This window comes from Pleurodeles waltl, chromosome 10 (genome assembly GCF_031143425.1).
Source record: "Pleurodeles waltl isolate 20211129_DDA chromosome 10, aPleWal1.hap1.20221129, whole genome shotgun sequence".
In the NCBI taxonomy this organism is placed as follows: Eukaryota; Metazoa; Chordata; class Amphibia; order Caudata; family Salamandridae; genus Pleurodeles; species Pleurodeles waltl.
Window position 1 is genome coordinate 75,966,823 of NC_090449.1, and position 72,089 is coordinate 76,038,911.

Below are 72,089 nucleotides of genomic sequence, written 5' to 3' on the forward strand. Positions count from 1 at the left end.
AGTAACTTATAAGTCACCTATTTGTCTAACCTCCACCTGGTGAAGGTTGGGTGCTAAGTTACTTAGTGTGTGGGCACCCTGGCACTAGCCAAGGTGCCCCCACATAGTTCAGGGCAAATTCCCCGGACTTTGTGAGTGAGTGGACACCATTTCACGCGTGCACTATGCATAGGTCACTACCTATGTATAGCGTCACAATGGTAACTCCGAACATGGCCATGTAACATGTCTAAGATCATGGAATTGTCACCTCAATGCCATTCTGGCATTGGGGAGACAATTCCATGATCCCCCGAGCCTCTAGCACAGACCCGGGTACTGCCAAACTGCCTTTCCCGGGGTTTCACTGCAGCTGCTGCCAATCCCTCAGACAGGTTTCTGCCCTCCTGGGGTCCAGCCAGGCCTGGCCCAGGAAGGCAGAACAAAGGACTTCCTCAGAGAGAGGGTGTTAAACCCTCTCCCTTTGGAAAAAGGTGTCAGGGCTGAGGAGGAGTAGCCTCCCCCAGCCTCTGGAAATGCTTTGATGGGCACAGATGGCGCCCATCTCTGCATAAGCCAGTCTACACCGGTTCAGGGATCCCCCAGCCCTGCTCTGGTGCGAAACTGGACAAAGGAAAGGGGAGTGACCACTCCCCTGACCTGCACCTCCCAGGGGAGGTGCCCAGAGCTCCTCCAGAGTGCCCCAGACCTCTGCCATCTTGGATTCAGAGGTGTGCTGGCACACTGGACTGCTCTGAGTGGCCAGGGTCAGCAGGTGATGTCAGAGACTCCTTCTGATGGGCTCTTACCTGTGTTACTAGCCTATCCTCCTTCCTAGGTAGCCAAACCTCCTTTTCTGGCTATTTAGGGTCTCTGCTTTGGGGAATTCTTCAGATACCGAATGCAAGAGCTCACCAGAGTTCCTCTGCATCTCTTTCTTCACCTTCTGCCAAAGGATTGACCGCTGACTGCTCAGGACGCCTGCAAAACCGCAACAAGCTTATCCTGCCGCCTTCTCGACTGTTTCCTTGTGGTGCATGCTCTGGGGGTAGCCTGCCTCCTTCTTGCACTAGGATCTCTGAAGAAATCTCCTGTGGGTGGACGGAATCTTCCCCCTGCAACCGCAGGCAACAAAAGACTGCATCACCGGTCCTCTCTGTCCCCTCTCAGCGCGACGAGCGTGGTCCCTGGAACTCAGCAACTCTGTCCAAGTGACTCCCCCAGTCCAGTGACTCTTCAGTCCAAGTTTGGTGGAGGTAAGTCCTTGCCTCCCCACGCTAGACTGCATTGCTGGGTACCGCATGATTTGTAGCTGCTCCGGCTCCTGTGCACTCTTCCAGGATTTCCTTTGTGCACAGCCAAGCCTGGGTCCCCGACACTCTAACCTGCAGTGCACAACCTTCTGAGTTGTCCTCCGGCGTCATGGGACTCCCTTTTGTGTCTTCGGGTGGACTCCGGTTCACTCCTCTTCCAAGTGCCTGTTCCGGTACTTCTGCGGGTGCTGCCTGCTTCTGTGAGGGCTTCCTGACTTGCTGGGCGCCCCCTCTGTCTCCTCATCCAAGTGGCGACATCCAGGTCCCTCCTGGGCCACAGCAGTATCCAAAAACCCTAACCGCGACCCTTGCAGCTAGCAAGGCTTGTTTGTGGTCTTGCTGCGTGGGAACACCTCTGCAAGCTTCTTCACGACGTGGGACATCCATCCTCCAAAGGGGAAGTTCCTAGTCCTCTTCTTTCTTGCAAAAACCAAAGCTTCTTCCATCCGGTGGCAGCTTCTTTGCACCCTCAGCTGGCATTTCCTGGGCATCTGCCCACTCTCGACATTGTCGCGACTCTTGGACTTGGTCCCCTTGTTTCACAGGTACTCAGGTCCGGAAATCCACTGTTGTTGCTTTGCTGGTCTTCCTTGCAGAAACCCCCTATCACGACTTCTGTGCTCTCTGGGAGTTATAGGTGCACTTTACACCTACTTTTCAGGGTCTTGGGGTCGGCTATTTTTCTAACCCTCACTGTTTTCTTACAGTCCCAGCGACCCTCTACAAGCTCACATAGGTTTGGGGTCCATTTGTGGTTCGCATTCCACTTTTGGAGTATATGGTTTGTGTTGCTCCTATACCTATGTGCTCCTATTGCAATCTACTGTAACTTTACATTGCTTGCATTACTTCCTTTTGCTATTACTGCATATTTTTGGTATTGTGTACATATATCTTGTGTATATTTGGCATCCTCATACTGAGGGTACTCACTGAGATACTTTTGGCATATTGTCATAAAAATAAAGTACCTTTATTTTTAGTATATCTGTGTATTGTGTTTTCTTATGATATTGTGCATATGACACCAGTGGTATAGTAGGAGCTTTGCATGTCTCCTAGTTCAGCCTAAGCTGCTCTGCTATAGCTACCTTCTATCAGCCTAAGCTGCTAGAAACACCTCTTCTACACTAATAAGGGATAACTGGACCTGGTACAGAGTGTAAGTACCCCTTGGTACCCACTACAAGCCAGGCCAGCCTCCTACAGCCTCAAGTGTCAAAGAGTTTTCCTATATTTTTTCCAGAAGGTTTAGGTGTGGGAGAAGCTCCAAGGGGGGTAGGCCACCAATAGTCACCCCAAATGTGGGTATCTTTGCCTAAAAGGAGTAACTTCATTTTATTAGTGTTCAGGCGGAGACAGTTAACATTCACCCACTCTGCAAGCACTAACAGTTCTTTTTGGAAGTTTGCACAGTCAAGTGAGGGATTATCTGTAAGTGAGAGCACAAGCAGGGGATTGTCAGCATAGGATATCAACGTCATTCCGGTGGATTTAGCGACCTGTGCTAGTGGTTGGATATACATGTTAAACAGGGTAGAGCTTAGTGAAGACCCTTGTGGAACACCATGCTGTAAAATATGTGTATCAGAACTAAAAGGAGGGGAAATAACCTGAAAGGAGCATTCTTGGAGAAAAAGGTGAACCAGGACAGTGCCGTCCAGCCTATGCCGATGCTCTGTTGGCGCTGTATTTGAATTTTGTGAGACACCGTATGAAAAGCAGCTCTCAAATCACGCAAGATCAGAACAGATGTACGGGCTTCATCTAGGGCACATCGGAGTTGCTCAGTGACCGCAAGAAGTGCAGATTTTGTGCTGCACCATGGCCTGAAAGCATTGTGGGAGATGGTTGTCGTCCAGATATTTTGCCAAAATGCTGTTTACATGCTTCGCTGTTACCTTTGCTAAGAAAGGCAGGAGCAAAATAGGGCAGAGGTTTTCTGGCTTGGAGGCACCTAGAGATGGCTTCTTCAAGGGTTGAATGACCTTACCATGTTTCCACTTAGTAGGCACCTGACCTGAGGACAGAGATACATTTATAACCTGTAAGCAGAGTGGGAGGAGGGGGTCCGTGAGCTTAAGTAACCAATCAGGTTTGATTGGGTCTGCAGGAGACCCAGATTTGTCTTGACGACGGATGGCAGTCAGCTCTGGCAAATCCAAGAGGGGAAAAGAATTGAGTGCAGGTGTGGACTTGATGTCCTCAAATGATGTTATGTCCTCTAATTTAGCTGTAGAAATGTCCGTGGGAAACTGTGTATAAATATCTTCTATCTTGTTGACAAAATGCTAACTTCTCGCAATGTATATTGGACGCAATGTATATTGGATGCAATGTATACTGGAATATATAATGAAGTCTGTGTAGAAACTCTAGTTGATTCCAGTTGCATTTTGGAGCTTGTTATTGGTGTCTGATGGTGTCTACTGAGGTGTGGTACCACAATGTTGACTTTCATATCGACTACAAGATATCGACTTGCATAATATCAAATCAGGCAGATGTGGAGTTAGAGTGGTGAATCCCACTCCATTTTGTGTGCTAGGTGAATATTGTACAGGTTGATATCATGCAGTGGATATTATTGCAGGTCGATATTTAATGTTTTATATTTTGATATACAACCATTTTTTGGTTTCAGTTCTAGAGCATTTTTTTTCATGTGTGCACAAACAGGCCAATTTCTCAAAAAATAAAACATCCATTTGCAACTAAAAATCTGTTAAAACAATTTGCAAATAGTCAACTGGAATTCTTCCAGAGCTGCCAGCACAAACTCAGCTTTCTATCATAATGGCTGGTTGTTTCTTATTTTTATTTAGGCCAGGTACTTTGTGTGTTGTTGTCGCGTGTCTTCCTAGAGCCTGAAAGAAACAGAAAAAGCTGAGGGCATGTAGGAAGTTGGCTCTGTATGCACTATTTCAAAGCAAGGAATAGTATGCACAAAGTCCAAGGGTTCCCCTTAGAGGTAAGATAGTGGCAAAAAGAGATAATACCAATGCTCTATTTTGTGGTAGTGTGGTCGAGCAGTAGGCTTATCAAAGGAGTAGTGTTAAGCATTTGTTGTACATACACAGGCAATAAATGAGGAACACACACTCAAAGACAATTCCAGGCCAATATGTTTTTGTATAGAAAAATATATTTTCTGAGTTTATTTTAAGAACCAAAGGTTCAAGATTTACATGTAATACTTCAAATGAAAGGTATTGCAGGTAGGTACTTTATGAACTTTGAATTAGCAAAATAGCATATACAGTTTTCACATAAATCACATATAGCTATTTTAAAACTAGACACTGCAATTTTCAACAGTTCCTGGGGGGAGTAAGAGTTTGTTAGTTTTTGCAGGTAAGTAAACCACCTACGGGGTTCAAGTTTGGGTCCAAGGTAGCCCACCGTTGGGGGTTCAGAGCAACCCCAAAGTTACCACACCAGAAGCTCAGGGCCAGTCAGGTGCAGAGGTCAAAGTGGTGCCCAAAACGCATAGGCTTCAATGGAGAAGGGGGGAGCCCCGGTTCCGGTCTGCCAGCAGGTAAGTACCCGCGTCTTCGGAGGGCAGACCAGGGGGGTTTTGTAGGGCACCGGGGGGGACACAAGTCAGCACAGAAAGTACACCCTCAACGGCACGGGGGCGGCCGGGTGCAGTGTGTAAACATGCGTCGGGTTTGTAATAGAAAGCTATGGGAGACCAAGGGGTCTCTTCAGCGATGCAGGCAGGCAAGGGGGGGCTCCTCGGGGTAGCCACCACCTGGGCAAGGGAGAGGGCCTCCTGGGGGGTCACTCCTGCACTGGAGTTCGGATCCTTCAGGTCCTGGGGGCTGCGGGTGCAGAGTCTTTACCAGGCGTCGGGATCTGAGGAGCAGGCAGTCGCGGTCAGGGGGAGCCTCGGGATTCCCTCTGCAGGCGTCGCAGTGGGGGCTCAGGGGGGGCAACTTTGGCTACTCACAGTCTCGAAGTCGCCGGGGAGTCCTTCCCTGAAATGATTGTTCTCCACAAGTCGAGCCGGGGGCGTCGGGTGCAGAGTGTCAAGTCTCACGCTTCCGGCGGGAAACGCAAGTTGTTTCAAAGTTGCTTCTTTGTTTCAAAGTTGCAGTCTTTGGTGAACAGGGCCGCTGTCCTCGGGAGTTCTTGGTCCTTCTAGAGCAGGGCAGTCCGCTGAGGATTCAGAGGTCGCTGGTCCCTGGGGAAAGCGTCGCTGGAGCAGTGTCTTTAGAAGTGGGGAGACAGGCCGGTAGAGCTGGGGCCAAAGCAGTTGGTGTCTCCGTCTTCTCTGCAGGGTTTTTCAGCTTAGCAGTCCTCTTCTTCTTAGGTTGCAGGGATCGGAGTTCCTAGGTTCTGGGGAGCCCTTAAATACTAAATTTAAGGGCGGGTTTAGGTCTGGGGGATTAGTAGCCAATGGCTACTAGCCCTGAGGGTGGGCACACCCTCTTTGTGCCTCCTCCCGAGGGGAGGGGGGCACATTCCTATCCCTATTGGGGGAATCCTCCATCTGCAAGATGGAGGATTTCTAAAAGTCAGAGTCACCTCAGCTCAGGCCACCTTAGGGGCTGTCCTGACTGGCCAGTGACTCCTCCTTGTTTTTCTCATTATCTTCTCCGGCCTTGCTGCCAAAAGTGGGGCCGTGGCCAGAGGGGGCGGCAACTCCACTAGCTGGAGTGCCCTGTGGTGCTGTAACAAAGGGGGTGAGCCTTTGAGGCTCACCGCCAGGTGTTACAGTTCCTGCAGGGGGAGCTGTGAAGCACCTCCACCCAGTACAGGCTTTGTTACTAGCCAACATAGTGACAAAGGCACTCTCCCCATGTGGCCAGCAACATGTCTGGTGTGTGGAAGGCTGCTAGAACTAGTCAGCCTACACAGATAGTTGGGTAAGGTTTCAGGGGGCACCTCTAAGGTGCCCTCTGTGGTGTATGTTACAATAAAATGTACACTGGCATCAGTGTGCATTTATTGTGCTGAGAAGTTTGATACCAAACTTCACAGTTTTCAGTGTAGCCATTATGGTGCTGTGGAGTTCCTGCATGACAGACTCCCAGACCATATACTCTTATGGCTACCCTGCACTTACAATGTCTAAGGTTTTGCTTAGACACTGTAGGGGCACAGTGCTCATGCACTGGTGCCCTCACCTATGGTATAGTGCACCCTGCCTTAGGGCTGTAAGGCCTGCTAGAGGGTTGACTCATCTATACTGCATAGGCAGTGTGAGGTTGGCATGGCACCCTGAGGGGAGTGCCATGTCGACTTACTCGTTTTGTCCTCACTAGCACACACAAGCTGGCAAGCAGTGTGTCTGTGCTGAGGAGTGAGTGGTCCCCAGGGTGGCATAAGACATACTGCATCCCTTAGAGACCTTCCCTGGCATCAGGGCCCTTGGTACCAGGGGTACCAGTTACAAGGGACATACCTGGCTGCCAGGGTATGCCAATTGTGCAAACAAAAGTACAGGTTAGGGAAAGAACACTGGTGCTGGGGCCTGGTTAGCAGGCCTCAGCACACTTTCAAATCAAAACTTAGCATCAGCAAAAGGCAAAAAGTCAGGGGGTAACCATGCCAAGGAGGCATTTCCTTACTGGGCGGATGTCTACGAAGTCATAGGGCTTGGAGCAGTCACCAAGCAGATTAGGGACTTATAAGGGGAGGCATGAAGACCGAGGTTTAGCAAACTAATATGCCTTGCTGTGGAGAAGGGGATAACAGAGAGAAGGCTTGCTGTGGGAGCTCGAGAACCTAGGCAGCGAGGCACAGTAGCCCTGGGGGAGAGACCTACCACTGGAGGTGAAACAAGGAGAAACATGTTTGTTTCTCCCTTGTTACATCCTCATTCAATGTATAGCACATTCTGCATCACACATAAAAAGAGGAAATTGCCTTTTAGGATTATTTTTGTGCAGGAAGGTGGTCCTTCCTGCACGAACACAATCCTGCCTGTAATACAGGCATCCTTGCAGCATGGCACAAGGGTGCCTGCTTTGGGTCCAGCCGCCTCAAGAGCGCCAGTGCAGGTAGAAGAGAAGCTGAAGAGCACCATAACTTAGAAGAAACAGCACTGTTCAACTCTCTCCCACAGCGCAGCACAGCAACTTTGTTTGCTGGCTTGCGTTGCATAAACGTTTATTAAATATGCTCCAACACTGTCCATGCCAGACCCATACACTCATTGATTCTTGGGTCTGTGCATAATTTCCTATAAACGACCTTTATGCACATACCGGTCAGTAAGAAAGTATCTCATCCAATGATTTGATACACTCCTAGGCCCTCTGAGCCTCTCAGTTCAATGTGTGTGACAGCACAAATGTGATTTGTCCTGTTCAGATAGTTATACCCGGTCCAAATACAAAATGTAGAATATTGTACCAATGATCTCAGTCTTTTGAGGGGGACTCTTGAACCCTGAACCAACTTACTTAGTCTAGCGGGTTTTGCTTGATTATTGAGGTGAATTTTGTAGTTCTAATATTTCATCTTTTAGCCACGTCGCAGTACTCTGAGGCAATGTAAGCATGCAGAACTGCTTAAACAAAGCAATGTTGAGAGAGTCCTAGGGTGGTATCAAAGGGTGCAATCTGGGCAGTGATTCTGTTTCGCTAGTGGTCTGGAATTCCTCCTTTTGTCACTTGCTCCGCAAGGATGCCCACCGTTCCTCCATCCACCCATATTGTCCAGCAATTGTTCAATCAATCAACTCGGATTTGTAGAGCACGGCCAATCACCCATGAGCCTATCCAGGCACTATCCTGGTAGAGCTATCCTGGTAGTGTTTCAGATTGTGCTGCCAGAAGCCTCACCCAGAAGGCACCTTTTCAGATGCTTGCCCTCCAGCATACCTGTCACTATTTACAAGCGCCCAGTCCAATGTGTTCACATAATTAAGGGCGTGGCCTAAAACATCCTGTATCCCATTATCCTGTGTCCTAATACAATCCTGTGCTTGACACTGCGTGCCACCTGACCAGCATTTGGATGTAGACAGATTGTTATTTTTCTGTCAGTTAATTCACGTAATTCACACAGCAACGAACACACAGCTAAAACCAGTCAGACCTATTGCCTTTACCAGTGCTTGTTAGGACTGATTTTTATTCAATGTCCGATAAATGAGTAACAGCTCCTACTTGTGCCTTCATATTAATGTCCTCTACAATCTCTGTCTCTCTGTCAGTCACTTACACACTCCATTTCTGAACTACTTCCTCTCCATTGTTATAATTTCACTCTCTCCTTCAGCATGTGTTCCCTTTTGTCTCTTTTATGTCACCATACCCTTTCACTCCCACACACATATTTCGACAGCTCTTTCATACTGTCCCATAGAATCCTAATTATGATTGGCACATTTGTATCCATCTCTCATTACTCTCTGCAGAGAGGCCAAACACTGAGGTGCTCATTCCGACTTCGGCGGTCTTCTGGTGAAACTGCCGAAGTGGCGGACGCCAGAGGACCGCCAGTGCTGGTGGTCCTCCGACCGCCATATTCCGAGTGCTGAAGGACTTCTGCCTCAATTTGGGCAAAATCCTCCAGTAGTCATGCTGGCAGTCGGCCGTGCAGAGGCGGTCCCACCGCCGGCCCCACCCCTCCAAAAAGGACTCCACCAACCGTATTACGACCTGTGCGGCCTGGCGGTGTACTGATGGTGGTGCGGGGCCGGCGGGGGGGACTGCCTCAGGGAGGACCACCTCGTCAGACGAGGTAAGTGTCCTCCACAAGGGGAGGGAGTTGGGGTGTCTGAATGGGTGTGTGTGAGTCTGTGTATGCGTGTAATGAATGGGGGGTGGGAGGGGAGTGTTTGTGTGTGCATGTGTGTGTGTCTGTGTGTAATTGTGGTGATGCGTGTGTGCGCATGAGTGGAAGGGTGTTGTGAGTGTGTGTCAGGGTGTGTGTGTGTGTATTTGGGGGGCGAGGTTCAGTAAGGGGATCGGGGTGGGGGGTCTCTACAGGGGGTGGGGGGTTGGGGGATCTTTCCTGGGGGGGTCTCTACTAGGGTGGTAGTGGGGGGCTCACTACTGGGAGTGGGGGGGGAGTCATCTACTGGCAACAGGAATGCAAATTCCTGTTGCCGGTAGCCTTTCTGCTAGGGATTTCGCAGCGGTGCTACTGCCACGGAATCTCTTGTGGAAAGGGGACTCAGAATACCGCCAACGGTATTGGGTGGCCCGCAGGGTCGGAGATGCTCATCTCCGGCCCGGCGGGTCCAACCGCCCTGGCAGTAACCATAGGGAAATGGTGATTTGGCACAGGCCAAACCGCCAAACTTTTTATTTGGCGGTCTGCACCTCCACCCTGGCGGCGGTCAAAAGACTGCTGCCGGCGTGGCGGCTCAGTTACTGCTGAAGTCAGAATGAGCACCTGAATGTGCGCAGGGCTGGCTTCTGGGCGGTGCGAGCGGTGCGGCCACACCAGGCGCTGACCTCAGGGGGGGCGCTGTGTTTAGCAATAACTTCCGAAACCTGCGATTTAAAAACACCTGCTGAAAAGTTCCTTGCGCGTCCAGCCTTCAGGAAACAATTAAAATGTCAAGATACCACTTGTGATTAATGTTCCTGCTAGGGAGAGAGATGGGAGTTTTGCCTAGCCGCAGCTTTGACTCAACATAAAGTAGCATAGAGGGTTAATATGCCTGCTGCAAAACACAGGACTATGGGGCATATTTCAAGAGAAAAAAATCTGCCACACAGCGATTGGTGAAATTTGGACAGAACTCTGTGTTCCAGGAGTAATGAGAAGTTGCTAAAATTCTGCCAATTTCGCAGGTGGAACAGAATATTTTACTGATCCTACTTCCTATCTTCTCAACTGAAAGGGCCCATGTCCTGAAAGAGTACATGGTAAAATTGTACTAAAACAGACAAGCAGTCAGAGACACACATACAGACACAGTATCAGACAGGCAGGCACACACTCATATATACAAGGACACATAACTGAAGACTTCTTTAAGTTTACCTTGCAATGTCTAGCTGCACCAGTGCTTAATTTGTGCTTGTTGTTTCAGTTGCGGAGCACCGGCACTTATTTCTGAGGGCCGGCGCCTATTTTTCTGCCTCATGCATTTACTGCCATCAAAAAACACATATGGGAAAGAATGAGGAAGAGAAAAACAAAAAAGCGTCACAACGGGAGAAAGCAGAAAGCTGCAAGAGTGGGCTGAAGGGGCACGGAGTGGCTTAGAATGGATTAAAGGGACCCGAGATGGCTCAATGCTTACGCTGCAGCCTCAGTATTCTGTGTTCACACATTTAATTGCAGCAGCCGCTTGTTTAAGAGGAGGGCTTTGGGCACCCGCACGTTGTTATTTACAAACTAAACACTGAGCTGCTCATGTTCGTGTCTCACTTCTGTTTAGCTAGCCTTCGCTTAGCTCCCGGTTATTGACACCAGGCAGTTCCTTTGCGCTGCCAAAATAATTGGCATTGCCGGGCTTCTCATGCAACCAATCACTATGCAACTTCAAGCTTTTTTACTCCAAAAGTTAAGGAAGGTCTCTGTTACTTTTAGGATATCAATGGACAAGATGACTGAATATCGTTCTTTACCATAACTTTGGAATGATGTTTCCTTGCCAATGTATTTTGATTTAATCCAGTGTTGTGAATCATGTTGGCTTTGCCCTGTATCACTAGTGCACTTTATGTCCATGCGCTAGGTACCTTTAGTTACATATCTCCTCATGGTGTCTGCCTCATTTAGTAAAGCATGTCAAGCAATCTTTTCTGACTCCCAGTGCTTCATCCCCTTCACAATGCACTCATTCATCTCACTTCTCGACTTGCACATTTGTTCCGTGGCTCCAAGTTGATGACTGAATGACCAAGAACCATCCGAAACTGAATGAATCAAAATCATACTTATGACACATGGCAACTGGCTGTCTCTGCAAACAAAACCCTCCCATACTCTTGGCTAGTACGGCTACACTCCTTACCAAGCAAGAGAGCTCTGTGAGGAAACTCACAGTCATGTTGGGACCTAAAGCCAACTTTGAGGTCAAGTTTCCTTCCCACATGCTCAGACGCCTAAGGGGAATGTTTCCTTTCCTTGGATTGCTGCAATGAGTTCAATCCGCCACGTCCTCATAATACTCTCTTACCAGAAGCACAGCATTGGGTTCTTCTTTGACCTACAGTTGTACTCACTCGTCAAACTCCAATGGGTTCAGAACAAAGCTACACCCCTCATTTTTTATCTGCATCCATTGAACAGCATCCCTCCACCGCTGCAAGCCCTGCACCAGCTTCTGGTCATGGTCAACCTCAATCAAGGTCTTCACAATGAATACTGAAGACTCCAGGGAATGAGATAAAACAACGTGCAAGAGGAGTTGTGAAGCTACCAGCTCTGAGCAAGTCTACACTCAAATACCCTCCTCGTAACTGAGATTACTCGATACTACAGCTCTATCGCGAGCTCCCTCCTTCCCAGTCCAGACTGTAAAAGTGTGGATGCAGCCACACAATCCGGGAGCATCTTTCCTTCCATAGAGCTCTCAACAGTAGGCTGTTACCCCCTGACGACACTGAAGCACTCAGGATCCGTCCTGTTTACCACATTCTAGGACCAACCCTCCATACAAAGCGTTGCTACATCACGGCTGCTTCCCTCGCATGGCTGTTGAGCCATGTGGTCTCCACACTACATCCACCGGCATTCAGTCTTCAGTGTGCCTCAGGAAGACCTCGCCATGACAGCCATGAAATGTACGGAACTGTTACAATCTAATAAGCATCTCCCTGGCATATGCCCACCTTGCTTCAGCAGCACGCCTGCCATGGCACGACTGGAACAAATCTCTCAAACTCACACGCCACACCAAACTCTTTCACACTAGTACCTCCTCCCCGTGCACCATAGCAACCACACATGTAAGTGTGCGCATGCAAGTGCTCCTGGAAACCACGATTGCACCACTGGCACTTTCATGCCAGATTAAATCACTTATCATTGCCCAAAATGTTTGGGGGGGAGGTCAAAGTAAGTGTGCGTGAGAGAATTAAGATGACCATATATGAGGGGTACACCAAATGCAAATGGCCTATTCGAACAAGCGCTCACAATGTTATTACATGCTCCAACATAGGCAAAGGAAACTAAGTAGGTGAATTTTGAGATGCACCCCAAGGTAAGGTGATTCTCCTTAAATTTGAAACCTAGGAGGAAGTATTTCCTTGTTGTAAGACCCCAAGTACTCTAACAATTGCGTGTTCTGATGGACCAATAAAAACAGTATATTAATAGTGGATAGTTGGCAATAAATCCAAGATGGGGCCATTCGTGAGAACAGAGTCTGCAGTCTATAGGCCATGTCCTTTGCTGTAGAGTATTTCACACCAACTTTTAGATCAAAGGGCAGCGCAATGTGTGGTGGCACAGGAGAGGGGAGCAAAGATCTAAAGTTAGACTTGCAAGTTCTTTTTTAAACCATGCAAAGTCCACATAATACAAAGTTTGCGACTTTTTTTTATATGTTGAGCATGTTGAGCATTTCTTTGTGCAGCAGGAAAGTACTCCATCCCTTGTGAGATCCCATCATGGTCAGCAGGGTAGCACAAAAGGATGGGGCCTGTGCAGAATGTGATGAGGGATCCCGAGTCTGCCTTATCCTACAGATATTCTTGGTCATTGGGCTGAATGCAGTACCCCTTGATACCTGGGGCGCAAACTGCACCATAGGGGCTGCAGGGGCCTGTGTTACGCCTTTGATCACAGCAAGTTCTGGGTCAGCCCTGCTCCTGCCTTGCACTATTATCTTTCAGAGCACGAATCCATACTGTTTAATGTACAATGTCCTGTGCAGCACCACCAGACACCTCGGTATGCCGTGCTTTGTACCCCACCTCCCTAGGCCCACGCCTGATGCATGCAGGGCGTGGTTGCTGCCACTAGTAATGCTACGGAATGCACTGCCACAGAATGCACACCTTACGAACATCCTGTTGCATGTTGTTTCCCTGGCATGGAAGCCCTCTTATACCATTGTGACCAAGAGTGAGACTGTCCGCAAAAGCGTGAAGGTCACACTGAACGAGTGAGACTTCAGTTACTTGAAAACATGCAGTTCGTGGAGGTAAATCACATAATTGTGCACTTAATTAGTATTAATTTTAATTCAGTTTGTTTCAGATCATAGAATCTGCTACTGACGGCTTCTCCCTGGACTCGCTGTTGTATTTGCTACAGCCGCCATCTCAGCACCTTACTTTAGCTGCTGTACATTAAACCCCGACCACAGTTCGGCAAGCAGCCAGGGGCCAACGTCAGGTGGTGGTGGAGAGGGGGGGGTGCCCCCCCCATCTCTGCACTTTACTTTAGCTGCTGTTCATTAAACCCCCGCCCACAGCTCCTGGCAAGCAACCAGGGGCCTATTTTCAGGTAGTGGTGGTGGTGGGGGGTGCTTGGGGTGTTACCCCTCCCCCCAATAAATGTATTTTCAGGTAAATAATTTGGAACGGGGGCTTTCAGTTGGGTATTGTGAGGTGCCTGTCGGATTTCACCAGGAGTTGTTCCATACACACTGACAGAAACCCACACACAGACTCTCCTCTGTCTCTATTTTGAAAGTCTGCAAAAATGTTGATTATTTTGCCAAATATTTTGTTGTCTTCTCTCACTTAGTACAATGCCCATTCGCCTCTCTCGTCCTTTCCACCGCCCCATGAGCACCTCTCGTGCTCCCTACTTGTCCTATAATGTATTTGAAAATCTGCACCCCACTCCTGCGCCCCACCACCAGGTACCTTAACAAAGGCCCCCGCTCCAGGGGACCCCCTCAGCACAATACAGTGTACACAGGCGACAGGCCCCTGACTGGGGGACAGGGTGGAGAGGGCCTCAAGGTACTTTGTAGTGAGGGGGGCCCCCTCACGTCTTGTGACGCCACTGCCCCACCCCCCAAGTTTACTGACCAAGCTACGCCCCTGAAAGCAGTGGGGAATTACTGGCTTCCCTCAGGGGGTCCGCAGCACGCAAGTATACAATGTCCTCCTCGGTGGTCTTTCTTGGTCATTCTGTAAACTCGAAAGGGGACCTGCAGATGCTGATGTGAGTTTAATAAATCCGAAAGAATACATTATAATTATGTGGATTAATAACTTGGCCTTGTGAACACCTTTCCAATGCCCTAATTAATAAAGATTAAGCTATTTTAAATTGGAAAGGGCCAGCGTCCTTTGCTTATAGCGCCTCTGCCCTGCCCCAGAGCGCTGATAAACGCACCGCATATCTTGGAATCACGTGACCCGGTGGGAAGCATCTCCAAAGCCTTAGCAGAGCCAGATAAGGGATTCCCCTTGAGATGGAGGGCTCCGAACCCCCAAGGGCAAGGCAAAGCTTCAATTAACTTTCAGGGAGTGGTAGTCATAAAACATCATTAGAATAATGACGTCGTTTCACATTTCGGGAATGGTATATTCTTTAGTAGCGGCCAGAGCTGCCGGACTTGGAGCTGGGGAACAAGGTTCGAGTCTGCGTTGGCTCAACATCCTGTGATTCTGGGCAAATCAGAACCCCCCATTAGTCATTTTTTTACGCTAAAGCGACGGTAAGGTGGCATTTACCCCTCGCCATATTTAGAAATGCGCCAGTTTGTACCCCCTTGTGCCACATTATGCCTATACCAGGCATAATATATGCAAGGGGGGTGTTCCCCTGTTAAAAGGCCTGAAAAATGGCGTAGTGAAATTTAAATAAGTTTATGCAACTTTATTCGTGCCTGTAACCTGTAATTCCATTTGCAACTCTCGTGCAACGTTTTACACGTGTGTTATGTGATTCTTTTATATATAGAATGTTCTTACGCTGTCGGGTAATATAACTTTTAGTAAATAAACACACCTCTGAGTGTAAACAGGAGGTAAAACCAGTCGATGGTGTTGAAAAGAGTCCATACCCAGGCAGAGGTGTGGGAGGAAGGGGTACAGGGCATCGTGGAAGGGCACGATGCATGAGAGATGGAAACAAAAGAGAAAACTTTTGGTGACCCGTTAATACTTTTTTGGGGGGCTTCTTAGCATCACATGCAGGACACTCTGGTTAAATGTTTGCAGCCATGATTAGGCTTCTGAGAGAAAGTAAGAATTATATATGTGGGATTACAATACAGTATAACACGACGAATGAATATATGATCACACTTTCTTTACTAGCCAGGTCAGGTGGGGACCGCCTTATCCAAGACTCGTTTGAACCCCGGGTCAGTGACTTCAGACCCCTAGAGAACACCTTGAAGCAATTCAGAAGGGAAGCTGGAATTTCCCAATGCAGGGGTCACCTCCTATTAAACAAAGACACTTCATATGAGAATGTGTCCCCATCCGAGGTTCGTTGTTTTTCGCCCAGCGCGATTACATGCGGTTTTCACACTTTCTTAGACACTCACTAGCCTCAGAATAGCTCCCTGCTGTCATTTCCCAGAAACTGAGGTCCATGGGATTGATTCGGACTCGGCGAATGCCCCTGGGTAGGGGGTGTGGTTCGAATGACAGAGTATAAAGGGCTTAAACCGGGGATGGCACCTCATACTTGGCCACTCCTGCGGCACGAAGCATCGCGCCCTCTGCCTGGCACGCGGCACCCGAGCCCCTGCTGTCTCAGAAACTGCTTGCACCATGCACGCCCTGGCACTGATGGGGCTGCTGGCACTCTGTGCCACCGGGTGGGCACTCCCTGCACTGGTAAGTCTTGCTTCAGCGGGAAGAGCGCTTCAGATTTTGTTTCTACCACTTCGTGTGTCGGTTGTGTGTGTGTGGGGGGGGGGGGGGGGCGAGGGGGAAACGTAATACTTATAATTGGAGAGAACCGGCACTTCTCAGAAACAAGCAGTTACCGTGGTGCAGAATACCTACGCTTCTATTTTTCCATGTCATGCACTGGTAATAACTACTCTTTTCAGATTGCACTCTCTGCGGGGAGTCCAAGTGCCCCTCTAGTTCCAGAACTGGGTGGACTCCATCAGAGCCAAACATCTTTCACTAGAGCGTTAGGGGGAGCGATACAGGCCTCTAGTGGCCGACTGCACATCACATCTGACGGGACAATATTCCTTCTTTGTCTCAGGGTCTCCTAGGCACCCTAGCCTTACCTCTTTGCATTTTGGCAGGGGCGTGCCTACTTAATGGATCTAGAATTTCCACAAACATTTGTCCTAGTAGATAAACTTACAGACAGGTGTATTAATTTGTTACCAGAAACTTTATATAGACACCAAACTTTATTTTTACGCACATTCTCATGGATGTCAATGTAACAACTCACACCTACGCAGAAAGACGTACTGTGTGCATGTGTAGAAGGTTTTGGGAGACAACAGGCGCAATGACGTAATGCGCTCGCGTCGGCGGGACGTTACAGGGTGCGCAAGTTTAGGTTAGTCTGACGCTGCCTGGTAGAGGCGAGACTGCTTGTGAACTACGTTGTCCCTACCCGCGCGCCACAACGCTTTCACTAAAACCTTTGCTCTTGAGGCGCGCGTGTGGCGTGGTATATTATTGTTCTTAAAAACCCACCAATGGATGCTGGTGTTAAAAGAAGCATACAGTACACACTGCATCATTGTGACTTTACTTCAACAGCCATTATTTTGCAAATCTGAGCAGTCAAGCAGTTGTAGACCTCTGTGTTTTAAGTCTAGGTGGGAGTTATATTTTGTGCGTGACTGCTAGTGACATTTTGCACATGTATTTCTGGATTATATAGGTTGCACTTGTGCTGGTGCAATTTGGCATTCCTGTTTCACTAGGGATGTCACCCGATCAGTATTTTACCAGCATGACTAGTATTTTCCTTCCAAGACAGGTAAAGCAAAATATTAAAATGTGGCATTTTCCCACTTTTAAACATTACCTTAAAACAAGTCAAAAAGGTTTTTACTCAGTAAGATTATTCCTAACTGATCTTGAAAGCAACCAGAGACAGAATAACTGTGTTCAAAAGAATGCAAAGGATTTTGCCCACCTAGCCCCTTGAGAACCGCACACATACATACAGAAAGCTACTGTAAATATTGGGGCAAATATGTACCATGGAAATTTGACCACAAATTTGCACACAACCTGTGCAATCTACGTAATCCCTGCACTACATGGCAAGAGGAGTGCATGCCATGTTTAAGGAAGGGATATTTTGAATACATCTAACACGCCTGCCTATTGATGGGGATTATATAGGATTGCATTGATTTAATCCCTCCTGCTTAGGTTTCATATTGAATAATTGCCCTCCAGTGCTGCATTTAGCATAAGACTGTATTAAGCGTTTAGTTTCTTAAAATAAACTGTGGTTCCAAGTGGTGATTTTTTTTTTTTTTTTTCCCCCAGAATCCTCTTTTGGAGAGAAATCAAAGACTGAAGAGAGACCTGGAAGGTGAGCATAGTATGCTTGGGATACAGTTTGTAATAGATTTCTGCATATGTTTTGCACTTTGTGGAACAGATACTCATTGGGGTAGAATATTTAATCTCCTGTGTTTTAATCAGATGTCCGCGACTGTAAAAAAAATTGGTACATTTGCCAGCTATCTTGAATTTCTATCTCTCATTATTTTTTCACAAGGCTCATGATTTTTCCACAGCCTGGGAGTTTTTCATGTCATGAGACGTTTTGACCAGTGCCTTCTTATGATGCTTATAAATAAAGAGACTTGATTTTTAGAAACACAGGTTTCTTTACTATTTTGTGAAGAAGGGATACCTTGCATGGAGTGCAAGGAGGGATGACAGCAAATTGAAAATACTCTTTGTATTTTTGTGATACATACGGATGTTCCATACTTTTAAGAGTCATAGATAATGATGTATGTTTCCCCAAAATGGGTTGCTGGTCCTGGGGCGGGAGGGGAGAAGAGGCAGAAACCTCCATTGGTCGATGTGCTTGGTCAGTGCTCCTCCGAGCATCACTCCGACCAGTATACTCCACACATCTTGAAGGAGAATGACTAGATGGGAAAACTCATGTATGGCCTGTGTTAAGCAAAGGAGAGATGCCATGCCAAAATGCAAAATTATCATTTCCATATTAGATATGGCACTTCTGCTGTACAAAATTGACTCTTCTCTATCTGTGCATTGAGATGAAATAAGTTTTGTGGTTACGTAACGTTATCTGAAGGTTTGAGCTCTCTCCAACGTAGTAGTCCATATTCTGGGAGCTACACCCCAGCACTGTTCATCTGGTAGCACTGTAGCATCTTTACAGTAATAAGTTATTGACGCATTTGTAGTGTAGAATGATTCCCACGGGGTCCAGCATCTACCAGCAGAAATAACTGTGACAAGTGATCTGCATCTTACATGGGAAATATCTGTTCCCAGTCCAGTTGCTATCGACTCGTCTTCTATTTATTTTAAGCACTGCAGTTTGCTAATTTTACTGTCTTTACTTTTTTCTTCCTGCAAACGGCAGTATAGCTGAGTGACAATTAGATGCATCTAATCTGTAGCCAATTACATGTTACCTGGTTACAGCATCCCAGTGCGTTGGGAAGCAGGGTTCCCATGTGGTCAGCACCTAGCAAGGGTGAGGTTGGCTAAGGTTGCAGCATTGTGCTCCATGTGGCCTTTCAGTCACTATTAGATTACCCTATGTGCTATGGTTTGACCTCCAGCTGTACTGTAGAACTTCTCACATGTCATGACCCCCAAAGTGCAGTGCGGTAAGGTCTGTAGTGAAAAGGAGAGTCTTTCTCACTAATGTGTCAGACTAGACGACATAATTTTTTTATTTCACAATGTGTGCTTACATTTTAATTAGGTATGCAAAACTCCCCATTTTGTTTCATAGTTCTGTCGCCTCCAATTAAGGGGTCTCGGTTAATTACACAATTACTCTACCCACCCAAACCCTGTTAAGCAAATACTTTGATCTTTAAATTAGCACTGGCAAATCCAGATGGTCTGCCTTCCCAGACTGCCTTCAGTTGTCTATGGCCGCTACACCCTCAGATGCCCGTGTGTAGCTTGACATGCTCAGGCTCAAGTGCCCAGGTAAACCATCCCAGGACCAGATATTGTGATCATGTGCCAGATATAGCAGACTATACACAGCCACAGTTTCTCGTGTTCATGTATGGTTTCACATGTCCATGCACAGTCACGACCACGGCTGTCCTGGTACAACTTTACATGCTCAGGTATTGAAGTTGCGGACCCGTGTAACCATCATGTGCCAGATACATACACACATGCCCAGGTACTGCTATTTTATTCCTGAGACAGCCTTACATAACCAGGTACAGGTTCCCATAGCTAGATATGGCACTTCTTGCGTAAATACATTCTCCTTTTGATAGATACTGCCTCACTTGCTAAGGGACCGTCACTGACACACACACACACACGCACACACAGAAAAAGCCTTGCTATGCTAAGAAACAGCCATTGTTTGCTACCTGCAGCCCCATATGCCCACCATCTTATTTATACCAGCCTCAGTTTACAGCGGTCCATGTTATACCACCTCATCAGGTCATGTAAAATGTCCACATAATCATGCTAGCTGTAGTCCCAAATGAGCAGGTCCTTCCATCATACCTCTGATACATCCTCATTGCACCAGCACCACCGGTATATGCCAGACTCAGCTTTATAAGCTCAGGTATAGGTCCTAGTCCACTCTTACTTGAAGGGCATCCTGACTGGAGAGGGATTTGGTCTGTCTACCAATCAGGAACAGAGTAGGTAGGGGTGAAGTCCCCACACTCCTAGAGCATTCCACTCCAAAAGAGTGAGAGGAGAGAAGGGATGCAGGGGCGGGCTCTCAATGCTGACGCATCTCTGCTTGCACTCAGGCTCTTATACTCTGAGCAAGAAGCAGTGTGGAAGAAGGGATCTTTATGAGGAGGGCAGGAGAGTGGGTGTGCTCTGAGGGTAGCCTCATTGCAAGGACCCCCCCCTTTTGCACAACTTCAGCCTGTACCTTGCCTGATACAGGCTGGGCTGGTACCAGTACTAGGCTTTTGCTTGTATAGCCACGTGTTGTATTCTGTGTAGATTAATTCACGAAATCCATTCTTCAGTTCTTCCGAAGAGATAAGTTTATTAAGACATAAATCAGGAAAAAAGACCTCAGCCACCGGCGCTACCAACCGACACTCTCCAACTCTCCTCTCCCTTCTCCTCGCATGTCCCCCGACCATTCTATAAAGGAATCTACTAAGATTCCATTCTAAACTCAAGACACTACACCACCTCCCTTACTTCACTATTAAATAGATGTACAACATATGTATAAATGTAACTTTAATTTTTTTTTTTTATGTATGCGTATGCAACGTGTGTGTATCATACTAATAACATTACAAGACATAATCTTTCATGTAAGAAGGACGTTTCCGAACACGTTGAGATTTGTATCCTTGTAGAGATTCACTGCTTGAGGAGCTATTTTCTAAGCTCCTCCCCACCAACTCACTTGATGGGAATGAACTTAGCTACTCTATTAAGGTTCCAAACCCTATGATCATCAAGTTTCACAGCATTCCTAAATACCTTGATCACCTGAAAAGGTTGACTAAAACCAGATGAACCTAACTTCTTAGGAGGCTTTATTTTAACCCAGTCTCCCACTCTCACTACTGTCTCCTTAACAGCATTTCTCTCATCAAACACCACCTTCCTACTCAACATTTTCTCTTTCTCTCTCTCTCTCTCTCTCTCTCTCTCCATTCCCCAGTATTGTCAACTTGATTGTCAACCAATGTTCTTTTCTCAGAAACCCACAAAGGCATGATGTGAGTATTAGGTCTCCTTCCTCTAAACAATTTGAACGGTGAAACCCCAGTGGACGAATGCGGGGTAAAACGGTACTCCCTCACTTTTTTATTTACAAAACTTTTCCAATTACTGCCCGTCGATACTGCTAACTGTATACTTTCTTTCAACACCTTAATAAACCTTTCCACAACGCCATTACTTTCAGGATGGTATAAAGCAGCCCTTTTATGTCTTACCCCTCTTTCTTGAAGACATTTCTCCATCTCATTGGAGACCAATTGTACCCCATTGTCTGATAAAATTGAAGAAGGAAACCCTTCTTTCTCAAATAAGCTTTCTAAGAATCCCATGACAACTTTAGACTCTACTGAATTCACAATTTTTACCTCTGGTCAACGTGAAAACATGTCAATACATACTAAAACATATCTGTCACAAGAATTTATTTTTTATGGGCCCCAAAATGTCAATTGAAATATCAGATCATGGGCCACTAGCTTGTTCTCTCACAACCATGGGTTGTGTCCTACACTTCAAACCCTTATCACACTGAGAGCATTCAACACAGTTTCTAACCAGTCTTTCAATTTCTATGTCCATGGCAGGCCACCAGTATCCTTCCCTTACTCTTTCTTTTATTTTGGCTATGCCCATATGACTAGCGTGAGCATGCTTTATCAACACATTCCTCACAGCAGCAGGTGGAATTAATTATGTGCCCCTCGTGAGTAGTCCATCCAACACAGATAATTCATTCCTGATTTGCCAAAAGCCTCTCATACCTTCTTCACATTTATTTTTTTCACACCAAGTATTACATACATTAAACATAACCTTTATTAAAACATCATCCTTCTTCAACTCATCTTTCCATTGTTCCTCAGAAATATTTCCTTCCGAAATCTCACACACTCTGATTTTCTCCTCAGAATCTTCACAATCATCCTCCAGCTCGCATCCAATCTCCACCAATCTTGAAAGACAATCAGCCAAGACATTGTCCACACCAGGGATATATGTCACCTCGAAGTTAAATTCCTGTAATGCCACAACCCACTTACGTATCCTATGAGACACTAGGTCAATCCCTTTCTTACCAAATACTTCCTTCAGTGGTTTATGGTCAGTTTTAACCAAAAACTTCCTTCCCCACAAAAACATCCTTAGTTTGCGTACCGACCAATACACAGCAAGTGCCTCCTTTTCAACCACAGAATAGTTATACTCGGCTCCTACGAATGCACGTGAACTAAATAAAATTGTCCATTCTAGTCCATTGTTCCTTTGCATTAGCACTGCTCCTAAACCTTTGGAACTGGCATCAGTCACAACCCAAGTCTCATCTCTACAGTCAAAGCTACCTAGATTTGGAGCTGAATTCAAACATTGCTTCAAAAAACAAAATTCTTCTTCACAATGTTCTGTCCAACGGAACTCCTTCCCTTTATGCAAAAGTTCTCTTATGGCTGTAGTATTTTGAGCCATATTGTGAATGAACTTACTATAAAACTCAGTCATACCCAAAAATGTAAATACTTCCTCCTTAGTTTGAGGAGATCTCATACTGTTGATGGTATTGACTAAGTCATTTTTTGGTCTAATCCCAGTGCTGCTTATGATATGACCCAAATACTCAATTTCTGCAACATTAAATTTACATTTTGTTTTCTTCAGAGTCAAACCCGCATCCTTCAGCTTTGACAATACTGCTCTCACCCGCACATCATGTTCTTTTTCAGACGAAGCCACAATTAATACATCATCTTGGTAAACTCTGACTCCTTCTAAACCCTTCAGAATATGTTCCATGCTTCTTTGAAACACAGCAGCAGCTGAAATCAACCCAAACGGCATTCTTGTGTATTTGAATGTACCAAACGGTGTAACAAAAGCAGTTAATTCCTGACAGTCTGGATGTAACTTTATCTGATGCTAGGCGGATGCCAAATCTAGTGACGAAAAATGCTTGGCACCATCTAAGAAGCACAACAACTCACATATATTGGGCAGAGGGTAGTGATCCACTACCACCATTTTGTTCAACTCTCTCAAATCTACACATAATATCACCTCCCCATTACCCTTGCAAGCCATAACTACTGGAGACAACCACTCCGTAGCCTGCACCTTCTGTATAATCCCTTCACTAACCAACCTATCCAACTCCATCTTCATACTGTCTCGCACTGATAACGGTACCCCTCTAACTTTAGCTATTTTTGGATTAGAATTGGATTTCAACTTTATTAAGTGCAAATAATTCTTAAGACATCCAATCTTTTTGTTAAATACTTCTGGGAATTCTTTCATCCAAGACATACTACTTTCTTGCTCACTACGTGATTAATTTTCTCCTTGCACATTAACAGAATCAACGGAAAGAGAGCTAGCAATACTCTTCCTACTACACACAGGGAAGTCAGCATTTGGATCTAAAATTACGTTTAGATCTCACTGGTGTAACCAGCTTATTAGAGAATCACCCTTCATAGAAATATATATCTTTCCAGATATAATTATGTCACTAAACTCAATGGTTCCCCAAAAATATCCCAGAAGAGGTATTGGAACACCCCCATAACCTCTAGGTTTGATGTCCGGTTTGAATATTTGAACATGCCCAGCCAATTTATGATCATAAAATGTCTTCGGAATCAAAGTTATCTTGGCTCCTGAATCAAACAGCATTTTAACAATATTCCCGTTGACTTTGACTTCTTCTATTGGGCCATTTGGAGAAAAACCTTCAACTTGAAAAATATTGTATTTTTCCTCCGGATTTCCTTCACTTAAATCAATTTCTTGAACTTTCTTCAAGCTTCTTGTAGATCTGCAACATCTGGTGAAGTGTCCCTTCTTCCCACAGGATTTACACATAGCTTTCCACCCAGGACATCCTTTATTGTTTGCGAAATGGCCTTCATTGCCACATCTGAAGCACTTCCCTTGGTGAAATCCACTGACAGTCTTACTAGACTCAATATTTTTGTTGGCAACTTTAGATTTTTGTATGGTATGTATAAAGTCTCCCTTTCCAGTTTCAAAACCACTCGAAGTCGAAGGCAATTCCTTCCTTAAAACTTCCGTACAGGCTTTCGCATGTTCAACATTCTTAGCAGCCAACACCACGTCTTGTAAAGAAGGATTGTCTTTATGCCACATGCTCTCCCAGGCTTTTTCATAAGAACTACCTAGCATTAACTGATCTCTTAGCCTCTCCTCTAAGGAAGATCCAAAATTACATGTAGAAGCTAACTTGCGTAATTCTGTTATATATTGTTCAATTGTTTCCCCTGAACGTTGAGTGCGTCGCCCAAAATGAAATCTCTCAAGAACGGTACTGATTTTGGGTAGATAGTGCAAGTCCAATTTTTTAATACAAATCTCAAATTCATTCAGGTTAGTGGCCTCTTGGTCTTGAAGTTCTGGAAGATGTTCAAAAATTTCTTGCCCTTCTGACCCTAAGCAATGCATTAGAAGGGAGGTTCTTCTTTCGGCACTTAAAGACGTACCACACACTCTGGCATAATGTGAGAATACTTTTTTCCATTTCAACCATGGAATTGGTGGTTCACCTGGGGAGGATAAAAAAAATGGTGGAGCAGGTACATTCTGCATTATCAATTTTCGATAAAAAGACAAAAAAATAGAAGAGAAAAAACACAAGAAAATATATTATAGTTGAATTCCAATAGTAATAAGAAATCACTATATCCTTCTCTTTATTAAAAAAAAAAAAAAAATGGCAGCCAAAAGAATCCACAGGTGTTGCAGGTTAGCGTACTAGACTCTAGTAAGTCTAAGTCTAGTAACTGCTAGGCAGACAGTGAAAAGCAGGCTGGGGCCCTGTTAGGGGGCCCCTGCACTGCCCATGCCAGTGGCATGGGCAGTGCAGGGGCCCCCAGGGGCACCAGGACACCCGTTCCCGCCAGCCTGTTCCTGGCGGTGAAAACCGCCAGAAACAGGCTGGCGGGAAGGGGGTCAGAATCCCCATGGCGGCGCTGCTTGCAGCGCCGCCATGGAGGATTCGCCCAGCCGGGGGAAATCCGGCGGGAAACCGCTGGACCCGATTTTCCGACCGCAGCTTTAGCGCCGCGGTCGGAATGGGCATTGAAGCACCGCCAGCCTGTTGGCGGTGCTTCAGTCATTCTGCGCCCTGGCAGTCATAGACCGCCAGGGTCAGAATGACCCCCATAGTCTCTTGTCTATTTCCATGTTGCTCGTGTTGACGAGTTAAGACAGAAAAAAAAAACACGAGAGAGAGAGGATGGCACACGCGCTTGCTTGACTGAAAAGCATCACGAGACCACTATCGGTGAGCGCGAGGTATATGCAAGCCGTTAAAAGAGCAGGTCAGCTTGTTAAACAGGTGATTACAAATTTAGTAATGTTTGAAAACAAAGGAATTCCCACTAAACGAGAGACTCACAGCTTCAATATAACAGTAGAAATTCCACGCTGCATATCTTGATGTTGAGGTCTTAATTGTAGAGTTCGATCGCAAAACGCTCGTCGCCAAGTGTTGTATTCTGTGTAGATTAATTCACGAAATCCATTCTTCAGTTCTTCCGAAGAGATAAGTTTATTAAGACATAAATCAGGAAAAAAGACCTCAGCCACCGGCGCTACCAACCGACACTCTCCAACTCTCCTCTCCCTTCTCCTTGCACGTCCCCCGACCGTTCTATAAAGGAATCTACTAAGATTCCATTCTAAACTCAAGACACTACACCACGCATAGAAAAAACTCCCATGAATAAGCCACTGACGCAAGCAGGTGCAACTACACCCCATCAGAAATACATTAGTAGTAAAATAGCACTCTCATATGCCAACAACAAGGTTCATTCTTTTCACAGCTTCTAATCAATATTAACATCCTGCAAGGAAATGCCTCCGTGGCATGGTTACCCCCTGACTTTTTGCCTTTGCTGATGCTAAGTTTTGATTTGAAAGTGTGCTGAGGCCTGCTAACCAGGCCCCAGCACCAGTGTTCTTTCCCTAACCTGTTCTTTTGTTTCCACAATTGGCACACCCTGGCATCCAGGTAAGTCCCTTGTAACTGGTACCCCTGGTACCTAGGGCCCTGATGCCAGGGAAGGTCTCTAAGGGCTGCAGCATATCTTATGCCACCCTGGGGACCCCTCACTCAGCACAGACACACTGCTTGCCAGCTTGTGTGTGCTGGTGAGGACAAAACGAGTAAGTCGACATGGCACTCCCCTCAGGGTGCCATGCCAACCTCACACTGCCTATGCAGTATAGATAAGTTACCCCTCTAGCAGGCCTTACAGCCCTAAGGCAGGGTGCACTATACCATAGGTGAAGGCACCAGTGCATGAGCACTGTGCCCCTACAGTGTCTAAGCAAAACCTTAGACATTGTAAGTGCAGGGTAGCCATAAGAGTATATGGTCTGGGAGTCTGTCATGCACGAACTCCACAGCACCATAATGGCTACACTGAAAACTGTGAAGTTTGGTATCAAACTTCTCAGCACAATAAATGCACACTGATGCCAGTGTACATTTTATTGTAACATACACCCCAGAGTGCACCTTAGAGGTGCCCCCCTGAAACCTTAACCAACTACCCGTGTAGGCTGACTGGTTTTAGCAGCCTGCCACACTCGAGACATGTTGCTGGCCACATGGGGAGAGTGCCTTTGTCACTCTGTGGCTAGTAACAAAGCCTGCACTGGGTGGAGATGCTTATCACCTCCCCCTTGCAGGAACTGTAACACCTGGCGGTGAGCCTCAAAGGCTCACCCCCTTTGTTACAGCACCCCAGGGCATTCCAGCTAGGGGAGTTGCCTGCCCCCTCCGGCCACGGCCCCACTTTTGGCGGCAAGGCCGGAGGAGATAATGAGAAAAGCAAGGAGGAGTCACTGGCCAGTCAGGACAGCCCCTATGGCAACCTGAGCTGAGGTGACTCTGACTTTTAGAAATCCTCCATCTTGCAGATGGAGGATTCCCCCAATAGGGATAGGAATGTGACCCCCTCCCCTTGGGAGGAGGCACAAAGAGGGTGTAGCCACCCTCAGGGCTAGTAGCCATTGGTTACTGCCCTCCCAGACCTAAACACACCCCTAAATTCTGTATTTAGGGGCTCCCCAGAACCTAGGAACTCAGATTCCTGCAACCTAAGAAGAAGAGGACTGCTAAGCTGAAAAACCCTGCAGAGAAGACGGAGACACCAACTGCTTTGGCCCCAGCTCTACCGGCCGGTCTCCCCACTTCTAAAGACACTGCTCCAGCGACGCTTTCCCCAGGGACCAGCGACCTCTGAATCCTCAGAGGACTGCCCTGCCCTAGAAGGACCAAGAACCTCCCGAGGACAGCGGCTCTGTTCACCCAAGACTGCAACTTTGTTTCAAAGGAGCAACTTTAAAACAACTGCGTTTCCCGCCGGAAGCGTGAGACTTGCTACTCTGCACCCGACGCCCCCGGCTCGACTTGTGGAGAAACAGCACTTCAGGGAGGACTCCCTGGCGACTGCGAGACCGTGAGTAGCCAGAGTTGTCCCTCCTGAGCCCCCACAGCGACGCCTGCAGAGGGAATCCCGCGGCTCCCCCTGACCGCGACTGCCTGACTCCCAGATCCCGACGCCTGGTAAAGACTCTGCACCTGCAGCCCCCAGGACCTGAAAGATCGGAACTCCAGTGCAGGAGTGACCCCCAGGAGGCCCTCTCCCTTGCTCAGGTGGTGGCTACCCCGAGGAGCCCCCCCCCTTGCCTGCCTGCATCGCTGAAGAGACCCCTTGGTCTCCCATTGAAATCCATTGGAAACCCGACGTGTGTTTGCACACTGCACCCGGCCGCCCCCGTGCTGCTGAGGGTATACTTTCTGTGCTAACTTGTGTCCCCCCCAGTGCCCTACAAACCCCCCCTGGTCTGCCCTCCGAAGACGCGGGTACTTACCTGCTGGCAGACTAGAACCGGGGCACCCTCTTCTCCATTGAAGCCTATGTGTTTTGGGCACCACTTTGACCTCTGCACCTGACCGGCCCTGAGCTGCTGGTGTGGTAACTTTGGGGTTGCTCTTAACCCCCAACGGTGGGCTACCTTGGACCCTAACTTGAACCCCGTAGGTGGTTTACTTACCTGCAAGAACTAACAAACTCTTACTCCCCCTAGGAACTGTGAAAATTGCACTGTGTCTAGTTTTAAAATAGCTATATGTGATTTATGTGAAAAGTATATATGCTATTGTGATTATTCAAAGTTCCTAAAGTACCTACCTGAAATACCTTTCATTTAAAGTATTACCTGTAAATCTTGAACCTGTGGTTCTTAAAATAAACTAAGAAAATATATTTTTCTATACAAAAACCTATTAGCCTGGATTTGTCTCTGAGTGTGTGTTCCTCATTTATTGCTTGTGTATGTACAACAAATGCTTAACACTACTCCCTTGATAAGCCTACTGCTCGACCACACTACCACAAAATAGAGCATTAGAATTATCTCTTTTTGCCACTATCTTACCTCTAAGGGGAACCCTTGGACTCTGTGCATACTATTCCTTACTTTGAAATAGTGCATACATAGCCAACTTCCTACACATCCCAATATTTAGAACCACATTTAATCCTCTCACCTTCCATTCAGTTTCTCACTGATAGAAACGGCAGTCACATCGACACTAAATGCCAAATATTTGAGTAAAACACATATATACACATTGTGGCAAAATGGTACAACGTTTTATGTGTCTTTCAAGCAGATGCTCCTGCATCCTCTTTAACTCTGCAGAGTAAAAATAGCATATTTATGTTGTGTGCCTTTCTCCAGGTGGAGAATCGCTGAAGAGCACCTTCGACATTATAGCTGAAGCCAATGAGAATGGTGAGTGTTCGTAATTCTCGCCTCAGTGCCTAATCTAATTAATGGGTCCCACTCTGTAACTCTGGGCAATAGCTTGCTTAATCTCCACAATGGCCCTCACAGCGCTTGGATGCCTGGCTTCACCCTGGGGCTGTCCAGGAGTGGGTGCCTCACAGGGAAAATCCAGGAGGGGTTCCACAGCGGTATGCGTACAGCGCCTTGAGACCCTAACGGGTGAGTAGTGCGCTATACATGTGCAAAGGTTACAGTTTTTACCGTTTTTTTTGTTTTCAGTGGTGCAACAGCCCGGAAAGTACTTTGTGATAGACCTTGATACTGTGAGATCAACCAAAAGGATTGCAGGCATGTGCAGCAGTGGCACCTGTACGTGGCGCAAAAACCCGGATGGAAATGTATATATTCCCTACACACAGGCGAAAGATTACAGTAAGTGTGACTGGCTGTCCATGTCAACTAGGTTTGGGTGGGTAAGGTTTGTGGCTTCAGTAATGACCTCTTGATTATAATCAACCTGCCTATGTTGTATTACATTGGGAATCTTAACTTCTTGAGCTATCAGAGGAGAGATGTGTTGTCTTCTAATGCTAAGTAATCTCTTCAACATTCCTTCTCTGTTGTTGCAAGCTTGCAACCACTGTCATCTCGGGTTCCGCTCAAACAAACCGTTTTAAGATATAACTTAACTTGGGGCATTTTGACTCTAACCTACGCCTCTCCACTACTTGTGGATATACTGGAAAGCAATGTAACATCATATGTTTGGGGTTTTGACACACTTTATTCAAAATACATAGCAATCACTTTATGCTTTGATATGGACCCCTCTTTGTTGAGAAGGCAAGAAAGGATGCTTGCCAGTCCGAGAACTGGATGGTCCAAGAAAGAGCATGTAATTTTTTTCAGAAGTTGTTTCTACAGCTTTCCAGTCTCTGACCATTACTCTCTCATAGCAGGGTGTACATATTCAAATTATAGGGTAAATGTGTTTAAAGTTCAAAACTTTTGCTCAAGAAGTAGCGAAGATTCTGTATTTTGGGTTGCACAACTTCAACTGTGGAGTAAATCTACTTGAAGGGAAATGTTTCGCAAGAAAATTTTCCTGTTATTTTTTTCCTGCCAGTAACCTCTCGAAAAAAACTTACTTTAAACACTTTTTTCAGCTGACTGTTTTCAAAACAGTTCAGAGTAGAGTATGAAACAGTTTCCTTACCGGAAATGAAAAGGAATTCTATTCTAAAATTTACTACTGAAACAGCAGAACTCACAAAGCTGCAAACCTCTGATTTTGTAATTCCTGATAAAGCAGTGCTAGCATTACTGCTTTTGTAGACAAATTATGCTCCATGTCTCTTGAATCCCGGGATGGACCAAGTTTACTGAACAGCCTTGCATTATCTGCTTCCACAGACACCACTTGACACCATCTTCAAACACCCATCTTTACACTCAAGTGCAGATTCCCACTTTGCTGTCCCAGGTTGTTAGGGCTCATACACTGCTTATATCGACAGACCTCCATGCTGACTGAGGAAGCCATTTAAACATGCAGGAGTGTTTAACACAGCGGTGATCCTAAAATATTATAGGTGCATCTTCGATACCCACCCACACAACTTTATTTCTTAAGAGAGGAAGTGATACAATTCTGTACCATGACGTCCAAAAAGCCAATATTTCTGCACCTGAAAGTTGGATGTAAATGATGTCTATAACAAAAAATCGTTTAGTAATTCAGCAGGTTTCACCTTGATCAACATTTTCTCTCCAAAACTGGGACATTTTAAAGACATGTCTCTCCTGGGCTCTGGAGAGGGAGTTGGCTAAGCATGTTACACTAGCGTACATAGGACGTATGTTGACTTGCCCTTGCTCCCATGTTCTCTTTCTTACATTTGTCCCTTAGCGCCATCATACCATGACTGCCCATAATGTACCATCACTAAACTGGTGCCATAATTCTGCCAGTGTGGGCACCTTTATGGCACTCCTTTGCACAATATATATTGGCGTACTACCATAATGCAGAGATACATACCATCAGACCATGGTTTGCCACTAAATATGAAGTGATGCTACTATTATACCAGGGCCAGGACTTTAGTACTGGTGGGCATGATGCCCTGAATGGCAGGGAATGTCGCCATTATGCAAATACTAGTCTTTTGCGAGGGACAGGCGTCATGCAATGGGCTGCATTTGAATAAATGTAGCCTATCTCTCCTAAAGGAAACATGGGTACATTAAAAAAATAAGAATTGGCAGTGGTGCCTTTGGGACCCCTTACCATTTGAGAATGGATTAACATCACTGTCTTGGGTGTTGGTATTTTTTTGCGACCGGATTACAATTGCAAAACACTGATACATTCCAAACGAACTTGCATTTTTGGGAAGGACTCGTACAACGTATCCCTTCCAAATTGTGAATCTGTATCAATTGGCAAAGCCATTTTAAAACTCTGTAAAACGTACTAACTCCTAAAATGACTTTAACATATTTGAAAAAAAATATTTTAACAATCACAACCCTGAATCGGAGTGTTTGTAACTTTTAAAATGCTTAGTAGATTTGGCCCAGAATGTGCTGAGAGTAAAAAAAAAGGGTACTGACGAACAAGAAGCTGCAATATCCCAGGCTCCACCCATGTCTACAACAACAGGACAGATTTTCCCAATGAATTTAAAGGGTCTTAAATGATGTACAAGAATGTCAACAAAGGTCGGAAAGTCCCAGAAAACCTCAAGAGAACAGAAGATGTTTGTAGCTTTACTAGGAAGACACCATCCGTGTTAAGCACAGCAGATAGTTGCCTACAGAATCTCTACTACACTTTTGAGAGAATTCTGTGGCTGCAATGCAACATTGCCTCAAAGGAAATATCAAGCATCCAGTGAATGTTACATGAGTAGTGCTAGAGCCATATTACAGAGAGTGCCCTTGGGTCCCAATGGACATTTGCACCCACTTTTTACACCCTCAGGCACTATAGTATTACAAAATGGGCAGTGGATGCAGGTTCAGAGGCAAACATGCCCTAAGGAAGCACACTGACAAAGTGCCCCAAAAAGGTGGTGCACTGTCAGTGTGTCTCCTGGAGGAAGCCCTCTAGAGCCGGTTAAGGGGATCCCATGGACCCCCAGACATCCTCCAGCAGTCAATCACTTCTCCTGCCTGCATGGGGACCTCTAAACCCTCTTCAAAGTGCAGGCGCGTTGCCACCTGCACAGAGAACATGGAGCGTATTTGAAGCAGCTGGCACCATATTTCACTGAATGCACTGCCAACAGGGTCCTTTTGACGTCATGGAAAGGCGGAGGGAGATACAAAGTGTGTGATGTAATTTCCTCCAGTATTTAGATGGTAGCCATGTTCAAGCATCACCTGAATAGTGGAGTTTGGGTCTTAGCTAACTGATGAGACAGAGCCATCATTTGTGTGAGTACCCAGGAGAGGAGGGCTGCTTCAGGTTTCTTCAAGGTTTTAGCGTAAAGTTAGTCAGAAAGTCTGTAAAGTTAGGTGGGTGCGAGTTTTAGATTTCCCAAAAAGCAAAGAGGTGGACCCAACTAAAAAGAATAGGGCAGGCTGGGGCAGCTGGACAGTGGTAATAAACAAGGTTTGGTGCATCAATTGTCCATTTTTCTGAAAAGTATGGTTAGCTAGCGTGGAGCTCCAGTGAGGTAGCCTGTCCACTCTAGTCCATTTCTTCCTTGTGGCAATGTAGGGCAAAGAGACCCAGCAGAGTAGGCTAGCATAAACTTATACCTAACATCAGCAGACCAGGATGGGCAGCAAGAGAAGGCGTCCTACTAGCACAGGCCCAGCAGCAGATGATATGTGGAAGAAGACAAGAATCAGAGAGAATAGGCTAGTTGAAAGCTGCAAAATAGAAGAAAGGCTGCAAAATACCCAGCTGGGTGTAGTGACATACGGCACATAAAACTCCAGAAAAGGAAAGTTTAAAATCTACTTAGACCATAAAACCCTGCACACTGGGGTGATATAACAGAAAGAAACCAGTGATCCCTCTTGCTTTCTCCCTTCTGACAGAAAAAATTTAAATGACAACACAAATTTAAAGCTTTGAAGATGATGTGTGTGGATTTGTATGTCGAAGTACTTTGCAATTAGTTTAGTTCTACTGTGGTGTAAAATAGTACATACGACTTCAAGTGGTTATTAAGTTCTTTCGGTTCATGTCCTAAGTTCACCCCAGCCCCAAACACCACCCAACAAGTTAGCTTTAAGCACTGCATATTATTTTCATCTGGCACTGTTCATATTATGTGTACCACTTTCACACTTTTGGCCTAAATTCTCAATTACTAGATACGTGACCATCACTCTTCGCACTCTGTAGAGAGGCCAAGGATTCCACGTGTATGAAGTCTTAATACCTTTATGAACCACTGACAGTCACTATGAGAAAGACATATCACCTATAGGCTCATATCCATAGCTCTCAGTTGTGCCCCATCATGAATACTGACCCACAACTGGAACTCACCCAGGCGTTTAGAGGCGACTTGTCTCACATAAGTGTCAAATGTTGCATGAAAAAACTACAGAAACACAACATACAGAAAAAATCAAATACTCTTTAAGAATGCATGATGAAGTTAAAATTAAATGTTAACAGGGACCTCATGGCTGTGATCGATTACCTCAAGGCTTTTACAGCTGGTGTTTAATTACTGTCACATCTAAGACCTGGCAGGATTCAATCTGCTTTATGCCCTGCAGGTTGCACCCTGCTATGGACTGATTGACAGGCTGGGGGCCCAATTAGAATAGTGCCATCGGCTCTGCCTGCGCATCACACACATTTTCATAGGTCACTCTGCCATATCTGGCCCAGTCTTAGAGGTGGCCAAGCCACTGAAAGCTCAAGCCTGGTTTCAGCTCATCTTAAGGTCATCTTGGATCTTTGAACACAAAAAGAGCTAAGCTTTCATATGCCTTCTGCATGCCCTCACATCTAGCCTCACTCACCATGAATTAAAGATTAAAACAGTGACATTGGATGTAAAAAGGGGGAGAGAAAAATACCCATCTAGTAGCTGAATTGAACAATGTGAAACCAGAACTTTTTGGCTCAATTCCAGCTTCCCCGTTTCAACAGATTGTGATTGTAGGCAAATATTTTATTTCAACGAACCTTCTTCTTCTTTCTTACCACATATGAAAGCACCTTCAAATGAGTGAGTTGAAGAAGTGCAATGCAACTGGGGCTTGCAAATTTTATACTTTGGTTGAGCATGCGCTGTCCATAGCCTGCTCAGAATAGACATTTTGCTTACTTTTTGGTCATCTTCTATTGCCCCCCTTTAGGGAGGTAATCTCACAAGAGACCAATGACAATTTCTGGAATGAACAGGTACACTTTGGTTCCTGAAGATGAGTGTGTTTGGGAATGGTGTAGTTCAGGGTGGAGGTCAGATCCTGGTGTCTGATTCATTTAGTCGTTGGCACTGCTTGCATCTGTGGCTGCAATAGGTTTATATAAAATCCATTACTCAGCTAGTTCTTTTCATAAACCTTTCTGTGTTTTCTGGAAGAACGCCTCTTTACTCCAAAACATCTTTCTCAATGGGTTGCTTCTGTCTCCTCTGTAGCCCGCTACCACAACATTGTCTTTCTCACTGCGTTCAGAGAATTTGCCAGTGCGACTTGTATTCGATTTGTGCCACGAACCAACGAAACAGACTACATCACCTTTGAGTCAGGCAGCGGGTAAGAATTAACTGAATACATTGTATGACCTGATTTGCAAGGTTGAAGTATGCCCAACTCATCATAACACATACATATAAAGTATGCCTAATTTTCAACTGGCACATATGTTGATTCATGGCGACAACAGAGCGGTAAAAGGAGGCATTAATGCACAGTAATTCCCCTTTGTGCTCAGCAATGCTAACTTCTTTTCCTAACATGCTTGCACTTTGGTAGATAGTGAAGGCAGAAAGTTGCCAGAGAGACTAACCAACTCTTTCCTCCACCTAAATGTTGTTCTTCTTATGGTGTGTGATGATTCCGATGTTTGATTTCAAACAATATGACTAGAAGAGCAAAATAGGGGACACAGAAGAGCACATACCTCCAAGGATAGAATACACTTAAAAATGAAAAAATATAAATAAATTGCTACCAAAGCGTAATATCTGAAAATAAGGAAAGGCTGAAAATACATGGCAAGGTACAGGGTAGTGGGCAAAAGGGCAATTGAATGGCTGATGTGGAACTCAGCCTACATGGTAGGGTAGTATGACTTGAAATGCACAAAGCTTGTTATTTCAGGTATTGATTGGTGGGAGACTTCACAATAAGAGATTTAAGTAGGATACCAGAGAGGCTGAGGCCTGGATGGCAGAGATTGAGTAGACCAGAGGTTACTTCACTGTGCAGTGATCTAAGAGTGAAACATTGAGGCGGCCTGGTAGACACCATAGGAATAGACAGAATGTTTGCAAGGTCCGTGGTGACTGCATGGGTAAAGCTCTGCAGCATTGATGGCTCAACATTGAGAACTCTACTTCATGGGACATCATTTCAAGATAACAACAACATAATGAGCCACTGCGTCAACTACGGTAAGCATTTAAAAACGAAGGAAAATAAGTTCGGTCCATTAAAAAATAAATACATTTTAAAGAAACCTAAGGACAACCCACTGAAATGTATTACCATTTGATGAAAAAGGAATAAAAAGATCACAAGAGGTTTCCAACCCACTTCCCCACCCGCAAGACATAAATCATTAATTAACATAATGTATTCTTTAAAAAAGGGGTTCATTGATATAGTACATTTATATATATAAAGAAAATAACATTTATAGTATAACTACATTTATTTTTAAAATGTAGAGTTGACCTTGAGACATATATTTCCCATTTTAATCAGGTGATTTACTTTAGATTAACATATTTTAGAATAATTATGGGTTAGTTTTAGTATAGGGAAAAAAACACAATACAATATATAAATAATTAAAATAATTTGAGAGGTTAGTGTTTTGTATAGGTTTAGGTTCAGTAAACAATTTAAATTAAATCAGTTTAGAATGAGTATTCAGTTGAGGTTAAGGATGAGTGACATTAAAATGGAAAAATAAGTGTTTGAATTAACATTAGGTTTTGGTTAAGGTTGAATAATGTACGTTAATGAAATAAAAAGTGAACAAAAAGTTGAGGTTCAGATAATAATTAAGGCTAGAATAAGGAGAAATAAGGTAAAGGCAATACAAATAATTACTATTTAGGGTTAATATTAGAATTAAATAAAGGGCAACATATAAGAGAACACTTTACTATGCATATAGAAGAAAAGGTGGCAATGAAGTTACAATCGAGAAAAATAATTCAAATTATAATTTGATAAACTCATAAAAAGGTATGTATAGGTGTAAGGTAAATGAGAGAGGTCAAAGTAGTTGTGAAATACATTACATACTTGCCTTGACTATGTTGTGGTCCTGGATGCAGTACTTTTGAAGTAGTTGTACATCGTTATGATAATAATAAGTGTAGTAAAATACCTTTGGGAGCGCAGAGAGAAACTTTGTTAGATTCAAGTAGAAACAAGAAATCTCCGCAGCTGTTTGGTGGAAGTTGCCTCAAGTTGGCACGCATGTAAATATGGTAGCTCTGGAAGACGGAGCTCATAGTTACGTCAAGTGTCACAGTAGGCAAGCTACAAGAATAGACAAAAGGGTCAAATAATGTAGTTCTGTGGGTATGAGGGCGTAAAAACTCAAGCTAGGGAATGGAGATGTTCTCACCTGGAAGGAGACCTGATGTCAGAACCGCTCAACACAGCTGAAAAGATGCTGGATGGATTGTTCAGCTCCTCATGCGGCACAGCGGATGGAGCTCTTGCTCCCTCGGTTCATAGAGGAAGTGCTCTACAACTTCCATGGATGTAGAAAAAGTCAAGCTCCAGTGCTGCTTTGTGTAAAAGTAGCAACGGCTCTAGTAATCATTTGATCAAATAAAAAAAATACTAGGCTCATTGTTCTTAAATGCTGATAGACTGCAAACAAAACTGTGCGATTGTTATTGTGTTGTGCATGGAAAAATATGTAACATGTGCCTTGCCTCTGCACTTTTCTTTTTACCCATTAGGTGCTGGTCTCCAATAGGCCGTATGGGGAACCAGCAGTTTGTCTCAATAGCCAAATCGTCCTGCATGGTGACCGGCGTCATAGCACACCAGCTGATGCATAGTCTGGGTTTCCACCACGAGCATGTCAGGAAGGACAGAGACAATTATGTGTCTGTGCAGTGGGACAACATTCTAAGCGGTATATTTCTTTGAACTTTTTTCATTTTCTCTACAGGATTTTTGTCTGTTTAAATTAGGCCTACACTTTTGTTCTCACAAACCAGCTCCAAATGTGTCCTCTAGCCTTTCCATGTTTTAGCAGTATTGACTCTGAAGCTGAAGCCGTTTTTTAGTTCCTTGAATAATTGCAATACTTTTCCAAGTAAACATTTTTTTTAATATACAATAACGACATGAGTATTAGTTTCTTTCACTAATATCTTGATTCACCAGGGCACCAATGGGCAGGAGATGCCCAGCCCTAAGAATATTCATTTGTTAGCAAATGTTGGTGTCTTACTGCAGACTCAAAATGGACTTACACCAGCAAAGGTTGACCAATTGATGAAATGTTTCTATGTTTTTAAGAAAGTCTATCCTTCCAGATAGAAAGCAAATTGACAGCTCAACAAGAAAGATATACTGAATGGTTAACCTACTCAAATCTTAAGACAAACGCTAATAAACAAAAAACATGGTACAAGTTTACAAAGAAGATGAGATCCTCGAACGTTTTGCCACCTTGTATCCCAACCAGTGCTCCCTAGAACTTTGAACTCTTGATTATGAATCAGATGATAAAAGACAGCGAACAAAAGAATCTTGCGTCTGAAATTAATACATAAGAGATTGAAAAAGGTGTTTGTAACTTAAAGTAGGAAAATGAGCTAGCCAGATGGTCTACCCAATGAGTTTTGGAAGTAATTTTGAGGAGAAATTAAAGGGTGTTTGTTAATATGCTGTTGGGAGGTATTTGAACAGAACAAACTCCAACTTCATGGCAGAGAACATACATTGTGGTTTTTAATAAATCAGGCAAATATCCTAGCTGTGTGCTGAACTGACCTATCTCGTTTGTAAATTTGAATAGCAAAATGTATGTAGAATCCCTGACGGACTTACTACAAGAAAAGATCCAGAATGTTGTAAAGAACATAGGGGGCAATCGGTAAATAATTGTGGACTATTACAGTGCCCCCTTAAATGACTGCATTGGAGAACAGCATTATTATATGTCCTTTAAGACTCCGAGAGAGATTGTATAAATATTCGAAATGAGGCTGCTATATGTAAATCGGTTTTAAGCGGTCGACATTATACTATTGATCAACAATTTAAAACTCAATGTTTATTGTAGAATATTTTTCAAAGTTTGACAGGAAACAGACATTGAAGAAATAATGAGCAGAGAAATACAATTCATATAATTGCAACATAAATTACAAGATTAATTTCACAGTGATCATGATTAAATATAAAATAAATTCATGCAGTGGCAATTTGCTGTTCAACACTGGTCACAAAAGAGAAAGATAAAAATACGTACCGAATATATGTCACTTGTTTGCATGTGTTTCAGCCCTCATAAGTCATCAGTTGCAACCAGACCTTATTTGGGACATAACATGAATTTCAGAACACATTTACGTGTGACACAAGCACTGTGAAAGAAAATATTTTGTACAGCATAGAATGCTACTTGTTCAATCTCTAAGGAAAGCAATTAGCGAATATAGAAATATTCTCACATGCCTCACCAGTAAGTCTAATTCTTCCTTTCTACAGAGCTCTAGAGTGCTGACTTTGAACTGTGAGACATGTGCACCATTTGACCTAGATTAAAGCACCAGCTATCCCTTAATGCAGTAGACCTACCTTGACGCACAACTACTCATTCATCACTCTGTTGTTTGTGTTTCCCCCTTGATTCTGGTGGGTTTACTGGTTACTTCTAGTTTTTTCCAATTATTTTGTTAGGCGGAGGGTCATATATTCCACAATTCGTGTTGTGGCCCATCCCATAACTTTATAGTACCTGTAAAGCAATGCAGATTGACTTGAACATACATTGCCAAAGATGCAGTTTTTTGTATTAATTTGTTTTTCATTTGGTACATCTACATGACAAAGTGACTGGCGTGGGTCAATATTTACAGGGGTGGGTGTTTCTTTTTCTTTCAGGTCATGAATATGAATTCGAAATGGATGACACCAACAATATAAAATACACTCCATATGACTATGGCTCCATCCTGCACTATGGGAAGTAAGTACTGTACCCTCTGTGGGACTCCATCATGGCATGTGTGACTTTGGGGTTATATTTCTAAATCTGTTGTCTAAGTAGGAGGATGGCTGGCTGATGTTTAGATCCATGGCCTCTACTGGGGAGGCTTTTCTCAGACATAGGGTATTTTTTGTATGGGCTTCTTCTGCTTTTTGCAGTTGCTCTTTCACAAAGGATACTGCACAGCTGGTGGACGTGGCATGTTCAGAAAATATGATATTGTGTCATTAGAAGGGGCAGCAGGAACTGAAGACTGATAGCCTGCCTCTGGGCAAATGACACCACCTCCTGCAAGGGCAAGGCACAGGTAGTGAGTGGGGTAGGGGAGATAATACTGTAGAACAGCATATGGGCAGCCACCTACAGTAGTAGTGTGTACCAATAAAGACCAGATCAGAAAGCCAACTACTTACCTACTAGTCTGTGCATGATGCCACCGATCCAATTTAAAACATTACTGAGCATTTCAGGATTTTAGAACTTTGATTTTTGGGTGTAATTCCCAGCACATTTGCCCTCTTTGGGTCAAATGTATCATGTGATTGAACATGCAATGACATGCAATGCATGCAATACATTTGCAAACATGCAAATGTATCATGTGATTGAACATGAACAAGCACAAAGGCAAATCATAGTTCATACATACCCATGGAAGTCATCAGCATGGTGCAGTGGGCTATTGTTTGTCAGCTACTCTGTAAATGGGGTTGCATTATTGATCTAGTGATAGGCAAAGGTTTTGATTATTGGGCAGACTGTGGTAAGGCCATGTTTAGCCACATGAATATATTTCTTTGTATCTTATCCTATATGTTTATAAACATTCCTGGACGAGGTTGTGCAGTTTACCTAACTGTGTAACTTCACTTTAATATTTCAAGATGTTCATTTTTATTATATTATATGTATATCACAAAGTAGTTCACCATTTAACATCTCTAAAAATCTTACGACTGAGAGAAATATGTGAGATTACGCATCTGTTTTACTCTATTCTTCTTTATATCCATCAGGAAGGCATACTCTAAAGATGGTGTCTCCCAGACCTTGATCCCAGTTCCCGACAGCAGTGTCAACATAGGGCAGACTTTTGCCATGAGCGATGTAGATATCCAGAAAATCAATCTGCTCTACCATTGTGGTAAGTTTGGTCAAGTATGGCGGTCTTTCTCCTTTTTCTACGAGCGAATCTAATCAGGTTTACGAGATCACCCTAGATCCTTGGTGATGGTATCTTCAGTATGCAGCCAGTTTTTAAAAATTAATTGCTTACTTTCTTCTTCTTTCTTTCTTAATTGGAAATAGAAGAAAAGAGATACTTAAGATTTCCAAAGGTCTTGCCTCAGTATTCAAGAGAACAACATAAACCTTTTTTTCCTGGACTCAATTGCACTGTATGCCAGTAACATTGGTAGAGATCGCAGTGCTGGTAATACCATTCCTGGCAACTCTTTCTGATGTATTTAGATTTGGGGTCAGTAATTAGAGGACTTACTGACGGAAGTATTGTTACCATTGGTAATTGTGTAACTTTCCTCTGACAGCAAAAAGCTGTGGGTGGGTGAAATTGTTGAAAATAAGTGGCATTAGAATGTCATCTACTGGCATTACAGCTCACTTTTACACTAACGCTGAACATCTTTTCATAATGGTGCATAGTATGAAAAATGTCTGATAGCCTGATTACCGGATACTTTTTCTCCTCTGCAAACATCTGAAAGAGAGGGCTAGATCTCACTATGAATGTTATGCTGTAGAACAACCAGCAATTCAAAATGTGCTGGCTCTATCATTGTTTCATCAAGTGATTGTTTAAAAACACAGCATATGAGACATATTTAGTTATTTGTTTGTGAAGTTAGTTTGTAAAGTGCAGTGTGCCTCTTTCTGCTTACCTAAGAGCCTTGTCGGTTGGTATACTACAGTGTGGCGGGGATTCAAGATTCCAGGCAGATGGGTGAATGACAGTATCTGAAGTTCCTCAGTTGGGACTCATGCCTTAGTATGCTTTATGGACAGTGCACAAGTTAGTTGAATTGAGCCAGTGGAATGCTTCCAGTGTGAGTTTGATCTGATGTGATTCTGGTACTTGTTTAGGGGCAGGATAAATTATGGCTGTCTGGTTCAGAAGTTTTTGGTGCCCGATAGGGAATATTTGAAGAGATCTGAGTAAATGGTGTACATGATTTTGGTTTCAGTTGATCACCACTGAAAACAGTCCACCAGACAGAAATATAGGCTTTTAGTTAAAACCAAAAACCTCACGTGCTCTGATAGAAAGAACCATTTGCAAAGCCAATAGATCTAGTCCTGGCTGCTAGCCTTTTGGCTTTGCCGATGTTTGTTTTGCCATGGCTTTTGCCAAACGTCATACTTTGGGATGCCAGGCTCTAGTCAATCTTTAAAAAAATATATGTATAAGTGAAACATTTTTTGTTTCAAAAAGCGCACATTGCTTAAGTGGTCTCTGGCACTGAAGATAACTACTTTGTGCGTGGCAGTGTTCCTTGTGAAAGAGCAGAACGCTGTCACTCACAGTGAAGTTAGCCAATGGCTGAAGTGGGCTGACCAACTTTCCCATGCTGGATGTTATGGTGGGTGGAAGTAAATTTTGAATGACACAACAACAGACCAGTGGAAGTAGAGGGTTGGCTGGTAGCCTAGGTAGGGAAGTATGTTTATATATTATTTCAGTAAAAGGAAAACGTCTTCGCTAGCTCCAGTCCTAAAAAAGTGATAGACTTCCAATTTAGATAATCATTACTTAGAAACAGATAGCACTTGAGGCCTTTTCTTCCTTGGAAAATTGGGATTTTTAAATGCAGAGGCAAGGGGTGTAGAAAAAGAAGTAAACACAAAAATAAGAGATACCCTAGAATATACAGAGATTAAAGTTCCAGGCAGGAATATGTAAGAAAGTGAAAGCACAGTGTCAAAAACCCATGGGAGAGGGTTGGACATCCTGTCTCTCTAGTAGTACCAATGCTTCAGATACCCCCTCAAAGCTTGCCTGATGTTGAGATACTACTTTTCCTTCCTCCTTCCCCATGCTCCTCACCATCACTCCCCCATCGTCCACCTCTTGTCTCTTTCTTTTTTCCTCTTCCCTCCCAATATACTTTTCTCCCTCTTCCCCTCTCACGCATCCACCCCTCTATCTCTTCTATCCTCTTGCCTCATCTTCCTCCAGTAGTTATAGTCTCTTTCCTCTCTACTTTTCTTTTTTCCGCTTGACCCTATCTCTCCTCCGCCACTATCACTCTCTCGATTCCTCTCGCCATCAACCCTTCTATTTCACTTTTCCCTCATGAAGCTGTTATTCCTCATTTTAGACTGCCCTCTCTTTCTCCTCTTCTAATTGTCTCCCTCTTAGTTTTCAAACCTATCCCATCTCTTTTCCTTCCACTCTGTCTTCTTTCTCCCCTCTCCCTTTCCCTCCCTCCCCCATGGTTTCCTTTTTTATATTCCTTTTCCTCCATACCCTTAACTTGGTTTCAGCACTTTCCATGACACTTCCTAGACTCTCGCTCCTATCTCCACAACTCCCTCTCGTTCGGACACTTCCTTTGTTTGCCGCTTTATCTCCCCTTGATATTTGCTCAGCAAGCCTACTGTTGATATTCACTCATTCGCAGAGCGCTTCAACTCAATGTAACCAAGTGCTGTGGCTCTGCATACAATCACTGCGCAGAGCCGGCTTCTTCCTGATTCTTTGTGGCCACTGGGAAATCCTTGTTTTTTTTGTGCAAAAGGTGAGATTCAGTTGCATTCCTCAAAAGTAGGTTGTGGTGTTTTTAGATACCGACTAGTGCTGCATTTCATAAACAAGTCAATTCAGGCCACCTAAGACCAATTCAAAGTCTGCAAAGACATTTTGATCTTACTAAAATGATATGTATATCATTATTAGGGTTTCCTCTTTTATGTTAGTTATTTTTTGACATTTCCATCTGAATTGTTTAGTATTAATTTTTTGTTAATTTTATCTGTATTTATATATTTATTGTGTATTTATTGTAAAAAAATAAAGCTGTAATGGGAATATTTCCACATTTATTTACCCGGCAATTGTTTACTCATGTTTAAATGTCCAATGAGTTCTAATCTCTTACAGTACAATACATGCATTTGGAACTATTTGGATTGTAGAATAGCTTAAACAGATGTACTGCTGCAGTTGTTTAAGCTTCAATAGAAAATCAGTTTTTCATTTCTTAACTCCTCTAGCTGACAATCTGCACAGCTACTGACCTAGCACCTGTGACTGACAGTAGTGAGAGTCATCCAAAAGAAAATCTATTTTCCGTATTTATCCATATTTAAAAATAAATACAGTCAGGAAAATAGACGGGTTTCTGTCTGTATTTTTCTGTAAAACTCAGTAAAACCGGAAAAGCAGGAGCCTTAACTATTATTACTCATTGATTTTCAACAAACTCTCTTTGTTAGAAATGGGGTCTTTGGTTGGCTGTCAGGTTACTCCCTGTCCAAGCAAGGATCCTCACTCTAGTCAGGGTAAAGGAGGATCACCCTTAGTTAACCTCGCTCACCCCCTTGGTAGCTTGGCACAAGCAGGAATGCACAACAAAGTCCAGTCTTTGTCCCCTTGCACAGGCAGAAGCAGCAACTGCAGGATAGCTCCTCAAAGCACAGTCACAGGCAGGGCACTTCTCCTCAGCACTTCAGCACTTCTCCAGGCAGAGGTTCCTCTTGGTGTCCAGAAGTGATCTAATTTTCAGGGGTTTGTGTCCTCTTCTTACAACCATTTTGGCCTTTGAAGTAGGCCTACTTCAAAGGAAAGTCTCTCTTGTTTGTGAAATCCTGCCTTGCCCTGGCCAGGCCCCAGACACACACCAGGGGGTTGGAGACTGCATTGTGTGAGGGCAGGCACAGCCCTTTCAGGTGTAAGTGCCCACTCCTCCCCTCCGTCCTAGCACAGATGGCTCATCAGGATATGCAGGCTACACCCCAGCTCCCTTTATGTCACTGTCTAGTGTGAGGTGCAACCAGCCCAACTGTCAAACTGACCCAGACAGGGAATCCACAAACAGACAGAGTTACAGAATGGTTTAAGCAAGAAAATACCCACTCTCTAAAAGTGGTATTTTTAAAACACAATCTCAAAACTAACTTCACTAAAAGATGTATTTTTAAATTGGGAGCTCAGAGACCCCAGACTCCACGTCTATCTGCTCCCAAGGGGAATCTACACTTTAATCATATTTAAAGGTAGCCCCCCTGTTAACCTATGAGAGAGATAGGCCTTGCAACAATGAAAACGATTTTGGTAGTATTTCACTGTCAGGACATATAAAGCACAATAGTATATGTCCTACCTTAAACATACACTGCACCCCCCCCATAGGGCTACCTAGGGCCTAACATGGCGGTGTCTTACATGTAAGAAATGGGAAGGTTTAAGCCTGTCAAATGGGTACACTTGCCAAGTCGAATTGGCAGTGAAAATCTGCACACCCAGACCCTTCAGTGGCAGGTCTGAGCCACGTTTACAGGGCTACTAATGTGGGTGTCACAACCAGTGCTGCAGGCCCTCTAGTAGCATTTGATTTACAGTCCCCGGGCACCTCTAGTGCATTGCACCAGGGACTTAATAGTAAATCAAATATGCCAATCATGGAAAGCCAATTACATACACATTTTATATAGGAGCACTTGCACTTTAGCACTGGTTAGCAGTGGTAAAGTGCCCAGAGTAACAAAAACAGCAAAAACAGAGTCCAGCCCACATCAACAATCTGGGAAACAGGGGCAAAAAGTTAGGGCAGACCACGCTAGGGATGGAAAGTCTAACACTCTTCATCCAGTGATATGGTTATTGTCTCATTTACTTTTTATTTTGTCCCACCTCAGCATACCGCATGAGAGTGTTCAGCCCATGCCTGGCTAACTTCACTGTGAGTGACATCATTCTGCCCTTCCACAATGATCACGTCCACAAAGGAGTTGTCTTTAAGTGCCAGAGACTGCTATAGCAATGTGTGCTTTTGAGACCTAAAACATTTTTATTTTTTATTTTTAATCATTGTTCTTTTTCGGGACCCTGCAGCCTCCTTAACCATAATGTTTTGTAAAGACCTTGACAAGCATTGACAAAGTGAAAAGGTTGGTGACCAAAGTGAGACCTATTGGCTTTGCCAATGCTTGTGTACATAGTGACATAGGAACACAGACACTCACCCAGAGACTACTTGGGCAAAAAGTATCAGGAAGATAGGGTGTCATTGAAGGCTGTGGCGATGAATTCTGAGAGCTGCCTAGAGCAGAGTTTTCATGTCTCCCAGGTCCTTGAGTGAGTTTCTCTTTTTGTTCTCGTGTTTTTGCATTTCTTTACGTGTAGTCCTGTGTTTACAATGGGATAAACAGGACTACAAGTTCCAGAATGCAAAGAAAGTTTTAAACTAGATTATCTACTCCCTGGAGGACTCAGGCTCAATTTAAGACAGGCACTACAAATTCACCTGTTCAAACTCCATCTGACATTGGACTGATTATGGAGACATTCTTTATTCGGGTTTTCTTGTAGTTTACATCTAACTTGTTCTACAGCAGTAGACACAACCTTGTTGTTGTTAACTAGTTGTATGTAATCTGTAACCTGCTTCCCATGTAGTGAGGCCTGCTCTGTATAAATACAATAATGATAATAATAGTATAGCAGAATAGTATGGTACAGTAATCTACACATGGATGGGTTGGGGCAACTTAAGAGCATTAGTTAAAGGGGTTTTAAGGCACTTCTGCAGATGTGGGACCCAGCCCGCTCAGCTTACTCTGTGGATGGAGGAGTCTTTCCTTTAGTAAGGGAACAGTCAGTGGCAAAAAATGTTTACCACTTGGAGGACTCTATGTTAAAAAGAAATGTAGAGCATCTTGCTGCTTCACCTGACCCTGTCCCATTTGTAATATAGAGGGACAGTGCTTACAGAAGGTATTCACATGGTAGTGCTCTGGTCTCCGAAGGACTTACATACACTACACCTAATGTAAAAGTTTCACCTTTGAGGCATCTTGGCACTCATTAACAAATGTTTGTACGTATCTATCTCAGTTGTGTTAATTTTGTTGAGCACAGAAAGATGAAAGGCTGAGTGGGCTCACTTGGATCAGAAACCGTGACCATGACATCAACCAGAGATTCCTGAAGTGGATGTGTTAACCCACTGAGCTGCCAGACCCACCGCTCCGCAATCATCAGGGGTGTAGTTGTTTTTAATGTAGCAGGTGCAGTGCTATAGGGGCCCAGAGGAGAGGAATGATGGACCCACTGCACCACGATAATGACTCTCTTTTGCTTTCCAGATAGGGAACGGGGACTACTGTCTTATTTTGCATTAGGACACATGTCAATTCCACTGGTGATTATATTTAGAGCAGATGCACATTCAAGAGTTCCTCAGAAATTTGGATGGCGATGCATAGGTGATCAGCCCAACACGGTTAAGGTTTCCACGAAGCTCCACGTCATAGACTCTGGAACTGTTCTTACAGCAATGGTAGAAGGGGTCTGACCAACACCGTCTGGTGCATGACCCATGGATGCCAAGTGTCTCCCCTTGGCTTGGTCATGATTGCCCATTGCATGTTTTCAACATCCCTCCGTTGGTTAGTGAATCTGAATTTCGGCTCACACTTGACAGAAACCTTATTTCAAAGATTTTGGGTTGCTTCGCCATTGAGTTACAGGATCATTTACACAAATAGTAAGGTATGTGGAGGGGCTAGAGATCATTGTACTCACACATGACCAACTATGTGCCTTCATCATGGTACCAACAAATAAGTTGTATGAATGTGTGAAAGTTAGTTGCTAAGTCACCCCAAATATGACTTTCATCACTACAGTGATCTCTAATATGGGGTAAATAAAGCCCTCCTCGAGGAGTACCTGAATCTGGTACTGTACCAGTAACCGAAAGCCCAGAAGATCAATAGTTAGAGATTTTAATCTGTGGATGAACATTCCTGGGAATAAATGGGGTTCATACTTCATAAAGTGCAGGGCAGCTCTGGGGAATCAGCCAACTCTTGAATGACCCCAAGACAAGGTTGACTACAGGCTAAACCTGGTGCTTATATATAATGCTGAAATATCTGTTCTATCAGTATAACATCAGCTTTGGTCAGAACACTCATTGATCAGATTTCTGCTCCCGGGAATGAGGCAGATCCGGGCACCTCACCATATCGTGCACCAGAAAGCAAATGGCTATCAGACTTAAAACAGGGCAAAATCACTTCCACAACAATCCATCTCAGTACAACAAACACCTCCTGAAATCACAGAAAGTGGAGTCCTTCTATAAGCCCCTCACTTGAACACCACAAGAACATTAGACATTATCACACTAACCAAATTGAAGGGACCATACCAAAGCAAAATAAAGTCATAGAGCAGCAATCTGTACGACTCGGAACTGGCCACACACCAATGTGTAGGCCTTAACTTGGAACACCAGCAGAGGGGCAGCAATGTTTTGAGGTTCTTTGAAAAATCCATGAATGAGGCTATTAACGAGTGCAAAATGATTCCTATTCTAATTGTGTCAATCAAGTATTCAACCAGTTTCGGGGTATCGCCAATATTTTCTATTAAAACCAAATCTACAAGTGCTGAAGAATGCCCAAAATGTAGCCTTTTTAAAATAAAAATAGTTGCTATCTGGCATTATACAGTCAATTTGTGAACTTGCCTTTCCCCACACCTTGACTCCAGCCATCAAGCCTACATCTCTGCACCCTTTCAATAGAGATAAAAGAAAGACTGCAGAAAATTAAACAGAAGAACCAAACTCTCTAACACGGCAGTTGGACTTTACTTACCAGCATCCCACAAAGACCTGCTCCTAAATGTATTTTCCAATAACATGAATCTTAAAGGACCAGTCCCCATCTGCATGAAACGAGCATTCATTATGTGAGGCTTGAAGGAGCCCACAGCTGACCCGGTGATATTAGCCAAGTCTAAACTGGTCTCAAACTTCCATCACTCCAACTAAGTATTTGAGAGTTAAATGATAAGGCAACTGAAAGCCCCTGTGTTAGGAAATAATATACTTCAAGACCACCAGTCAGCCTTCATTTCTATGAGGGGACCCGAAACTGCAGTTACAATAATTCTAGAGATCCTGTACTAGACGATGGGTACCTGGAACCAGTAAGACCAGCTCCTTGGGGATCTCTTGATGGCTTATCACACTGTAGACTACTCCATTCCAAGGCTAAATCTAGGGATAGTGATCTGAGGGACCATCCTGAAATGGATGCAACAATTCTGTTTAACTGAATCAGTCCCTTAGGTGAATTAAGCATCCACCACAATCTGCAGATGTATGCTGAGGATGCACAAATCCATCTTTGTCTGGAAAGGAACTTATGAATTCAGGCTTGCATCAGATGACTTGGATCACTCCTGCTATTGTGCGAAAAAAGCCTCTTCTGTCTCAACAGTGGTAAAACCGAGATCTCAATATTTGGCAAGTGTACACCTCATTGTTGCCAATTCCAGAACCATGTTCGACCATCACACACCCTCCCTGCACCAAGTCAACACATATGTTCTAATGTGGCCTGTCTTATATCTTAATTAAACTACTGCAATAGTTAGTATTCTGAACCTCTGACCTATGTCATGGCAATCCTTCAGAGAGTGGAGTACTCTGTGAGAACTCTTTGTGTATTCCAATAATTTGATCATGTTTGTGAGCCTGTGGAAGCTTTCATTGGCTAACCGTGGTGTAACATGTTCACTTCAGTAAGCAAATGTACTAGGAGGTCATGCAGCAAGTCAGCACAGCAACTGTTGCGTGAAAAGAAGACAGAGGGCAGAGCCTTATCTATTAAAATATGAGGTTGTTGCTCTCTTCCTCATAGCTGGTGCACTTAAGGCTGTCTTGTGCCACCCACAATTCCTTGCACCAAACTGCAAGTGTGATGTTTAGCAAAGGTTTTGTAGTGGAAGGATACTTTTCCAGTAAGAAAATACGATGCCTAAATATTACATTGTTTCTCAGTTTTTATGTGTGCTTGTTTACAATGACGCACACATCCAAAGTTTGAAAGGTTTGGAAACATTTAGATAACCTTCTAAAGGTATGGCTTTATTGAGGAGCTGTAATTTTCTGGTGCACATCCACATCTACTAATGTTAGCAAATAGAGATTGTGTAAAACCCATGGTTGAGTGGATGGGAGCAGCTATGTACCACCCATGCAATGCCCTCTTGATGCAAAGTAGGACAAAGTAATGCAAATTACTGCTTTGTGTTACTTTAGGAATGCTTTTCAACACAAAGCGAACTTTGAGCTGGATAGTAAATCCAAAAACAACACTTTATTCCAGTTTGTGTCACTTTGGATAACAATGCACTGGTGCAAAGTTTAAGTAAATCTGCGCCTAAATTTCTCTGTAGGGCCAGCAGTATATTTTACAACACGAGAGATCAGAGACCAGCCTGTTGCTGAAGAATCATGCTCTTATTTGAGTTTGTGGTATCCAAATATTTCCATGTACCATGTGTCAAGAACTGATAAGCCCCACAAGGGTAGGCACCCCAAGTATCTCATGCGTCCACTCTGGAATAACGCCATTTCAAATGCAGGGGTTAGAAATTCACGATTATTGCACTGAAAATCATGTTTATGTTGTCTTTGATCCACTACTGTGATCTTGTCTTAGTTTTACTTTTTTTTGTTTCAAAGGATCATTGTTTTTTTTCTGAGCACCAGAAAGTCTTTGTTAAGTATCAGTGCACCCAATAGATAGTAAGTCAATGAAGTGAATCACAGACCGTTAAAAAGCTGACAAGGCATGAAAAAAAGGTTGGCTGAGGGAGGTGAATGAAGCATTGGGGCCCCTGATACAAGCAGGCTTGGAATTGGAGCATGCATTCATAAATGTCTGCTGATGGTGGGAGAATACACCATTGAAGGTAAAAGTGAGTGGCTTTGGTCATTTCTGACAATGATGATGTTCTTCTATGTTGATGTAGCAAATGGCTCAATGCCCCTGTGTCCTTTTGGGTTGGAAGCACCTTTGTTCTGCTGGCATGGGAACCTGGGATGTAGATGGAAGCAAGACAGCAGTTGAATGTTTATGGGTTGGGAATACCAGTGCTTGTTCAGCAGGTGTAGGGTGGCACAGCTTTGGAGGAGCAAGTAAGTGATGGCTAAACTTATTGCTGCCAGTATAATGTGTGCACCTACCACACAGAAAGGAGGAACCGCACATAGCAGCCACTGTCTTTTCCAAAACATCAGGCACCTACTTGCCCATGGGCGCTCGCCTTCAACACTTGTGCCCAGGTATCAGCATGGCACTCCAGCATCCCCTCTGCTTATAAGAAGGAGCTGGGAGGCAGAAGTAGTCTATGAACAAAGGTATGTCGATACTGCTGCTGTTCTAAGACTGTGAATAGATTTCCATGCACAAATGAGTGATTTACATGTGAGAGCATAAGATAAGCAGATTGGCTATTAAATATAAAGATACATATATATCTATGTCTTTATATTTATCTCCTTTCCAACAGATCGTTATCTGGAAAATTCAAAATCAAACCTAGTATCCTCTCAGTACATCACTTCAGCAAAAACCACCACCACTACCACTCCAACCACCACAACACCTACGACCACCGGCACTCCACGTACGACGATGAAGACCACAACCACCACCACAGCAGCAACAACCACCACCACCACTTCAGCGACCTCCACCACTGTAAAGGCTCCCACTGCGTTGATGAAGATAATTACCAGCACTCCAACGACAACGACCAAAAGAACTGAAACTACAACCACAAAGGCAACAACAACTCCAACTACTCTGGGAACTACCACTGTTTCCAATGATCGAGGTAGGTTTTACAACCACAACCTGAAAACACGTGAGACCCAATCACAAAGGGCCTCTGTATTCGTGTTGGAGGCACTGCATTCATGGTGGGGGGATTGCCCTTGCAGTGGGGCCTCCATAATGAGAAACTGCAGTGCAAAGGCCCTGCCACGAATGCGGCCCCCCTCGCGATGACTGCGGCGCCTTCGCCATGAGTGTAGAGGCTCTTTGAGAATCGGGCCCTTGGGCTTAAAGTTGCAATAACCTTTGCTTTATTTCACAGTTTTACTACTGAGTTGACATTGTTACAAATTTAAAAGGGGAACCACAGGATTCTGAATCTTCAATATATTATACAACTTTACTACTTGGACCACACAACTAAAAAGTTAGGAAGTTGGTTTCGTCTGCAAAGCTGACTCAATAGCCATGAAACATGTTTATGTGTCTTTTTCTGAATTTGGTCTCTTTCCATCACATCAGTATTTTTTCAGTGAAGTGTTAGAATGGTTCTGTGTGTTGCATCTGTTTGTGCACTTTTCCCATCTTTTTTTATGTATACTTTACCATAAAAATATCATTAATGGCCTCTTGCAGGGTCCATAGTGACAAACACTAGCAGTGTGCTTCCACAGTCATATGCTGGACAGACAGAGTGTGCACAAGGGATAACCACACCCTGCAGCAGCCTAGGGATACAGGGCTGCTTTCAGGATTGCATGAAGGAGGGATCACCAAATCCAGGAAGCAGCCCTGAATGAATATTAAACACTGTCTTATAAGTACTACCATCCTTTTCTGCTACAGATAGATATTTCACATGCAAGTTCTCAGTGTGCAGTCACTGCAAAAAGAGCTACCATTATGCTGTTGCTGCGGTTGCTGCATCTTCCAGGGTGCTGTCACAGCAATAAGAGCAGTGTCCAGTGTGATATCATTGTAATAGGAGATGATTTGTGCTGTCACTGCAGTAGAAGCATGTTTTAGTGTGCTGTCACTATAATAAGAACAGCTCCCTGTGTGCCATCATTGTAATAAGAGCATCCAGTGTGCTGCTAATGTGCTCTCGCTGCAATCGGAGCATATTCCAGTGTGTTAGGTACCTCCATATCATTGCATCGTTCTGGAGCTGCTTCTTCCTGGAGAAGACAACATATCAGCTCACATTAGCTCAAGCTCGGTGGCCAGATCTAGCTTTGGGATGGGAGCAATAGACTCTGGGTGCAAGGAAATATAAAGGAATGCAAACACTGAACAGAGTAGAGGATGCTGATAACATTCCTTTATTGGGGTGCGGTTGAGTCTATAATCTCCACATAAACAGATATTCCATGCAGCCAACGAAGACTTGGTGTTTGTGAATGTGTGGTAAGTCAGGCTCAGAAAGCGTAAAGTAGCAGGTATTCAGAAACAAGAGCTGCCACTGGAAGAGGGAAACCTGGTTCCAATATAGGAAGGGGTGATCCCTCAGCCAGAAGGTGTTGTGCATCATTAGAGCCACAGTTTCCTTTGAATATTAACTTGATTGACCAAGGTGTTTCCATTCCCTTTATGTGGTTTCTGGTGGGGGTGGAGGGGTGGGGGGAGCAGCATACAGTGGCTTTCTTCCATTTAGTGCAAATGATGAATGTGGATGAATGATCCATAGGCAATGTATCCATTAAAATCATATTAAAACATTGCCGTAGAGCAGACCCGTTTTTGGGAAAACAGGCATTTGCCAAAATAGTCACCTGTGCACAATGTCAGCCAGTTCTAGGGCAATAGACCAAGATAAGTTGGGAGTGGGAGGGACGGTTGATAAAAAAAATGGTACAAAAATATAGCTCTGCAAAAATATGGAATCTACAGTTTAGACTACCATTATATCTTCAAGTTAGGCAAAGTTAACAGTAGTAAATCTGTACTTTCCTATATGTTTGTTATAGTGACATAGAAGCCAAGGTGCTGAATAAAAACATCTAACAGACATACAGGGCTTCAGAAGTGGTCTGTTCCCTCAACTCTGCAAGAAACGATGGCTTGTGCATGATGTTAAAGCATACCTGTGAGGTTGCCTGCTTTGTCATAGGAGAACCCATGAAGGTTACCTTCTGTATGTGTCAATGATGAGTAAAATTGTAAATGCTCTTGCAGCTTGTGGTGGCACACTGACGGCTAAGTCTGGAGAAATAACCACCCCATACTATCCTGAGCAGTACCCAAGATCTACACAGTGCACCTGGATCATCAGAGCCACTAAACTGGTAAGAGAGGTTCACACTTGACTCTTCAATGCATCCAAAGGCACATCCTCCTATTAACATCAATACCAGGGTGGCTATCAATTCTGTTGGTGGGGCTCAGACCGGTCATCGCAGGATGTTTCATAATATATGTTTGTTATTCAAGTCACGTGTCCTCTGTGACTTGTCATGGTTTAGTCAAACTCTCCAGGATTTTGTGATTTGCCCAAAAATTCACGAAATGGCGATTTTTGTAAAAGGAAGGCAAGGGTTAACAAGGTAAGAAAATAACAGTAATCGAGAATAGATTACGTTCATCTTCCACACAGGCACACCATGTAATGGCCACACATGAATGGTGGGAATGAAAGATCTGCTTTTATTTACATAAGTACTGTGCCCCACACTGCCTCCTGCTGGTGGGTGGTACTAAAAGGGCTGCTTTGCTGGAATGCAATAATCATCTGCTTTGTGGTATTTAACGGTGCCTTTCCCTTTCTCACAGGTGAACATAACATTTGTAGATTTTGAGTTGGAAAATGGCACGAATTGTATGTTCGACTTCATGAAGTTTGATGACCTATCTGAAATTCCAGTATACATTCCGAAACGCAAATACTGCAGAACTGTTGCACCCAACACTTGGGTGTCTTTCAGAAGCTCTGTGCAAATAATCTTCTCCAGCGACAGCACTGTGCAGATGAGGGGGTTTAAACTATGTTACACTGCAGGTAAGACCACAGCCCTTGCTAGGTTCAGACTTTTTTAACAAAACGTAATACTCAAGACCACCTTTGGTCTCTTGTTTTGATTGGCTGGTGGACATTGTCTCTGAACTCATCCAAACACCAACAGGCAGCTCGGGTCGCAGTATGTGCTGTACAGTGTTCACGCATGTTGCATTTCACTGTAGTTGCAGTGGTTGGCACAGGATTAATGTTAGTACCAGAATGTGTTCTGTACAATGGAGGGTGAACACCATGATGACTGTCAAAAGCATTGGCCCTCATCTGTCTGAATTGCCATTGGATTCTACTCTGCATTACTTTCCTCCAAAAAATAGAGGATTTTCATTTCCCTCCAAACTCTGAAAGTGGTTGGTGATGGTAGTTGCTGTGCCAGATGTTTCAAGTTGTTCAGTGTCAATTCTGTGTAGCAACCGTAGTCATAGTTTTTGCTTTCTGGACCTGCTGAGGTGAAACATAGATCCACGAAGCGTCTGCACCGCAGGGCCTGATAGAACTTCAGGACCTTCCGCTTGGCCAAGCTCTTTGTGTAGCCCTCATCTGGCCTGCTTGTGGGAGGAGGGGAGTGGATATTATGGATGGTGGGAACCCCCAGGGCCCTTCACTCTGCCTTCCAGGGCTCCTGCCATTCTGTGTTGTGGGAGTGTGTGCCTGTATGTCCTCCACGTTCTGGGAAAAGCAAAAGTACCAGTACCAGAATGTAAAGAAGAACCTGGGCTTGCTCACATTTCTATACCGGACAAGGGGCGTCATGGAGCAGCTGAGATCTTTGCATTAGATTCTTCCAGGTGCTATGCGTATTTCTGATTCCTGCTGCAGGAGGTAGAAAGAAAGACTTTATAACACTAACTCATTTTTATTTTCTGTTCTAGAATAACCATGACAAGCGCACTGCACAAAAGAGCGCTCTGCAACAATGGAGAATTTGGCCAGACCCAGCCTTTGGTACACATGTTTCCAAAGAAGAGAAGAATTGTCCATTTTATGGATTTATAGCATCTGCTGCGTTAATTCCAACGTTTTTGCTTCGCTTAATGTAGATTGTATAAAAAACTGAATGGAGTGTGTGTTATTTAATGTTTTATTTAGTGTTTTTTTCATAATATACATAGTTTAATAAAATATCACTTTTCTGCAAATTTCTTGTGAAAATATTTTTGTTTTTGGGAAATCACGGACTGTGCGTGCCTTTATATGGAGAGATATATATCACAAACGCAGACCCAAAGTGATAGAGCAGTGTGAAAAAACCCAAACAGTAATTACAAATTGAGACAATTTTCATTATAAAAAATTCTAGCAATCAAAAATGTTTAGCAGTTTAGAATCCATATTTTATTTCTCATATTATTTGTATCCAGCCTTGCATTAAGGCAATGGTATTACTAATTAGGAATAGAAAAGTGGAACTGAATGTACCAGAATGGGAATTATTACTAGAAACATCACATCTTATCATAATATAATTTAATAGGTCAAGATTGGATAAGTGTAAATTCCAATTGACAAGTTCAATATGCTGCATTGTGAATGTATAATGTTATGTTATGTGAATGGGTTTGTAAAGTGCATGGCTGCCGCAGCATCGGGGCTTCCCAGTGCTAAGCCTGAGCGGTGGAAGGAACTGCTACTGCTAAAAGTGAAGGAGCAGTGCTCTGCAAAGTGCTGGAGGAAAAAAAGCCAAGTCTTTAAAATCTTCCTAAAACACAGGGGGTTCTCAGTGTTCCTGATGTAAAAATGTAGCAAGTTCCAGCCGGCAGGGCCCTTGGCTCGAAAGGAGCGTCCTCTGTCCCTTATACGCCTGACACGGGGAATCTCAGCCGGAATAATATCTGCCAAGCGCAGCGAGCGGGAGGGCCAATATGGAAGAACCAGTTTAGACAAAATAGGAGCCCCCTGGGAATACAGAATGTTATGAACCACGAACAAGGCCACAGGGAGCCGGTGTAATTTATACAAAAGTCTGTACAAAGAACAAGACTTTGGGAGCCAGAATAGCAGCCTAGCTGCAGCATTTTGGACCAGATAAAGTCTTCTAATAATTGACTTGTTAGCTCCTAAGTACAGGATGTTACAGTAATCTGGGATAGAACTACCGCCTGGACAATAGTCTGTCGCATATTGGAATAAAAAAAACAAGAATAGGTTTAAGACTCCTCAGGAGCCCAAAGCAGGTATCAGAAGCGAGCTGGCATGGGCCTCAAACATCAGTGATTTTTCCATGCAGACACCTATATTTTTTACAGGAGGTTTAGGTGTGGGGGAAGCCGCAAGGGGGTAGGCCACCAGTAGTCCTCCCAAAGGTGGGTATCTTTGCCTAAAAGGAGTACTTCCATTTTATTAATGTTGAGGCGGAGACAGTTAACATTCATCAACTCTGCAAGCGCTAATAGTCCTTTTTGGAAGTTGGCACAGTCAAGTGAGGGATTATCTGTAAGTGAGAGCACAAGCAGGATTTTCAGCGTCATTCTGGTGGATTTAGCGACCTGTGCTAGTGGTTGGATATACATGTTAAACAGGGTAGAGCTTAGTGAAGACCCTTGTGGAACACCATGCTGTAAAATATGTGTATCAGAACTAAAAGGAGGGGAAATAACCTGAAAGGAGCATTCTTATAGAAAAAGGTGAACCCGGACAGTGCCGTACAGCCTATGCCGATGCTCTGTTGGCGCTGTATCAGAATTTTATGCGACACGGTATGAAAAGCAGCTCTCAAATCACGCAAGATCAGAACAGATGTACGGGCTTCATCTAGGGCACATCGGAGTTGCTCAGTGACCACAAGAAGTGCAGATTTTGTGCTGCGCCATGGCCTGAAAGCATTCTGGGAGATGGTTGTCGTCCAGATATTTTGCCAAAATGCTGTTTACATGCTTCGTTGTTACCTTTGCTAAGAAAGGCAGGAGTAAAATATGGCAGAGGTTTTCTCGCTTGGAGGCACCTAGAGATGGCTTCTTCAAGGAGTGAATGACCTTACCATGTTTCCACTTAGTAGGCACCTGACCTGAGGACACAGATACATTTATAACTTGTAAGCAGAGCGGGAGGAGGGGGTCCGTGAGCTTAAGTAACCAATCAGGTTTTAATGGGTGTGCAGGAGACCCAGATTTGACTTGACGACGGATGGTAGTCAGCTCTGGCAAATCCAAGAGGGGAAAAGAATTGGTGTCCTCAAATGATGTTATGTCCTCTAACTTAGCTGTAGAAATGTCCGTGGGAAACTGTGTATAAATATCTTCTATCTTGTCGACAAAATAGTCTGCTAACTTCTCGCAATGTATATTGGATGCAATGTATATTGGAATATATAATGAAGTCTTGTGTAGAAACTCTAGTTGATTCCAGTTGCGGTTTGGAGCTGGGTATTGGTGTCTACTGAGGTGTGGTACCACAATGTTGACTTTCATATTGACTACAAGATATCGACTTCCATAATATCACATCAGGCAGATGTGCAGTTAGAGTGGTGAATCCCACTCCATTTTGTGTGCTAGGTGATTATTGTACAAGTTGATATCTTGCAGTGGATATTATTGCAGGTCGATATTTAATGTTTTATATTTTGACATACAACCATTTTTTTGGTTTCAGTACTAGAGCATTTGTTTTTTCATGTGGGCACAAACAGGCCAATTTCCCCCAAAAATAAAACATCCATCTGCAACTAAAAATCTGTTAAAACCATTTGCAAATGGTCAACTGGAATTCTGCCAGAGCTGCCAGCACAAACTCAGCTTTCTATCATAATGGCTGGTCGTTTCTTATTTTTATTTAGCCCACATACTTTGTGTGTTGTTGTCGCGTGTCTTCATATAGCCTGAGAGAAACAGGAAAAGCTGAGGGTGGATGTCTACGAAGTCCTAGGGCTTGTAGCAGTCAACAAGTAGATTAGGGATTTATAGGGGGAGGCATGAAGACCGAGGTTTAGCAAACTAATATGCCTTGCTGTGGAGAAGGGGATAACAGAGAGAAGGCTTGCTGTGGGAGCTCGAGAACCTAGGCAGCAAGGCACAGTAGTCCTGGAGGAGAGACCTACCACTGGAGGTGTAACAAGGAGAAACATGTTTAATTCTCCTTGTTACATCCTCATTCAATGTATAACACATTCTGCATCACACATAAACAGAGGAAATTGACTTTTAGGATAATTTTTGTGTAGGAAGGTGGTCCTTCCTGCACGAACACAATCCTGCCTGTAATACAGGCATACTTGCAGCATGGCAGAAGGGTGTCTGCTTTGGTTCTAGCCGCCTCAAGTACGCCAGTGTAGGTAGATAGCTGAAGAGCACCATGTCTTAGTAGAAACAGCACTGTTCAGCTCTCTCCCACAGCATAGCACAGCACAGCAACTTTGTTTGCTGCCTTGCGTTGCATGAACATTTATTAAATATGCTCCAACACTGTCCATGCCAGACACATACACTCATTGATTCTTGGGTCTGTGCATAATGTCCTATAAATGATCTTTATGCACATACCGGTCAGTAAAAAAGTATCTCATCCAATGATCTGATACATTCCTAGGCCCTCTGAGCCTCTCAGTTCAATGTGTGTGACAGCACAAATGTGATTTGTCCTGTTCAGATACTTTTACCCATTCCAAATACAAAATGCAGAATATTGTACCAATGATCTCAGTCTTTTGAGGGGGACACTTGAACCCTGAACCGACTTACTTAGTCTAGCAGGTTTTGCTTGATTATTGAGGTGATTTTTGTAGTTCTAACATTTCATCTTTTAGCCACTGCGCAGGCAATGTAAGCATGCAGAACTGCTTAAACAAATCAATGTTGGTATCAAAGGGTGCAATCTGGGCAGTGATTCTGTTTCGCTAGTGGTCTGGAATTCCTCCTTTTGTCACTTGCTCCGCAAGGATGCCCACCATTCCTCCATCCACCCATATTGTCCAGCAATTGTTCAATCAATCAACTCGGATTTGTAGAGCACGGCCAATCACCCGTGAGGCTATCCAGGCCCTCTCCTGGTAGAGCTATCCTGGTAGTGTTTCAGATTGTGCTGCCAGAAGCCTCACCCAGAAGTCACCCTTTTCAGATCATTGGCCTCCAGCATACCTGTCACTATTTACAAGCATCCTGTATCCCAACATCCTGTGTCCTAATACAATCCTGTGCTTGACAATGCATGCCACCTGACCAGCATTTGGATACGGACGCATTGTTTTTTTTCTGTCAGTTAATTCACGTAATTCACACAACAACGAACACACAGCTAAAGCCAGTCAGACCTATTGCCTTTACCAGTGCTTGTTAGGACTGATTTTTATTCAATGTCCGATAAATGAGTAACAGCTCCTACTTGTGCCTTCATATCAATGTCCTTTACAATCTCTCTCTCTCTCTGTCAGTCACTTACACACTCTCTATTTCTGAACTGCTTCCTCTCCATTGCTGTAATTTCACTCTCTCCTTCAGCATGTGTTCCCTTTTGTCTCTTTTATGTCACCATATCCTTTCACTCCCACACACATATTTCGACAGCTCTTTCATACTGTCCCATAGAATCCTAATTACGATTGGCACATTTGTATCCATCTCCCATTACTCTCTGCAGAGAGGCCAAACACTGAGGTGCTCATTCCGACTTCCGCGGTCTTCTGGTGAAACTGCCGAAGTGGCGGACGCCAGAGGACCCAGTACTGGTGGTCCTCCGACCGCCACATTCCGAGTGCTGAAGGACTTCTGCCTCAGTTTGGGCAGAAATCCTCCAGTAGTCGTGCTGGCGGTCGGCCGTGCAGAGGCGGTCCCATCGCCGGCCCCACCCCGCAAAAAGGACTCCGCCAACCGTATTATGACCTGTACCGCCTGGCGGTGTTCTGATGGTGGTGCGGAGCTGGCGGTGGGACCGCCTCATGGAGGACCACCTCGTCAGACAAGGTAAATGTCCTTCGCAAGGGGAGGGAGGTGGGGTGTGTGAATGGGTGTGTGTGAGTCTGTGTATGCGCGTAATGAATGGGGGGTGGGAAGGGAGTGTTTGTGGGTGCATGTGTGTGTGTGTCTGTGTGTAATTGTGGTGATGCGTGTGTGTGCGCGTGAGTGTAAGGGTGTTGTGAGTGTGTGTCAGGGTGTGCGTGTGTGTAATTGGGGGGCGAGGCTCAGTAAGGGGATCGGGGTGGAGGGTCTCTACTGGGGGTGAGGGGTTGGGGGTCTCTCCTGGGGGGGTCTCTACTGGGGTGGTAGTGAGGGGGTCACTACTGGGAATGGGGGGGGAGTCATCTACCGGCAACAGGAATGCAAATTCCTGTTGCCGGTAGCCTTTCCGCTAGGGATTTCGCAGCGGTGCTACTGCCACGGAATCTCTTGTGGAACGTGGACTTGGAATACCGCCGGCGGTATTGGGTGGCCCGCCGGATCAGAGATGCTCGTCTCCGGCGCAGCAGATCCAACCGCCCTGGCAGTAACAACAGGGAAATGGTGGTTTGGCACAGGCCAAACCGCCACACTTTTTATTTGGCGGTCTGCACCGCCACCCTGGCAGCGGTCAAAAGACCGCTGCCGGCGTGGCGGTTCAGTTACTGCCGAAGTCAGAATGAGCACCTGAATGTGCGCAGGGCCGGCTTTTGGGCAGTGCGAGCGGTGCAGCCGCACCAGGCGCTGACCTCACGGGGGCGCTGTGTTTAGCAATAACTTCCGAACCCTGCAATTTAAAAGCACCTGCTGAAAAGTTCCTTGTGCGTCCAGCCTTCAGGAAACAATTAAAATGTCAAGATACCTGTTGTGATTAATGTTCCTACTAGGGAGAGAGATGGGAGTTTTGCCTAGCAACAGCTTTGATTCAACATAAAGTAGCACAGAGGGTTCATATGTAGTGAATCCTACTTCATTTTAGTGGGCTAACAGGAGTTAGCTTAGCCTTTGGCTTGCAGACTCGTGCCCCCGTCACCAGGTGACTTTTAACCTACTTAGCTTGCTCTGTTTTAGCACATTTAATTATTTATTTCTTCTAAAATGGCTGCCTTGTTTAGAGTTAGGCCACTTGTTATGAGTTACATTATCAGTGTCACTGCGCTAAGGCATCAAGAACAAGCACCAAAGACAAACAAAAAGTAGGTGTTCACACTTAGGGATTTTCCCTCTCCATACTTTGAGGGATTGTTTATATCAATTACCGTCCAAGCATGTCTGTTATCTATTGTTTGGGAACACACCTACGTCAGGGGTCCTTGAAGATCTGTATAAATATATCGCACTTTAGACAGATAGTCAGAGGGATTCCGACCAGAGGGCATTGCCACCATCGCTGATATCGATGCTGCAGTCGTCTTGACGCTGACCCAGTCTTCGTGTCCCTGCCGAGTCTGAGATAGAGACCTCATTCCAAGGTAATGAGGGTTGGGGGCTCCTCTCATGGACATGGCATTGGCAGATTAGGTTTAACAAACCCAGCTCTCCTTTAGGTAGGAGGTTAAGCCTTTCACATTAGAGTATTAGGGCATACTACATCTCATATGTCTTTTCTATGCATTGCAAGATGGTGGGGGTCTTTGTAATAATGACTCTCGTCTTCACAATTCTGTTACTTGCATTATTCATTACCCTAGTCATTGCAGCCCATGCAACGTATTGCAAATTACAGTTATGTTGAATAAAAACTATTAAAACTTTACTGCATCTTTGTCATTGCTTGTGTTTGTATGAGATATGATATATCTGTGAGAAAGGGGTAATCTCCGTTTAACCACGACACTCCCTGAGATGTCTTACTCTTGAGTCCATGCGTAAAGGCTGCCACAAATCACCTTTTACTGTTGTGTTTCTGGTGAGGTGCTGCTAGTGAGCCGGTAAGGTTTGGACAACAGTTGCGACTTGTTGTAGGAAAAACATAGTCGCCTACAAACAAAAGTACTGTCATCCTTTAACCAGCAGTCTTGCCTAGAGCAAGAGTCCAAACTACGACATGGCGCCCAACAATGATGTTTAGGCACTCATTTACGGATACCCGACTATCACTGTCTCACAGACAACAGGTACCCTAAGTACCGTTATACGGAGACGTCCGTGGTCTTTGGGAAAATCCTCCTCAGCTGAAAAGGTAACACCTGATTACGCTATAGGTTGTTCGAGCTCGAACTCATAAAAGGACTTTACTCCCCATTTTTGGTGTTCCGTTTTTCTAAACAAATATGGCTGACACCATTGACATTCCTGAAAATGCTAGACAAGCACTAACACAACATTTATTAATGCATGGCCCTACAGATGAGGGCGGGGATGTTACTCTTATAATAGAAGCTAATGAAGCATACCAAACAGAAACATTTTACTGTTGGGTCACCTTTCCTGAGGTTGACCAAAGAACACATACATTCCACACATATGAAATTGCGAACGTACCTCAGCGGTACGAGCATACCATTATCATGAAATATCGCTCACTTACCAAGAGCATCAGAACTGGTTTGAAGGCGCCTTACCACATGTACTACAAAGAGTGAGGTTAGGTCCCTTAAGTAACAACGGACCTACATGGCCTATGTTTGCCACATACACACCTCACCCAGGCATACAGAATATGCCACTAGCAGATCTGCGAGATTTATATAATGAATTAGTGACATTATATAGACGATTAGTTCAGTTCGTAATGCGAACATTAAAGACAATACCAGGGCGTCCAGCACCGCCAGCACCTGGTGGTTATCAATTGGCTACTGGGATTAGTCTGCAAACAATACATACTATTATGGGTAAAGTACCCGCGGAACGGGAAAAAATACCGTTCTGGATTGCCCAGAAAACTAATCAGCTGGAAGCTGTGTTTCCCCATACGGGACTACAGGAAAAACATAGACTGCTCACTATGTGCTTGCCCTTTGGGATGGTTCCCTCGGTGGATAGCTGTGCCACATGGGGTACAGTCTTCACTGCCATATATACTACCACACATGGTACCCCAACACTTGCCAATTTACCAGAAGTGTTAAAACAAATACAAATGAGCATGGGGCTGCACCAGCCCTGGATTTGGGGATGAAATTAATGCGTAACTTTGACGCAGTATCCTCAATAATACTCAGTAACATTAAAGGGGAAGCGGTAGCACTGGCAATTCGCCATCATCTCCGGGAAACTCCACACCAGGAACAAGAGAGACAGCTACCGAAAATTATTTCCGATACCTATACCAGTATAGGACGGGATAGTTTGGGAGCCAAACCAAAGAAATCAGAATTACAAGGTACCACCCATAAGGAGGGTACAAAGCAGGCATAAGAGGGCACAAGGAAGCGCTGGGGCAAAAAAAAAGATTTCAAAGAAAGAAGAAATAGGAGAGCTGATTCTCCACACCCGAAGAACTCAGAAAGGAGATATAGGGGGTTATTACAACCCTGTCAGACGGTGTTAAAGCTGCGGAAATACCGCAAACGGTCCGGCGGACAAAAAAAGGGAATTATGACCCTGGCGGAAACCGCCAACAAAGACAGCCACTTTAAAACTTCGCCCGCCACGGCGGTACAGACAAGCAGCGCGGCGGTCACCGCCAACAGACAGGCGGGAGAAAATGTACCGCCCACAGTATTACAACCCGCCAATCCGCCACCTTTTCCGTGGCGGATTCACCGTGGATAAAAGCACGGCAGAAACAGCTTTTGCTATGGGAAAACGCTCACCTGAACATATCCCACGAGGAACGTGGACTCCATGGAGCCGGAACTCCAAATACTCCCTGCCCTTGTGTTTCTGCTCCTCTATGACCTACAGCTACGTAGGCGCCGAACACAACGGTGAGTACTGCACCTACGACATGGGGAGGGGGAAGGCAAAAGTTAGGGGGACACCCACCAAACACCCCCGCCCTCGCATATTACAACATACACACCAATGCATTCACAAAAAATCACAGTAACAACCCACAATCCCTCCGGAAGAATGAAAACACAAAGCGAAAATCGGTCAAACAATGTAATGTGCCAATATACATGTCATACAAAAATATACAGATATATATTTGAAAACCAGTCATAATTATATACAATACGAGAAGTAGTGCAGATATGTACATAACAATGTCCGTGCACCATCAGTCCAAAAATGCATGGGCGAGGCCCACAAACGATACCTGACCACAATCGGAGAAACACTGCCAGGGCATCAGATAGAAATACTACAGGCACCTCAGGGGGAAGGGAAAGGGGGGCACCTCAGCCGGATGACTGCAAAGCCAGATCCACGACGGGGCTCCATGCCCATTTATGCCATGCTGGGCAGTGCAAAGCCACAGTCTCTCACGTCTCTACAGTGGGTGGTTTGCCCACTGTGCCATCCTGGGGAGTGCAAAGCCACAGTCTCTCAAGTCTCTACAGTGGGTGGTTTGCCCACTGTGCCATCCTGGGGAGTGCAAAGCCACAGTCTCTCAAGTCTCTACAGTGGGTGGTTTGCCCACTGTGCCATCCTGGGGAGTGCAAAGCCACAGTCTCTCAAGTCTCTACAGTGGGTGGTTTGCCCACTATGCCATCCTGGGGAGTGCAAAGCCACAGTCTCTCAATTCTATACAGTGGGTGGTTTGCCCACTGTGCCATCCTGGGGAGTGCAAATCCACAGTCTCTCAAGTTGATGCAGGTCTCTATTGGTACTGGGGGGGGACTGGTGCCCAGAATGGATGAGTCTCCCCGTGAAAGTTCGTGTCCTGTCACTGTCCCAGCTGCACATGAGATAAGGATGCCTGATGTGGCGGTCCATTCATTCCTACCCGGTATTTGTCCTGTTCAGCGGTGCTTTGACATGGCGGTCTTTGCCCTGTTCAGCGGTGCATTGCCATGGCGGTCTTTGCCCTGTTCAGCGGTGCTTTGACATGGCGGTTCAGGACTGTTCAACGGTGCTTTGCCATGGCGGTCTTTGCCCTGTTCAGCGGTGCTTTGCCATGGTGGTCTTTGCCCTGTTCAGCGGTGCTTTGCCATGGCGGTCTTTGCCCAGTTCAGCGGTGCTTTGCCATGGCGGTCTTTGCCCTGTTCAGCGGTGCTTTGCCATGGCGGTCTTTTCCCTGTTCAGTGGTGCTTTGCCATGGTGGTCTTTGCCCTGTTCAGCAGTGCTTTGCCATGGCGGTCTTTGCCCTGTTCAGCGGTGCTTTGACATGCGGTCTTTGCCCTGTTCAGCAGTGCTTTCACATGGCGGTTCAGGACTGTTCAGCGGTGCTTTGCCATGGCGGTCTTTGCCCTGTTCAGCGGTGCTTTGACATGGCGGTTCAGGACTGTTCAGCGGTGCTTTGCCATGGCGGTCTTTGCCCTGTTCAGCGGTGCTTTGACATGGCGGTCTTTGACCTGTTCAGCGGTGATTTGCCATGGCGGTCTTTGCCCTGTTCAGCGGTGCTTTGACATGGCAGTTCAGGACTGTTCAGCTGTGCTTTGCCATGGCGGTCTTTGCCCTGTTCAGCGGTGCTTTGCCATGGCGGTCTTTGCCCTGTTCAGCGGTGCTTTGACATGGCAGCCTTTGCCCTGTTCAGCAGTGCTTTGACATGGCGGTTCAGGACTGTTCAGCGGTGCTTTGCCATGGCGGTCTTTGCCTTGTTCAGCTGTGCTTTGACATGGCGGTTCAGGACTGTTCAGCGGTGCTTTGCCATGGCGGTATTTGCCCTGTTCAGCGGTGCTTTGCCATGGCGGTCTTTGCCCTGTTCAGCGGTGCTTTGCCATGGTGGTCTTTGCCCTGTTCAGCAGTGCTTTGACATGGCGGTCTTTGCCCTGTTCAGCGGTGCTTTGCCATGGCGGTCTTTGCCCTGTTCAGTGGTGCTTTGACATGGCGGTTCTGATAAGGACATTGGTGTGTGGCATGACGTTCTCTACACTGGACATTGGTGTGTGGCATGACGTCTTCTATACTGGACATTGGTGTGTGGTATGACGTTTCATCATTGCCCAGCGGGGCTGGGGCAGCCGGGGCCCTCCAGGGCACTGACTCCGGCGGTGGCGGTGGTCTCTGGACCAGTGACGATATTTGGGCCCTCCTGGGCAATGACTCTGGCGGTTGCGGTGGTCTCCTGACCAGTGACAATACTTGGGCCCTCCTGGGCTGTGACTCTGGCGGTGGTCTCTGGACCAGTGACGATACTTGGGCCCTCCTGGGCTGTGACTCTGGCGGTGGCGGTGGTCTCCTGACCAGTGACGATACTTGGGCCCTCCTGGGCTGTGACTCTGGCGGTGGTCTCTGGACCAGTGACAATACTTGGTCCCTCCTGGGCTGTGACTCTGGCGGTGGTCTCCTGACCAGTGACGATACATGTGCCCTCCTGGGCAATGACTCCGGCGTTGGCGGTGGTCTCCTGACCAGTGACGATACTTGGGCCCTCCTGGGCTGTGACTCTGGCGGTGGTCTCCTGACCAGTGACGATACTTGTGCCCTCCTGGGCAATGACTCCAGCGGTGGTCTCCTGACCAGTGACGATACTTGTGCCCTCCTGGGCAATGACTCCGGCAGTGGCGGTGGTCTCTGGACCAGTGACGATACTTGGGCCCTCCTGGGCTGTGACCCTGGCGGTGGTCTCCTGACCAGTGACGATACTTGTGCCCTCCTGGGCAATGACTCCGGCGGTGGCAGTGGTCTCCTGACCAGTGACGATACTTGGGCCCTCCTGGGCTGTGACTCTGGCAGTGGTCTCTGGACCAGTGACAACGGTGATGGCGGTTGTGTCTCGACCGCCGGAAATGATGGCGCACTTCTTCGCCGTGACACTCACAACCGGCTGGGCAGACTTCCTCTGGCCCTTCCCCACCATGTCAGTTGTTTTACAACCAGGAGTCTTAACAGGGTCCCGTCATCCACTCTCCAATTTTAGAGCCTTTACAGGGGGTGGGCTGCCAGTGCCTTGGCTCCGGGTCCTACTGCCAGCCATGGTGGCCGGTGCACTCCACAAACCTTGAACAGGCACCACTGGTATTGGAGGCTTTTTGGCTGAGGCGCTACGACGGGACTGATGAATTGGAGGGGGGGGGGTGGGGGCAAAAAGGTCAACTTTACAGAGGGATAGTTTCTGACGAACACTGGGATGGGTAGCTAGAGGGGGTCTGGGAGTGGAGGAAGAGGAGGTGGTTGTCGGAGGTGTCACTTTAGCTGTTTTGGGTGCAGGTGCAGGTACTGGAGGCTGTCGTGAGGTGGATGGATGTTGGGTGAGTGATTGCCGGCGTTTTTGTACTTTGGGAGGGGGCGTCACAGACACACTGGGAGAGGACACAGGGGACGTGTAAATGGCAGTGGAGGTGGTGAGTGCAGGTGAGCGGCTTGTGGTGCTGGGTGTCCTGGTGCGATTCATGTTGCCTGTAGATGTGGTGCATGCAGGTGTGTGTGTAGATGAGACTGGGAGGGAGGAGGGAGAAGAGGAGGAGGGGGACACAGTGGAGGCAGTGGATGTTGCTGTGTCTGTATGTGGGTGAGGCTTGCGTGAGTGCCTGTGGTTTGTGTGGTGCCTATGTTTGGTTGAGCTACTTGTGTCTGTTGACTTGTGTGCATGCTGGTCTGTAGGTGTGCTTGGGATGGGCTGGGGTACAGGAGATTGGGTCTTGGTGGAGGAAGTTGGAGGGGGGAGGCTATACACAGGGACAATGGCTGCCATCAGTGCTGAGGCCAGAGATTGCAGGGTTCGCTGAAGGACAGCCTGACCAGAATGAATGCCCTCCAGGAATGCCTTACCGTGTTGCAACTCTCGTTCTACACCCTGGATGGCATTCACAATGGTAGACTGCCCAACAGTGAGTGACCTGAGGAGGTTAATGGCCTCCTCACTGAGGGCAGCAGGGGTGACTGGGGCAGGGCCTGAGGTGCCTGGGGTGAAGGTGATGCCCACCCTCCTGGGTGAGCGTGCATGGGGCGAACGCTGAGGGGCTGCTGGGAAGGCGGGGCTGGTAGGGGAGGTGGCGGCTGTACCTGTAGAGGTGGGGGGCACAGATGGTGCCGCCACCACAAGGGAGCCCACATCGTCGATCGAGTCTGTGTCGCTGGTTGGTGATCCGGTGACCGTCGTGAAGCTCCCCTCGCCCTCCGTCCCACTGGTGCATTCAGAGTCCGTGGTGTGGCCCTCCATGGCCATGTGGGATGCAGCTCCCTCGTGCTCTGGTGCCACTGTACCTCCGCCTGTTGATGCTGATGTACAAAAGGACAGGGAGAGCAGAAAAAGGGGGGGAGACAGAAGAAAGAGAGTTTTAGTGCATGGCATACCGCTACCGTTGGCGGACAAGACTAACGCAACAGCCCCCTGCATTACGCCGTGCTCCTGCCCTCTGCACATGCAATTTCTGGGAGATGGCCTAAATGGCCACGGTGGACATCTGCGCACATGGATGCCACAGGGACAACTATACCTCGACTTGGCACTCTGCTGAGGTGTTGTAGAGTGCCACATGGCCTACATTATGGAGGGGCCTTGCCTACCTAACGCGCCCTGGCCTAGGGACACCCACAGCCCACCTCCCCCACCCAGACACCTCCACTACACGCAAAGTCCGCAGAATGAGAGTGTACTCACCCCCTTGTGTCTGCTGTGATGCCCTCAAGCGCCCATCCAACTCCGGGTAGGCCACCGCCAGGATCCGGAACATCAGGGGGGTCATGGTGCGACGGGCACCCCTCCCACGTTGTGAGGCCATCCCCAGCTGAGACTCCGCCGTCTTCTTGCTGCAGCGGCGAATGTTCTCCCATCTCTTCCGGCAGTGGATGCCCCGTCTCTGGTGGGGCACCAGGGTCCGGACCTCCTTGGCGATGGCACGCCAGATGTCCATCTTCTGGTGGGCGCTGACCTACATGACATGCACAAGGGAAGAGGAACAGTCATTACCAACTGCACCGTCGTTGTGAGTGGCCCCCTCCCTACTCTGGCCAATTGGCCCATTCATTCACATGCATTAATGTTCTATGAGCTCTGCCCCCTTCCCTCTTCCAACCAGCCCTCTCCACCCAGGCCTAGCCCATACAACGTGCTCTCTGTGTACTAACCTGTTGGTCTGGAGGACCGTAGAGTAGCGTGTACTGGGGGAGGACCCCGTCTACCAGTTTCTCCAACTCCTGTGCAGTGAAGGCAGGGGCCCTTTCCCCAGACGCAGCAGCCATTGTCGCTTTCAGACCGAGGTCACAGCAGCACTTGCAGTGTAGATCCTCTCCTGTCGAAGGTCAGGTATCTAGTGATTGAACAGATAGAAAATGGCGGTGACGTCCGCGGCGGTGACGTCCGCGGCGGTGACGTCCGCGGCGGTGTGCATCATCACCGCTAGCGCACCTGTTCATTGGCTCCTGGGACCCATGGGGTCCAATGGTAACCAATGCAGCATTGCGCCGCGGTCTACGACCGCCTACCGTGACGGTGTGCAACGCCAGCGCAGTTACCCCACAATCCCATTGTCCCACTTTAGAGGTCAGGCAGCCACCATTTCAGAGGCCCACATGGCTTCATTTACTACTGCGTCACACATAGCTAGGCCTACACTCAAAACACATACAGGAAGGGTTTTGTGAGTGGTGTAGTCTTGTGTGTAACTGTGGGTACATACCTGGAGGAATAATGACTGTTTCTTCGCTGTTGTCCTTCGTAGGCACCGTCAGCTGGGACATATGAGAAGATGGCGGAATCCTCCGGTGTACCGACCGCTGGTGGACCTGTTGACAATGGAAGAGAGACATGTCATCGTAACCTACCGGTTTGACCGTGCCACAATCCAGGAACTATGTACCCAGTTGGAGCCAGAACTGAGGTCTCCAATCCGCCATCCGACTGGAATCCCCCCTGACGTGCAGGTGCTGTCAGTGCTCCATTTCCTTGCAAGTGGCTCTTTTCAGACAACAGTGGCCATGGCATCAGGGATGTCCCAGCCTATGTTTTCCAACGTGTTGTCCAGAGTGTTGTCTGCCCTGCTGAAACACGTAAGTAGATACATCATTTTCCCACAGGTGGAGGATTTGCCTACAGTCAAAGGTGACTTCTATGCCCTTGGACATATCCCCAACGTCATAGGTGCTATTGATGGGACCCATGTAGCTCTGGTCCCCCCCCCACAGGAGTGAACAGGTGTACAGGACCCGGAAGAGTTATCATTCCATGAATGTACAGATGGTCTGTTTTGCAGACCAGTACATCTCGCAGGTAAATGCTATGTTCCCTGGCTCAGTGCATGACGCCTACATCCTGCGGAATAGCAGCATCCCTGATATGATGGGTCAACTCCAGAGGCACAATGTATGGCTATTGGGGGACTCTGGTTACCCCAACCTGTCCTGGCTATTGACCCCAGTGAGGAATCCCAGGACCAGGGCAGAGGAACGGTACAATGAGGCCCATGGGCGGACTAGGAGGCTGATCGAACGCACCTTCGGCCTCCTGAAGGCCAGGTTCAGGTGCCTCCATATGACAGGTGGATCCCTATTCTACTCACCGAAGAAGGTGTGCGACATCATCATCGCCTGCTCCATGCTCCATAATTTGGCTTTGCGACGCCAGGTGCCTTTTCTGCAGGAGGATGATCCCGATGCCGGTGTTTTAGCAGCTGTGAAGTCTGTGGAGCCTGTGGACAGTGATGAGGATGAAGCTGAGGAAGAAGACAACGACAACAGGGAGTCAGTCATACAGCAATATTTCCAGTGAGACACAGGTGAGAACATTTTCATTTTTAGCATTACATTAACTTTCATACGTCTACCTCTATCCTGTTTCTCGATTTAAATCACTATTTGGTAACTGAGTTGTACCCTTCCATTACGGTTTCACAGGTGTGGTTACCTACGTGTCAACTGCTTGCATCCTTCAAGGGCTTGTGATGTGCGACATAGGTATGTTAGCTTTACAATGGTAAACCCATTATGACACTGTCATTGATAATACATTTTTGCTAAATCACAGACTGACACCAGATTGTTTTGTGTTTCAAGGGTGTTTATTGAAGTGCTCAGAAATGGGAGGGGGTTGTAAAATGAGGATGGGTGATGGCGGAGGAATGTCCATGTCAGAGTCCAGTCTATTAGTCTCACAGGTGCACTGCCCATCTGGGCATAGGAAGTGGAGCTGGGGCAGTTTAAGTATGGACAGGGTAAGAAAGTGGGACGACAATCAGGGTGGTTTCATTTCCTGGAGGGGGTCTTGCCATCTTCCTCTGTCCTGTTCCTGGATCTCAGGGACCGCTTGCGCGGTGGTTGTCCGTCTGCAGGGGGTGGGGTGCTGGTGTGGTGGTCCTGTGGCGGGGCGTCCTGTCCAGTAGAGCCGGCGGAGGTAGTGGGCAGTTCATCGTCCATGCTAGTGTCAGGGGCCCCTTGGAGTGCCACGGTGTCCCTCATGGTCTGCTGTATGTCCTTCCGCACCCCTACGATGGTGCCCAGGGCAGAGCTGATGGTCCTGAGCTCCTCCCTGAACCCCAAATACAGTTTGTCCTGCAGGCGCAGGGTCTCCTGCAACTTGTCCAGGACCGTCGCCATCGTCTCCTGGGAGTGATGGTATGCTCCCATGATGGAGGATAGGGCCTCGTGGAGAGTGGGTTCCCTTGGCCTGTCCGCCCCCTGTCGCACAGCAGCCCTCCCAGTTCTCCTGTGTTCCTGTGCCTCCGTCCCCTGGACCGTGTGCCCACTACCACTGCCCCCAGGTCCCTGTTGTTGTTGGGGTGGTGGGTTATCCTGGGTTCCCTGTAGTGGTGGACACACCGCTGATTGACCTGTCCTGGGTAGGGAGGTTTGGGCCCGCTGGGTGGGTGCTGTGCTGGTGTTACCAGAGGGTGGAAGGTCGGTGTTGGGCTGTGCCTGTGCAAGGGGAACTGACTGTCCCGAGGCCCACGATGGTCCAGGCTGGTCATCAGGATCCAATAGGGCAGAGCTGCTCTCATCACTGTGGGCCTCTTCTGGGGGTGGAGTGGTGTTGTCTGGACCCTCTGGTGTGGTGACGGTCCTTCGGGTTCCTGCAGGGGCATAAGAGCTAGATTATTGCATGTGTGTGTGTAATGGTGTGCAATGGGTGGGTGTTTGTGTACCCCAGTGCAAGCATTCCTGTGTGTGGGGTTGTGTGGTGATGGTTGGGGGGGGTGTACTGGGTATGTGCAGTGGGTATGCTTTAGT

At 45.7% G+C, this 72,089-nt stretch overlaps 1 protein-coding gene across 1 annotated transcript; it reads left to right on the forward strand.

Moving 5' to 3' along the window:
• The first annotated feature begins 15,775 nt into the window (after positions 1–15,775).
• LOC138261112 (high choriolytic enzyme 1-like) lies at positions 15,776–55,204 on the forward strand. The gene is made up of 12 exons (XM_069209769.1): positions 15,776–15,967; positions 17,609–17,654; positions 28,793–28,846; positions 29,120–29,272; positions 34,459–34,576; positions 36,970–37,148; positions 39,131–39,215; positions 40,253–40,380; positions 50,788–51,114; positions 53,229–53,338; positions 53,823–54,048; positions 54,936–55,204. The coding sequence occupies exons 1-12, from the start codon at positions 15,902–15,904 to the stop codon at positions 54,938–54,940; spliced, it is 1,497 nt and encodes a 498-aa protein (XP_069065870.1). The 5' UTR covers positions 15,776–15,901; the 3' UTR covers positions 54,941–55,204.
• Positions 55,205–72,089: the final 16,885 nt, after the last annotated feature.

Coding starts and splice junctions, on each gene's coding strand:
- LOC138261112 (XM_069209769.1), top strand. CDS start 15,902: ATGCACGCCCTGGCACTGATGGGGCTGCTGGCACTCTGTGCCACCGGG. Junction 17,655..28,792: donor ACTGAAGAGAGACCTGGAAG/GTGAGCATAGTA, acceptor GCCTTTCTCCAG/GTGGAGAATCGCTGAAGAGC. Junction 28,847..29,119: donor AGCTGAAGCCAATGAGAATG/GTGAGTGTTCGT, acceptor TTTTGTTTTCAG/TGGTGCAACAGCCCGGAAAG.